The sequence below is a fragment of the Eubalaena glacialis genome, chromosome 4 (genome assembly GCF_028564815.1).
Source record: "Eubalaena glacialis isolate mEubGla1 chromosome 4, mEubGla1.1.hap2.+ XY, whole genome shotgun sequence".
Lineage (NCBI taxonomy): Eukaryota > Metazoa > Chordata > Mammalia > Artiodactyla > Balaenidae > Eubalaena > Eubalaena glacialis.
Genome location: NC_083719.1, coordinates 78,165,916 through 78,238,004, shown reverse-complemented (window position 1 = coordinate 78,238,004; position 72,089 = coordinate 78,165,916). Strand labels below are relative to the sequence as shown.

The window sequence follows — 72,089 nt, the reverse complement described above, 5'->3', positions numbered from 1 at the left end:
ATGATGCCCATTCTAACTGGTATGAGGTGATACTTCATTGTAGTTTTGATTGGCATTTCTCTAATAATTAGTGATGCTGAGTAGCTTTTCATGTGCCTCTTGGCCACCTGTACGTCTTATTTGGAGAGATGTCTATTTAGGTCTTCTGCCCTTTCTTTCATTGGGTTGTTTGTTTTATTAATATTGAGCTGTATGAGCTGTTTATATATTTTGGAGATTAATCCTTCGTCAGTTGATTCGTTTGCAAATATTTTCTCCCATTCTTAGGGTTGTCTTTTCATCTTGTTTATGGTCTCCTTTGCTGTGCAAAAGCTTTTAAGTTTCATTAGGTCTCATTTGTTTATTTTTGTTTTTATTTCCATTACTCTAGGAGGTGGATCAAAAAAAATCTTGCTGTGATTTATGTCAAAGAGTGTTCTTCCTAGGTTTTCCTCTAAGAGTTTTATAGTGTCCGGTCTTACATTTAGGTCTTTAATCCATTTTGAGTTTATTTTTGTGTATGGTGTTAGGGAGTATTCTAATTTCATTCTTTTACATGTAGCTGTCCAGTTTTCCCAGCACCACTTATTGAAGAGGCTGTCTTTTCTCCATTGTATATCCTTGCCTCCTTTGTCATAGATTAGTTGACCATAGGTGTGTGGGTTTATCTCTGGGCTTTCTATCCTGTTCCATTGATCCACATTTCTCTTTTTGTGCCAGTACCATATTGTCTTGATTACTGTAGCTTTATAGTATAGTCTGAAGTCAGGGAGTCTGATTCCTCCAGCTCCGTTTTTTTCACTCAAGATTGCTTTGGCTATTTGGGGTCTTTTGTGTCTCCATACAAATTTTAAGATTTTTTTGTTCTAGTTGTGTAAAAAATGCCATTGGTAATTTGACAGGGATTGCATTGAATCTGTAGATTGCTTTGGGTAGTATAGTCATTTGCACAATATTGATTCTTCCAGTCCAAGAAAATGGTATATCTCTCCATCTGTTTGTATCATCTTTTATTTATTTCATCAGTGTCATAGTTTTCTGAGTACAGGTCTTTTACCTCCTTAGGTAGGTTTATTCCTAGGTATTTTATTCTTTTTGTTGCAATGGTTAATGGGATTGTTTCCTTAATTTCCCTTTCTGATCTTTCATTGTTAGTGTATAGAAATGCAAGAGATTTTTGTGCATTAATTTTGTATCCTGCAACTTTACCAAATTCATTGATTAGTTCTAGTAGTTTTCTGGTGGCATCTTTAGCATACCACAACTTCTTTATCCATTCACCTGTTTGTTGATGGACACTTGGGTTGCTTCCATATCTTGACTATTTTAAATCATGCTGCTTTGAACATTGGAGTGCATATATATTTTCAAATTATTGTTTTTGGTTTTTTGTATATATACCCAGAAGTGGAATTATTGAATCATATGGCAGTTCTATTTTTAGTTTTCTGAGGAATCTCCATACTGTTTGCTATAGCAGCTGCACCTATTTACATTCTCACCAACACTGTACAAGAGTTCCCTTTTCTCCACATCCTCACCAACATTTGTTATTTGTAGACTTTTTGAGGTTTGACAGGTGTGAGGTGATATTTCACTGTGGTTTTGATTTGCATTTCTCTAATAATAAGCAATGTGGAGCATCTTTTCATGTGCCTGTTAGCTAGCTGTATGCCTTCTTTGGAAAAATGTCTATTCAGGTCATCTGCTCATTTTTCAGTTGGGTTTTTTTGATATTGAGTTGTATGAGCTTTTTATATATTTTGGATATTAATCGCTTATTGGTCATGTCATTTGCAAATATTTTCTCCTGTTCAGTAAGTTGTCTTTCCATGCTGTTTTAATTACTGTAGCTTTGTAGTATAGTCTGAAGTCAGGGAGCATGCTACCTCCAGCCATGTTCTTTTTTCTCAAGATTGCTTTGGCAATTCAGGGTCTTTTGTAATTCTATGTATATTTTAGGATTATTTATTCTTGTTCTGTGAAAAATGTCATGGGTATTTTGATAGGGATTGCATTATATCTGTAGATTGCTTTGGGTAGTATGGATATTTTAACAATATTTATTCTTCCAATCCAAGACCATGGGATATCTTTTCATTTCTTTGTGTCATCTTCAATTTCCTTCACCAGTGTTTTATAGTTTTCAGAGCATAGGTCTTTCACCTCCTTGGTTAAGTTTTCAACTGGCATTTTTAAATAGCTGTTTCTGCTATGTTTTGAGATTTAGAAACAATGACTTTGAGGATTTACATTTCATCATACTTTGGAGGCCCATTTTTCTGTATTCATTCTTTCTTAGCTGAAATAAACAGTTGTTTTTTTTTTCTCTATAGTTGTTGGGGGTCATGGTTGTTCATTGGCTGAAGTCATTCCTTAGCTACTTGTTATTTCTGTGACAGGATTTTTAAAAATACATCAATTTTCTCACTTTCATTTATTCATTCTTTCAACAGACGTTTATTAAGAACTATGTAGTGGTAAGCACTGAGTTAGATTCTTGAGGTTATATGTAGGTAATAGGTGGTACACAAAGATGTATGACTAGGTCCTTGCCGTTCAGGGGTTTGCAATCTAAACTTATGTAGAATTCATATAAACAGTTAAATATATGCCACAGAAGTAAATGATAGGTGCACTGGAGTACTGCAGGGAAAGAGTAGAAGAATCAGAAGAGAGGACATAGGTCAGATCTTGGAGGAAAGGCAGAATATCAGTAAATGAAGAAGGAGGGCATCCCAGCAGGAGAGAATTTTCTTAAATATGAACTCCTTCAGTTTAGTCTGATTCAGCCATCATTTGCTGAGCAACTGCTAAGGATAAGATACCTGGGACTCTGAGAGATAAAAATATGAATATGAAATAATCCCTGCCCATAAGAATGACCAGTCCAGGAGGTCCAGCATCCAAATAACAGATAGAAGTCCCAGAAAGAGAGAATAAGGAATATTGATGGCAAGAAAATGAGTTTCCATATTGTCCTTCAGATTTCCTGACACACATGAGTTTTCAGATTGAAAGATACACTAAATGTTCAGTACAATGGATGAAAATAAATCTGCACTGAGATACTTCACTGTGAAATTTCAGAACACTGGGATAATTTTAAAAAGAAAATGTTAGACCTCCAGAAATAAAAAAAACAAACAACAGGAATCATAATAACTTTGAACTTCTCAACAAAACATTTGGCAGTAGTATGAAATTAGAGTAATATTTACAATATTCCAAGGAAAACATTTTTCTAACATGAAATTATACGTCCAATTAAATTCTTAGTTAAATGTGAGGGTAAATTGAAGGCATTTTCAGACACGTACTACACTTTTTCAGAACTGTATTTTAAAAAGTACTCTATAAACACAAGGGAAAATACCAAGAAGGCAAAAGAGACAGAATCCAGGAAATTGGCTCCAACTCAAGAGGGTGGTGAAGAGAATCCCTGATGATGATGAAAGTGTACAAGATACACCAGGCATGAAGAGAAGAATCCTGTCCAGACAGGCCAGGCGGCTCTGGGAGAATATCCCCAGGAAGATGAGGTGGACAGATTAGTTGATGCATCTGAACATAACAAGAGGAGATTTAGACAAATGGGTGAGAATTTAGAGATGAATTGGTGATAAACACATAGAACACTAAGCAAAGAACACACCTGGCAAAGTGTATAAGAAGGGAAAAGTAATCATAGTAGACAATATGCCTCATGGGTGAAAAGACTTTACACAGTCTAATCATGTAAACACTGAATATGTGTTTAAACAGGATTGTGATATAACTGTATGAAGAGACAAAAGTTACTGCGTATGCCTGGAGTGCAAATGTGGTTAAAGAAAACTAGGTGCTTTTAGGCTAGATAATGCTTAAAATGGAAAAAAAATCAAGAAAGAGGAAAGTAAGATAATATAGAGATGTGGAAATAAAATGAAGGTAAAATACTGAAAGCTAAGAAAGCAGAAAGGGTTGTTTTGGAGGAACTGGAAATGGGACAGACTAAGGAGGGCAGAGGACTCCTCATTTCATAATGAGTCCAGCAGAAGTAGTTGATCTAATTATGTGTATAACTTTATACAAATAAAATGCCAAATATTTTTAAAGGTACTATTTTTCTTCACCATTTATCAAGGAGTCTAGGTCTAGGGAATGGTTGCATTTTTAAATGGCATATGAATCAATTAAGCAGCAAACAGAAATGCTTTTGAGGGTCTCTGCTGGCCTACCTTTTTTGATCAGTGATACGATCTTTGTGTCCCTGTGTCTTAGACCAGATTCCTTCCTCATGTGAACATGACAACCTGGGCAAGCTCTAGATATTTCGAGCTTCTGGGTTGATCTTTCTGAAGGGACTAAATGCACTAAGAGCTTTGAGAATTTAAGCACTGTTAGAAACACATCCAAATATTCACAGCTTATTCTGATCTGAAAAGGCAGCAAGCAGCAGAAGGATCTATAGTTCCTAGGATATATGTAAAGATATCATAGTCAATTGAGGGCAGGGAAACTGTTTCCAAGCACAGTGCTTGGTATTTGGTGAAAGCATAATAAACATACGTTGAATGAATGAATGAATGAATGAAATATAGCAAATTTTTTTGGGACGGCTGACAGGATGGTCTGCATATGCCAGAGTAAAACATTTGGTTACTTGCTATCACTTCTTTAAATCCAGCAAGGCAAGGACTCAGATGAAGTTATAAGCCCAAGGGACATAATTAGAAACATTTTATGCACAAATTTCCTGTTCCATTTGGAATTACACCTAGGCCTTTAAGATTAATAGCCCCAGGCTTCCCTGGTGGCGCAATGGTTAAGAGTCCGCCTGCCAATGCAGGGGACACGGGTTCGAGCCCTGGTCTCGGAAGATCCCACATGCCGCAGAGCAACAAAGCCCGTGCGCCACAACTACTGAGCCTGCACTCTAGAGCCCGCGAGCCACAACTACTGAGCCCACGTGCCACAACTACTGAAGCCTGCACGCCTAGAGCCCATGCTCTGCAACAAGAGAAGCCACGACAACGAGAAGCCCGCGCACCGCAACGAAGAGTGGCCCCCGCTCACCGCAACTAGAGGAAGCCTACGCGTAGCAACAAAGACCCAACGCAGCCAAAAATAAATAAATTAATTAATTTTAAAAAAAAAGATTAATAGCCCCCACACCTGTTAATACACTCTCTGTAACACACCCAGCGCCGCAATAGTAGAGCAATAGTTTTCAAAATGATGTTCTTTATATAGGGGCAGTCCTATCCCATGAAAATACTCCAGACAGATGCCCTGAGTTGCTTCCTGGTCCCTCCTCTCCACTCAGCCAGGAGGGCCCTGCTTTTACCGTTTTTTACAGATGAGAGTTCCATCCAGCAGGACATCTCTACCACTTAAAATGAAACCACTGATGTAGACATGTGCTGTTCTAGCAGAGCAGCCGTTCTACTTCTTGTTGCGTATTTTCTGGAGAGATTGGAACAGATATGTGGTCTCACCACACGATGGAGAGCATGTGAGCCAATTTAATTAGAATCTCAAAGAACAGGGCCCCTCAGCTGACATCTGGGTTTTATATACATGTGCACGTGTATGTGCACACACACACCTGATTAGGCACCCAATGGGTAAAATACATCTTTATTTATCTGTAAATAAATGTAATGTCTATCATAAATCCACATTTCTGTCTAAAAGCAGAAAATTTGATCAAATTTTCCCAAGTGGATAGTAAAATTATTGCTCAGCTATTTTAATTTCAAACTCAGACAATTTTAAGGTTCTGCCTTTCTCTATTTTCTCCCCTGAATGATATTTAAATTCTAAAGAGGGCTTGGCAGGGGTGTGCATGTGTGTGTGTGTGTGTGGTCAATAGGCATTCTTTATTCTCTGCTGGCATCAGCTGTTATCTAAATTGTCTTGCCTACCCTTTGGAAATAGGCCCTTATGTTCCTTACTTCTGCTACTGCCTGAGGTCCTAACATGGGTTCAAGCTTCTTAGAGTCCACTGTTGGACTAGGTGTTCTCAGCCACTTCCAAGACCCCTTGGGGCTGCACACTTTCAGCTGTCACCATATTACTGGAAGCCTGAAAGAAACTCAGAGAGGTATCTCATGCTTTCTCATGCCTTAACTTTTTAATTTTATTCCTCTCTTGCCACTGTCCTGTGAAACACATACGCAAGGCTCTGCCACCCTGAATTCTCAAATGGGAATCAGGCATTACTGCACTCTGTCCAGGTCTGTTATTTAGCCAACATGCACCAGAAATGATCAGTTGGTTTGATTGTGTATCTCTTCTAATTGGCCAATCTTAGTGCTATGTTAAATACTTAGAATGATGACTATACTCTCAAATCTCCAAAATGATAGAAAGCTCAGTCACCTCTTCTCTCTCTTAGATGTTGGTCTGATGGGGACAGGAGCTGAAGTTTCATGCCCATATTCCACTGTTGCTTTTTCTTCAAGGTAACTTCTTCCCCTAGCCTAGATAACCTTTATCTGGTCTCCAGGATAGGGCACTCTGACTCTTTCTGTATTCTCTTTCCATTCTATTGTTTATAGCACAAACTTTATGCCCAATTTCCTTCGGGGCTTGGCCTCTTGCAGCTCAAAAGAAACTGGAATATCTATACCCTTGACTTTATAGATTACCTTCTTTGTAGTGAGGTTGAAATTTTATTTTTAGACATTCAAAAGCTGAGCACTGACTGCTTATTTTCCTTTTGTATTCTTGGTATAAAACCCCACATCTTCTGTGAAGCAGTGCTTGCTACTGACTGAATAGGAGAGGATGTTGGACCCTGGCTAATATCTCAAAATTTTATCCTGCCACACCCGTAAGAGTGATGGGCCTACCCAGTCCTTTCTTTTTTCAAACATGGAAGAAGGCCAAGAAATTAGAGAGAAGCAACTGGTCATGGTACCCTTCAAAGTCATGTTAATGGTAGAGTACTTTGTGATGTAACCCAGGGTCACGAGTAAATGGTTCTTATACCATAATAAAGAGCCAAGTTAACAACAGAAGGATGGGTTTCTTATGTGGACTCAATGAAGGGTTCTGGTAGGGAGGTAATCCTAGGAGTTCTCTGATGTTCTTTTGGACACAAAATTATTTTGCAATTCCAAATAGAATCCCAGCACCCCTTACTCCCCACCCCAATTTCACACAGAACAATGAGAACTGGGTTCATCTTTTCTCAGAACCCAGCATGTTTCTTTTCATTTTACAGAAATTGAATCATATATTATAAACTTTGCTTATTAACTCTACAAAATAGGCTGCGACCAGACCTACTTATGGAGAGCCACTAAATACACATAAGTGGAAGACTCCCACAATGCAGGTGTAGAATAAAGTAAATCAAAAAAGTGTGTCATAATAAGAATCTCTGGACCTAGAACCTGGACATAGCCAGGTAGCACGATTGCTAAGTATTACCTTACATGGTAGAATAAATTGTTTCTGGGGATTGAAATGGCCTGGAAAGCATAAAAGGAAATAAGCCTGACCACTGTTTGCCCTGGGCCTCTCAGACTTGTCAGATTTCTCACCTGCTCAAGCTGCTGACCACTGCCTTATCCCTGGGGGAAGAAGAGGAACACCAGAGGCTATACTTGGTCAGAGGCATCCTTGTCAATATTGTTCTCATACCCTTTTGACGCTGGATACAGCTTGTGAATAGAATTCATTGGTGCCTATGAGTTCTATTTCTGTCATTTTTGAACCCAGTTACAGTCTTCTCAAATCTGGGCCAAAGATACTGTGACCTTGGGCAAATTGCTTAGTCTAAGCCTCAGTTTCCTCATCTATAAAATGGATAATAAAGATAGTTTCCTTATAACATTTTTTTTGGTGAAATTACATGAAAAAAATTCATTAGGGTCCTTAGCAAAGGGTGAGGACAAAGAAAGTACTTTGTTAGCTACTATTATTAATGTTATTAATCTGTCATTTTCTACATGGAAATTGATATATTTCTATGTCAATAACTATTCATTGGCATAATTTTTTAATGATTAGATAATCTTCCATTTTATGAGTGTCCTACGGTTTATTAACTAGTCAACTATTGGGGGTCATTTAGATTGTGTTTATTTGTTTGGCTATTATCCTTTCAGGTAAAGTTAGCTGATTAAATGCATGTGTCTACATGCACTCCCTCCCCAAACCCCTCAAAAACTACAGGGAAGGGATTTTTTTAAGGCATAAACTCATTGTAATGAGAACAGGAGTGGAAGCAATAGCAATAAAATTATGGAAGCAGAAAAGCAAATACTTTGGCGGACCCAAGAAAATTGAATCTTAAGCCAGCAGCAGGGAAAACTAAGAACTAACCCTTTCTACATCTCAGAATTCCCCTAAGGCTTGGGAATTGATGGCACCAAATGGCTCTGGAAGCTGAGATGTAAAGAGATGCTAAAATAAAATGGATTACTCTAAAGCCTGTTTCTGAAGCAACTATACCCCCAGATCCCCTTATCACTACCAGGAATCCACTCTTTTGCCACCCCAGCCAAAGACTAAAGGTTTCTTCCCTACAGAGAGTAAAACAGGGATTTACCAGGACACAAGCACAACTAAAGGTGGAGTTTTCCTATGGAACTAAGTGAGGCATAATGGATGATGAGTTCCCCAGGGATCTTTTCCCTCTGCAGCCACCCCCTCTCCCTCCAGACTGGGGGTTGGAGGTTGGAGTCTTCTCTGTGGCACATGACCAACCCAAAAGGAAAGACTTAAAAGACTCCGGCATCAGTTTTCTCACCTCGACTATCTGCTAGACTGTCCTATAGCAAAGTTCTCACTTGTCAGTCCCCTTTGAAAGGATCACAACTTCCAACCATCCTTTCCTTGCCTCACTCTTAAACAAGGTCTGGCAATCAAGGATCGCCAGATATCTGAGGAATGCCTTTGCTTTGACAGAGCGGAAACAGAAAAAAACAAAAAACAAAAAAACTTAGTGGGCTGCGCAGGGGGAGGAAACTTCAAAAAAGCAAAAAACTGGCATGACTATTCTCAAAGATATGAGGACATTTTGCAACGATGAGAGAAAAACAAGGACAAATAAAAAGGAACATTCATAAAACAAAAAGGATCTCTTGGAAATTAACAATATGATGGCAAAAATGAAAATGAAGAACTCAGTGGAAGAGCTGGAATATAAGAAAAATTTTCCAGAAATAGTAGTAAAAAAAAAGACTGTAAATGAGAAAGAAAAGATTTTTCTTTTATCTATTATAGACAATGATTTGGTGGAAATCTTTGAAAGAAAGATTTTAAATTATATAAGCCAGCAGATTTTGCAGCATGAGGTAAAATCAGACAAGAATTCAACTTCTAAAAGGTCTTTAAACTTTAAAATATAGAAAACAGGAAAAGTTTATTCCCAAGTGCCAGAACATCTAGGCAGACAGCGAGTACTAGAACTTTATTAGTGATCTTTCTAAATAAAACAAATTTTCTGCCTAGCACCTACAAAGTGAAAAATCTGTTACACGAGGCATATTGGCAAATCATGATCTCAATGCACCTATTTTCAATGAGAACCGAAAAGGCCTAAGCCAAAATTGAAAACCAGCGTAAAAAAAATAGCCTCTTTACATAAATCTCTCCAGCTAATCTTCACAAGCTCCAGAAAGGGTGAGGTGGGGTGAATAAACTCTCAACTCCTTCTGGCTACTTCTATGACTACTCTGATTCAGCCATGAGAAATTACTGACCAGCAGACTTAACTTGCTTTTTACCTTCATTCTTCATATTGCTAAGATTCACGTGGAATGTCCTTGAAGTTGCATATGTTATTAGGTGATAAGAGTATTTTGACAAGGTCAAGTACACCCTAGCAAAATGAAATGGAGAATTGAGGCAGTTAAGAAGTCCTAAACCTAATATTTCACTTTCCGTAAAATATGCAAGAATTGAGACTAAAACGTTCTTAAAATTCTCTGCTTTATTTTACTTCTAATCTTAATCCGTACCTATGCCTTACAGAGGGAGGCAGAGAGCTGCAGTTGTCAAGTAAATCTGATCTGTGTGTATTAATAACCATCCCGTGATGCTCAGTAGATTTCCTTCCTAGCATGCTCTGGGACACACTAATTCAATCACAATCTCTGGGTGTGGGTCCATGGCATCAGTATTGTTTAAAAGCTACCTAAATGACCCAAATGTGCAGCAAGAACTGACAACCACTGATAATCACATCTATAATTTGGGCTAAAAACACTTTGAAACTCATGCTTTGGATTAGCTATTTATATTTCTTTAAAAGTTGGTAAGCGCTAAATATCTACTTTCTTTGAAGCTGTACAGATATAGTATCCCAATAGGTGACCAAACTTTGTTCGTTTAAGTGGTTTATAGTTGGCCCTTGGCTCTCTTTTCTGGTTTCTCAGCAATAAGGTTCAATAAGGTGGGAGTTGGGATGGGGAGAGAGGACCAAGAACATATTTCTTGGAATGCCTGGCTGATTTGAAGCAAAAATATCAATATAAGTAAGATTCCTACTGGATTGTATGGATAATAATCCTATACCTAGTTATGCATCTTAATAGGAAAGACTTTAAAACTACTGTCAGGGCATTAAATTTGGTTCTAACATTAATAAACTCCGGAAACAAACATGGGCTATTTTACTCTTTGTGAGAGGGCCAGAGCCCTACAGCGACGTGAGAGCAAAATGATCACTTCAACTAAATAATTGTCTGCCTAATTGGCTCCAGGGAAGTTATATATATATATATTTTTCCCTTTGAGTAATTACTCTGTATTTTTCCCCCAGGTTCAGTGGCATTTTCTCTAAAGAGATAATAATATAGCTAGCTTAACAGTGGAAAATAACCTCAGGCAGTCTATTTGAAAGGCTAAAAAAAAAGAAGAAAGAAATGAGAAGATAGAGAAGACAAGGGGATGAAGAGGGTGATGATCACAATGACAAAAACAAAAAAGGAACAGAAGGAAGAGGAGCAGGAGAAGGAACAGCAGGGTGGGAGTCAACACTGGTTAAGGGCCTTTCAGAGTTTCTTATGACCTCCAAGGGTATTTGTTAAAGTTTGCAGATTCCTACACCCCACACTCTCCAAGAATCAGAATGGGAGGAGGGGTGCTTAGCAATTTGCATTTTAAACAAGCACCCCAGGTGAGCTTTATGTAAAATAAACCGTTTGAAAATTACTGGCCTAAAATATGCCTGGTACTAATGCCAGGGATGCTGTCCAATTTAACGCATTTATTTTTCGAGCTCCCAGTCTTGCCAAAGCAGCAAAGGGTAATAATATTTTAAGATAATACAAACCTAGGGACATAGTGTTTCTAGGATTACTCTCAAACCATGGGCAGTTCTCTTTGATTCAAGGCCAAGAAAATGACCAGAGAGGACAGACCAGCAGTCATGACAGGCAGCCTTTACTGAGCACTTACCATGCTGCATCAACCCCTGTTCTAAGCGATTTACATGATTGAGTCACCTTCAGTTCTTATAAAGAGTAGTCAGTATTATTTCCCCTACTGCACAGATGAGGAAGCTGAAGTTTCAGTTTAAGTAAGAGGACTCATATCCTCAACTGCTCAAACTATTAAACATCAAAATATTCCATGCAAAGGAAGATAGAAGTACTGCACGCCCGAGTTCTCATTTTAGCTCTATCAGATTAATTATGCAAACTCTGGTGGCCTCACCTGCCTATGACTTAGGTTACTTGTCTGTAAAATGGGATTGGTGGTATTGGTGTAGTGAGAAGCTAGTAGATGTTAACTCCTTATCAAGAGTATAAGGTACCATATAAATGCCAGTTATCATTATACTCCTGTAATCATGGTGCACGTGGGCCAGATCTAAATCTTCCCACATGAAGTTAGAAAATAGAAATGAAGTAATTTTGTTACTATTCAATCACACAAGTAGAATCATAGGTTGGTTCTAATAGCAGGAGGACAAGGTGGAGGGGTGAAGTAAAGTTTTTAAAAAGGTGCCCCTTTGACTGTTTTCTCTGTGTGCCTCAAAATCTGACCACTACTCCTGATATTGACTGTAGAATACACTGGCTCAAGCTTTCACACAATACATTTTCATCATACTTAACAGATCAAGTCAACATAGTACCTCATTTTTTTAAAGTGCCATTTTTAGAGACTGTGTTTAGAGGAGAAACTTTCTAGTTCCTCCCAATACCCTTAACTCAGTGACTGTTTATTCTCCACCATGAAATCAAATGCCAAGTGCTCAGAGAGGAAGGAGCTGGTACCCAAAGTCAAATGTGTGATGTCAGCTGCATGAGCCCAAGGTAAATTACCTCACTCTTCTACATCTCAGTGGAGTAGAGTTAATCAAATCTGTCTTGCTTCTCTCAACAGGATTATGGGAAAAATCTACTGAGAATATGCAAGACTATGATAGAAAGAAATAGAAGAGGGAGGGGAGCACACTGGAAACCAGTGAGTAGGAACAGAGGAGAGAGTGACGTGCGAATTGGGTGCCCGAGCCCGGCAGGTTTAAGCACTGAAATCACACAACCAGTGTGCTTCCACACCCACGCAACCTCCTCCCCATTGAAAAGACACTTTTATAACAAACTGTGGGGGCTTCCTTGGTGGCGCAGTGGTTGAGAATCTGCCTGCTAATGCCAGGGAACACGGGTTCGAGCCCTGGTCTGGGAAGATCCCACATGCCGCGGAGCAACTAGACCCGTGAGCCACAACTACTGAGCCTGCGCGTCTGGAGGCTGTGCTCCGCAACAAGAGAGGCCACGATAGTGAGAGGCCCGCGCACCGCGATGAAGAGTGGCCCCCGCTTGCCACAACTAGAGAAAGCCCTCGCACAGAAACGAAGACCCAACACAGCCAAAAATAAATAAATAAATTTAAAAAATAATAATAACAAATATTCAAGTACAATTGGTGTCTTTAAAAAAAACAAACAAACAAACAAAAAAAACTGTGATATATCCAAAGTGCTGGTTTCTCAATAAAAATAACTATCATTTACTTGCACTAGGTATATCATATAACTGCATCAGGTGAGTTACTATTATAGCCCTTTTTACAAATGAAGAAACTAAAGCACAGAAGGGTCGAAAACATGCCCAAACATCACCAGCTAATAAGTGGCAGAACTGGGATTCAAACCCAGGCAGTCTGCTCCAGAGCCTGTTCTTACCTCTGTGCTTATTGCTTTTCAAAACAGTGACCATGTAGAGTTTGGGGCCAGTCTGTCAAATGGTGTCAGTTTTCCAGTCAACTCTCAACTAGCCTTGCAAATAAAATTAAAGGCCCTGCTTCTGCTTTCTCTAGCAATAGAGTACCAGGAAGGAGAAACTGGATCACCAGCCACGACACCCCACAAAACACTTTCTCATGCCCATTTTTCCCCAGCTTTCCCAGTGCCAAACCCCACATTTCCCCATGTGTAGGTGTGACCCCACCCTAGAATCCTGATTAACCTGGGCTGGAGAGTCAGAAACCCATGAGCAGCCTTGAATTGACCCCTTCACCTTGCTAACATACCTTCCACCTCCATCCCCAACAACACACCCACCCACAAGTCCATCTCTTTCCCAAGTTCATGGGCTGGGAATGAACTCTTGCCACCTATTAGTTTCTTCCTGGGATGTAACAACCCAGACCTGGCCAATTACACGTTTTCTTAAGCTACTGGACCTGCTGTCCTTTGCCTCTTTCTTGTTGTGAGTAAACAGCTATGGCTGCAGTGTGGCCAGTTCTGGACAATACAGGAAAGAGTCTTCAGGAGGCTCCAGGGAAAAGGTTGCAGACACAAATGCTCAGAGGAGATAGGCAGATACCATAGCTGAACGAGTAAGTCAGGCATAAGAGAAAGTCGTCTTTAAATACTTGATTCCTTCTGCTGTGCTTTGTTTTCCCACTTTCGATACAGTTAAGGATACCTGAACTCTATCATAAGAAAACAAACGCGGGGGTAAACGTAATGGCAGAAATTGACACTTTGTCTCAGTGTCTGAGAATGGTGGGAATTCAGACCCATATTTGCTAGTTTTTAAAAGAAGCCAGAAAACTCTATTTGCATTAGACATCTCCTGAGCTTGAGCATCAGAAACCAGTTCAGAATTTTAAAGTAATGTGCTATGGACTGATTCTGCTTTCACAGATTTGCTTTCTCTTTCCAGTCAGAGAGCGGTGGTCAAAGAGGCCCAGGAGAGCAGCTGAGAACTGAGGCATCTGTGCTAGGGTGGCAATTTAAGACCCTCCTCCATCCCCCAGCATCAGCTTTAGGATTGGTCATCCTCAGGCTTTCTTTCTAGCAGGGCCAGTGAGGGATAAACAACAATGGACTGAACCTAACTTTTCCTTTGCTTCTCATCGCCCTCCAGTGAATGCTGGAATTAATCTGCTTATTGTTTAAACAAATGTAATCCAGGAAGGATTGCACTGAAGCTGCTGTAAACCGGTAAGGAAAAGCAGGCCTCAAACTATTGTCTCTAATTGTGGTTATAAGAGTGGGCCAACCCTGATCTCAGACATGACAAGCAAGAAATACAATCAGTAAGGCTGAAAAGCAATCTCCTGGAATGTGGAAAAATAAATAACGAGGATCATAAGTACAAGTGTCCGTGGAAGTGAAATTATTTTTATTTTCTAAAAAAAATAAATTTGGATATTATTAATTTACTTTGGTTCTTTTTATCATGACTTCAACAATTATTTTTGCATTGAAATAGTCTTTCTCAAATAGTAACTTTATCGTGGAGGATAACATGGCCAGTGCCACTTTACTCAAGTGATCAGAGATAGCATCACTAGTAATTAGACATGTGGATATCTGTACCTCCTGATACCAGGAATGAAAATGACATAACATCACTTCCTACCAAAAAATGCATAATTCCAATCTAATCATGAGAAAATTTGAAGAAGTTCTGTAGAATAGTTAATAGTATTGTATCAATGTTAATGTCTTGGTTTAGCTAATTGTACTATAGATACATAAGATGGGAAAGCTGAGTGAAGGGTACATAAGAGTTCTATGTACTGTTTTTGTAACCTTTTGTAAATCTAAACTTTCAAGGTGAAAAGTTAGGAAAGATATTATCTTGTTTTTATAACCTTACCCCTAAGTCTTCTTTAAACAATTTTTAAGGATTTAAATTTATCACATGCTATATTTATATTATTTTGTCTAAATTAACTAATTCAACATTGATATTTGCTTTTAAATGTTGAATGATGCTTAAATGCATCAATCACAGGACAGATAATACGCAGAATGGGAAAATATGAATTGTCAAAGACTATTCTTTACTTGCTTTCTGCCTACTGAAGGGCATGGTGATTGTTTATGTTTCTAAACACTTTTTCTCCTTTTATTATGGGAACTTCCTTTTGTTTCTAAACACTTTTTCTTCCTTTATTATAGGGACCTCCACTTCACCCTTCCTTTGGGGAATTGCTCTTTCCTTACTGAAAACACTGAAATAATGATGCGGCTACAAGTCGTAGTAAAGCTAATACCCTCCTCCCACTTTCAAATACAACGTTGGCCACATGGCCTACATCTGGCCAATCACAACACTAAAACTTCCTGGCCACTGTGATTGGCCCAGGGCAAACATATCACCCAAACCTACCTAGCACCCAGAGTTTTGCTCTGGGACTTTCATGTTGAGGATGGAAAGGAGGTCCTCTTTTTCTCCTTGGTTTATGAACTGGAAAGCTGTGATCCCAGAAGTACCAACAGTTGTGTATTTTACCCTTTGGAAAAGCCTGAGAAACGAGAGCTAAGAAGATGTAGAAGCTGAGAAGTGAGGAGAGAGGGGGCGGGGAGGACACTCAATAATGCTGTTTAAGTCTCTGATTCCAGTCTCCTGGGCCAGTTCTATCTTTCTTTTTTCAAGCTTTAATAACATAAGCCAATGTATTTCCTTTTTCTTGTTTAAGCTTGTTTTAGTTAGGATACAGCTCTTTGTCTTTTGAAACCAAAATAATTTTGATTCATCCAAGATGACTTGTTTTGATAGACAAAAATGTTACATGTATCAGATGATTCTGTTTATACCACTACTACTTGGGACTAATTCAAGGGGCGGGGACAGATAATACGGGTAAACTTCAATTAAGAATAAATTTATTTTAAAAGGGAGACACCTGAACCAGTGTCAAAGATCACTGAGGAATATCAGAAAGCAGAATAAAGATCAGTACTGAAAGACGAGAGAGTCAAAAATTCTCAGTTCCAAGAATGAAAAAGAAGTAAGTTCTACGAACCAGATCAGTGGACTACCATCAATTTCAGAACAAATTATTAAATTTTTGGTTTTTATTACTCACAAAATAAATTTTGATCACTGACACCCAGCATGACATAGAGTCAGTCCTATAGCCACTATATATCTGGACTTCTGCATATCATGTGACAAGGTCTTTTTGCTTTCCTTTTAAACAGTCACCGGCAAGATAAATTTGTAACTGATTCTAAAGCATAATGATTATTAAATCAATTAACTTGTAGGGAAGTTTCTAATGGTTCTATCTTTTCTCCTTCTTTTAATTAATTAATTAACATCTTTTTATTAATAACTTGAATGAAGATACTAATGGAAAGTTGACTACATTTGTATATAGCATAGAGCTAGGAGCAAATCAATGGATGAAAAAATCAAGATTCCAAACATCCTGAGAGGCTGAAACTCAACAAGGAAAACACTTAACCCCCTGCCTCTATATACACAGATAACAAAAACATAAAAACTGTGCAAACCAGGGTAGAAATGTAACTTAATAGTGGCACATGTGACTACAAATAGAGATTCTAGTAAACTATTTGTTCAATATGAAAAAAGTAAAGCTAACTCAGTTTTAGGCTACAGTGGCAAAAGGATAGTTTCCAAAAAGAGATAAAATTCTTGCTCTAATCAACACAGGTTTGGCCAACTATATTACATTTAATTCTGGGTGCCATATTTTTAAAAATATGTTAAAAAGACCCTGTTCAGACAAGAGTAACCAGGATGCAAAATCATTAAAAAGACTGGGGATGTTTAACCTAGAGTAGAAAAAACTTAGACAAGACATAATAATCTGTCTTCCAGGTCAGAAGAGCTGTCATAAAGAAAAGAGCTTGAGACCTATCAGTGTGGTACTATAGGGCAAAGTTAGCATGACTAGAGGCAGATAATGAGGGAAGATTTATGTCATTATAAGGAAGGGCTTTGTAACTATTTGAGCCAACCCAAACCAAAGAATGGGCTGTTTTGGGAGACCTTGAATTACCTAACCACTTGATAGAAATATTCCTTTTCTTAAACATTTTAATTTTATTGGAGTAGAGTTGACTTACAATGTTGTGTTAGTTTCAGGTGTACAGCAAAGTGATTCAGTTATACATATACATATATTCATTCTATTTTAGATTCTTTTCTCATATAGGTTATCACATAATATTGAGTAGAGTTCCCTGTGCTATACAGTAGGCCCTTGTTGGTTATCTATCTTATACATAGTAGTGTGTGTGTGTTCACCAAAGCTCTTGATTTATCCCTCCCCCCTTCGACGTTTCCACTTTGGTAACCATAAGATTGTTCTCAATATCTGTAGTCTGTTTCTGTTTTGTAAATAAGTTCATTTGGATCTTTACTTTTTTATTAGACTCCACATATGAGTGATATCATATGATATTTGTCTTTCTGTGTCTGACTTACTTCACTTAGTATGATAATCTCTAGGTCCATCCATGTTGCTGCAAATGGCATTATTTCATTCCTTTTTATAGCTGAGTAATATTTCATCATATATATATACCACATCTTCTTTATCCACTCAAATCAATAAAATTAGAAATGAAAAAGAAGTTACGACTGACACCACAGAAATACAAAGGATCATAAGAGACTACTACAAGCAACTATATGCCAAAAAAAAAGGACCATCTAGAAGAAATGGACAAATTCTTAGAAAGATACACTCTTCCAAGACTGAACCAGGAAGAAAGAGAAAATATGAACAGACCGATCACAAGTACTGAAACTGAAACAGTGATTAAAAAACTTACAGCAAACAAAAGTGCAGGACCAGATGGCTTCACAGGCGAATCCTATCAAACATTTAGAGAAGAGTTAACTCCTATCATTCTGAAACTCTTCCCAAAAATTGCAGAGGAAGGAACACTCTCAAGCTCATTCTATGAGGCCACCATCACCGTGACACCAAAACCAGACAAAGATATCACACACACACAAAAATTACAGACCAATATCACTGATGAATATAGATGCAAAAATACTCAACGAAATACTAGCAAAATGAATCTGGCAATACATTAAAAGGATCATACACCATGATCAAGTGGGATTTATCCCAGGGATGCAAGGATTCTTCAATATATGCAAATCAATCAGTGTGATACACCACATTAACAAACTGAAGAATAAACACCATATGATCATCTCAATAGATGCAGAAAAAGCTTCTGACAAAATTCAACACCATTTATGATAAAAGCTCTCCAGAAGTGGGAATAGAAGGAACTTAACTCAACATAATAAAGGCCATAAATCGCAAACCCACAGCTAACATCATTCTCAATGGTGAAAAGGACTATTCCTGAGGAGTGTCATGTATTTAGGGACGTGTTAACTAGATCAATGCTTCTCAAACTTTAATTGCATGTGAATCGACATGGACTAATTAGAAAAACTGATTCTGAGTCAGTAGTTTTGGGGTGGGAGCTGAGAGACTAAATTTCTAACAAGCTCCAAAGTGATGCCTATCATGTGGTATATGGACCACACTTTGAGAAGCAAGGAACTAGATAACTGTTAAGGTTACTTTTTGATACTGAGAGTCTATAATTTTCATTAAAAAAAATACACTTCAGGAACAAAGAAAGCAGTTATGTACTGTGTTTTCCATATGAAAATGGCAGTGGTTGAGCGCATAGAGGAAGCAGGAGCATTGCCTGGAAACAGAAGCAGCCATACTCCAAAACTTACTCAGTAAATGCATATTTTTAAGGAACCTGTTCTAAGGTAAGAAAAATTGTTAATAAATACTTGTATATGACTACATTTAATTATCCACTTTCATTAGAAGTGACGAGTCAAGTTCAATAATCAGAATTAATAGCACTCATTTCTTCAATTTTAATAATCCAAATCTATATTAAATTCAAGACTTTAAGTGTTTGTCTAGTTCATTCAACAGAAGTCCTTTATAATTATCCATCCACTCCAGAGCCTTTCAGTATACTGACTTTGCTTTATTTTTCTCTTACCTTCATTTCTATAGATTAGGGCTTTCCAGCTGGTAGAATTATAGATGTCCCTCAAGATATTCGGTCTTGTTATCCTTTGGGAAGGCCAGGCAAGTAGCTTGATCCTGGGCTCCTGGGAAGAAGACCCAACCAGGTTGGCAATTAGTCAATCATGATTAGTGAGTGACACCTAGCACTCATTAGTCTGGCCTCAAGACATTGAGCTCAACCAAGCCAAGTGTCTATCATCTTGGTATCAACTTCAGCAACTTGCTGCAAGCATGTCCGTTTTCATGTTAGAAGAAGGATCTGTAGATATGTTGGAGAAGTTCAGGTCTTAAGTGCTTCACTAGCATAGCATGCCCACCAAAATTTGGCCATGGGAGGATAGACAATGAGAAAGAAAGAGGTTTTTGGCAGGTGTATCTTTAGGTGATGACCCCAATATCAGTCTTCCCATACATTAAATACTTTTATCCATTTGTGGCAAAGTAGGTGCATGGTAACATCTCTAAAATGTATGTGTATTTTTCAATTTAGAAAAATGATTTTGTAATACTTGACATATAAAGTTTAGTTAAATTCTAAATCTATAGCATCCTCTTATGAAATTCCAATGGTAAATTTGGCGAGGAGCTAAAAGGAAGAGTTGTTATATTTAAAATCAAATGTTGCAAATTGTTTAATGGTTGTAAAACTTGTTTCAAAATTTTTATTCTCTTGAACAAAATTATTTTTTCATTGACAGCAACCATCAACAATTCAAAAAGACTTACATTAAAATGTTTTCATTAGAAATGGTATATAGGCTTTCAAGCATAAAACCTGAGATAAAAAGTTATATTGATGGAAGTATATTCACAGTTCTCAATCTAATGTTATCTATATTCAATTTTAATATATTGCTCCAAATATTGTATTTTATTTTCTTGTCAAAACTGTATCATATAAAAACATGTAATGAATATCTTTACTAAGTACCATACAGATGTTCCCAAATTTCCTCCAGTTTTACCCCAGTGTGGCATACAAACATTGTAATTTTCTATTTGAGGGAACACTGCTATAGGTAGACTTCCCTTTATAATATGTTCCGTTACCAAATATCTTCTAGTATACAGAATAATTAATTATATATTTGTCTTAATATATAGTTACTATTACCCAAAGAAAACAGGTAAGTCTACATAACAATTGGAAAATGTTAAACCTAAGTTATTTCCTCACTCCTTCTCCTATGCCTCTTGAAAAAAAACCTGGAATATTATTCTGGAGGGCTAGCAATGCTCTTTTTCTTGACCTGAATGGTTACATAGCGTTCACTCTGTGATAAATCCTTGAGCACCTGGTTTTGTGCACTTTAGTGTACATAGTTTATTGCACTGTAACAAAAGGGTTAAACATTTTGTTTTCTAAGACTGAAGAGATACGGTCATCTCTGAACATATTCTTATTTCCTGTTCATAATAGCCTTGCTCTTATTACTTTCCAAGAAAACCTAATAAATGATTAACTGTATCACTGGGCAGCTGGGAGCAGTCATGAAAGGCATGACACTTACTTAATAATTCGTAATAGAAACACAGTCCTCCTTGGTTTCTGAATTATCCTGTTTTCTACATAAATTAATCAGATGAATCAAATGCTATTAAAACCAACTTAAGGGTGATAATTGGCTCTTCTAATTCATGATATAAAATATGACAGTGATGGGCCTGGAGGTTATTACTATCATCCACATAGCAGGATAAGACTAGCCCTTGATAGGACAAAGTTAGGATGAATTTTACATCTATTTGCACCCTCCAGCCTTGGTAAACACTCATTTCTTCTGCATCCGAGAAACTGTGGCAAATAAGGTCCATCAGATAAGATTCAGAGAATTTCAAAATAAATTACTGATATATATATACAGTATATAGTTTGGATGGGAATACCATCTTTTTACTGTGAGAATTTAGTTTGCCCTATTAAATATATCAACCAAATGTTTATTCCAGGTGTGTAGGGTACTCCATTTAAGACAAATTCTTCATTACTGAGACATTGACCTCGCTAACGATTTACTTGAACCGTCAAACTGACAGTAAATATTTAATAATATTTATTAAATAATATTAAATATTTATTAAATAAATAATATTAAGTATTTAAAAATATTTAATAATGAAACACCATTATTAAATATTTGTCACAAGTTTCTTTTGCTTTGCTAGCACACAGTTAGCATCTGTCTGTTGTGAGAATGAAACACCCTAGAGAGCTTGAGGCCACAACTCAGGCTGAGGCACGAAGAGAAAAGAAGACAGTTCACCCAGCCATCAACATTCACACATGTGAATTTACAGAGCTGACAGAAGAACTATCAATCTGAGCCCATTCTACAGCACCTCATGTGAGAGTTACATTATAGTAATAGACTTAACTGCACCACATGGCTTATTAACGTTGGAATTTGTTTTTGTTAAGAAGCTTTAGGTTTAAAGAAATTATCAATCTACTCCACATTTCTGGAAACATGGAGGCAAATGCATTTCTCAGCCTTATCCTCCACCGAGCCTCCATCTCATTTGCTTCCGGTAAAGAGTTATCTCTTGCTTCCTTTCTCCACAAGCTCGTATGCTTTCTTCCACTCTTATCTCTTTTCTTCTTTTAGAATAGGCTGCGCCCCCCGGCGGCTGGGAGATTAAAAAAAGAAAAAGACCTTTCGCAGGCAAGACTTTGAATCCCCTGCTATTTTACTTTTGGGCTGAGACCGTCGCTTTCCCGCGAACTCCGACGCAAGTAGTCACGATCATCACCTAACCGTACTTCTCCCTTGAGGTCAATTTCTTATTTTTCCATTTTAAAGAGAGGAAAGGCACCAGTCAAAAGAGAAACAGTTTGGTTCTAGGCGGTTGCGGGAGGACGGCAGTTTTTGGAGCTCAGAAGGGCAGCTCCAGCAACCAGCGCTTGTGGCGCTGTCCATTCCTCGGTGCTGAATGGAGATCCTGGCATTTCCCGCCAGGTTCAACCCCTCAGGATCAGAAGAGGTTCAGCCACAGTGCACTGTACCCATTTCCCTGTTCTGGGATCGGGGGGGAGGGGGGGTGGCGGGGAGAATCATTTAGATGTCTGCTTATTCTCTTTCCACGGGAAAACACTCTTCCACAAAAAGAAATTGTGCATTTTATGGGAAAGTAATGGCATAGCTTCAGTTCAACACCAAAGTGAAGAGCTCTACTGAAGGAAGAATGGAAAGTTCAGAGCTAATGAAACCTGCTCTTTCTCTCCCTGAGTCAACACAACAGCACTCGGGTCCCTACACTCCCTTTTTTTATAAATAAAGGAAATAATTTTCTGTTTTTAAAAATCATGTGAATAAAAATAAACAAAATTTTAAAATCACGAGATTAATCATTTTTTCTGATAAGGACTGTAAAGTGGGTGATAGTGGGTCCTGCAATATCTGGGATAGAATTTTAGATATTGTTTTACTGAGGTTGAGAAACAGAGGAGAGAAGAATGTAAACTTGTTAACTAAGGTGGTTTGAATGGTTAAAAATACGTTTTTAAAAGTATTGCTTTAGCATTGTCTTCCAGAAGTGCTCATTTTCCCAGGCGATTTAGGTTAGAATCCGGGCAGTAGAAGCTTCCCTTCTTCTCTCTGCCCTCCCAGCCTCTGTCCGATTTGAAAGACTGAAAAGCCCTGTTCTTCACAGCAGGTGCCAATATCCACAGGGCCGTTATAAGAATCCTCCTCCCTCCCTTCTCCTCTTACACAAGATAATCAAGTAAAGATAAGAAAACGGACAGAAGGGAAGGAAAGTCTGCTGCACTCCAGATCTTTGATTCCTTGTAGTTATATTCAAATGGGGCACTTCTCTTTGAGAAGTGAAGGTGTTTCTCACGGCTACAGAATTTACAATCAGAACGGGAGCAGACTTAACCGATACGAGCAAACGTTTCCTTCCTTTTCTTCTCTGCTGCTTATTTTAGCCGCTTCTTCATCCCGCTGGGAATACCATCCAGCTCTTAGTCCAGGTAGATCTGACGTCAAGAGATGGCTTTCGTAGATTTGACGTGTAAACACTGATTTCCATTCCGACTCGGAAGGGCTGGGGCTCCACTCTGCCGGGAGACCGGGAGACCGGGAGACCGGGAGACCGGGAGACCGGGAGACCGGGAGACCGAAGCGCTGCACTGAGCGCTCGCCGCCACCCAGCCTCTCCGGCGCGTCTCTCTGTCTTGTCGCAGAACAACCGCGAGCGAGAAGTGGTCCAGAGCCGGAGGGTGGAAGGGGCGATCCTTTCTGGCTTTTCTATCTTGCTTCTCATCCCCCCTCTCCTTCCCACTCGTGTGCGAGCGAGTGGGAGAGCCATGGAGCCAAGAGCCTGGACTCTGCAGTGTACTGCTTTCGCTCTCTTTTGCGCTTGGTGTGCATTGAATAATGTAAAAGCGAAGAGGCAGTTTGTGAATGAATGGGCGGCGGAGATCCCCGGGGGACCGGAGGCAGCCTCAGCGATAGCCGAGGAGCTGGGCTATGACCTTTTGGGTCAGGTAAGAGTTTGCACTTTCAGAAAACTTTCCGGGGCTCGAGGGGGCTGGCGGGACTGGAGCGTAATCTCCCGTGCGGGAATCCCAGGCTGCGCTCTCCTGAGCACAGTGGCGAAGAGCACGAGCTTCTCCAGCTCTCGGCCCTGGCGCGCTTGGAGACGGCTTGCCTTATTTATTGTTTGGGCTGGGCGCAGCCAGGCAGAACCAAGCCGCTGCAGCTGGGTACAGCTTAGTCTTGCTGTTGTCCGCTCTGGAATTGAAATCCGTTCCCGCGCGGTATGGAAGAAAAACCCCTCCACGCTTGTTCACGGAACTTGAGATGCACGCAGGCTCTTACCAACCAGTGCCCAGGGGAGAGGCAGTGCGCTCTGTCCCCTGAGACTCAGCGGGTCTGCGTCAGGAGCTGGCTGTTTCATTCTTTTCAATATGGCAGCATCAGATCCAAGTCCTGATGCAAGGGGTCAAGCAGGCTTGGAGATGTTCACCGGCAGCCTTCGAGGATACGCCCAGGGCATTGGGAGAGTGTCAGTGGCCGGGACTCGCGACCCGGGGGCTCGGGGGCTATGGAGTGGTAGATGAGGTGGGTGAAAGACATGGGACCAACTCTCCGGGCCTCTACCGCGAGCTCTGGATTCTCAATGGAAACTTGCAAAGTCCGAGCTTCACAACTTTGCTCGGTCAGTTCCCCCTGAAGGGTCAAGCTGCCGAAGTGACTGGGGAAAGGATTTCTTTCTTTCTTGTTCCCCAGCCAAATGCGTATTAGCTTTCCAGGGGTTTCATCTTGTGAAAAAAACTGTTGCCCGTCCAAGCAAGGCCTGGGTTAATAGACAGCTGGGGGGTGGGGGGGCGTTAAGGCATTATGTAGGGGGCTCCTTAGCTGTGCACCGCAGAGGGTGTGAGTTCTAATCTGAGCTTTCCTTTCCCTTGGCTCAGAATCAAGCCCTCATTCCTTGCCTTGTAAGTTGCTGTGCATGGAAACGGGGGGTGGGAGGGAGGAAAGAGTTGTAAAACATTTTGGCGCGTTTTTTCTAGAGGTGGTGGTAGAGATGCAGCTGAAGTCATGGATGAGTAATGGGGTGTGGGCGTTGGCAATTCCATAGATCCAGATCCACTGGGGGATGTGCCTTTCCTTGCCAGAGGCTTCATTCTCCAACTTCATGACCAAACTGTCTGAAATCCCCAGCAGGAAAGTCAATACACATATTGAATTCTCTTCTCCGTGTCCCAGTAGCAGACCCATACTTTTGGTTTTGCCCAGTCTTTGTTCTGTGCTAGGCTCCATGTTAGGGGGTGAGGAATAATAGGAGGAAAATAAACTTTCAAGGAATCAAGAGTCTAGAGATTGGTTTAGAAACAAATGACTGCAATTGCAAGCAATTGGTATAGCAATAGAAGCTGTTCCTGGAGTCTCAATACTTGTTGACTGAAGGATTGAGGATGGAAGGGAATTGGGGAGGGATGAAAGCAGACAGCCCAAGGAGGAAACACTTGCACAGGTTTAGGAAGAAGAATCAAAGGTTGCCCTGGAGAACATGATGACATTGGAGAAGGCACTCCAGGCATAGAAAACAGCTTGTGGGAAACCAGGGAGATAAAAAGAAAGTGACTTACTTATAAGTCTGGAAACTGCAAGGCATTGTTGGGATCTAAAAGAGAGTGAGTAGTGGGCGGAACTGTACGGGTGGGTACTGTGGGCATCATGGAAATCTTGTGTGTCCTATGAGGAAAAAAAAAAAACTGGGAACTTAATCTTTTGGGCAGCTAAATAGCATTGGTAATTGTGTGAAAGGAGATTGGAGGAGAGAGCAAAAAATAACTCCCTCTTGGGGCTTCCCTGGTGGTGCAGTGGTTGAGAATCTGCCTGCCAATGCAGGGGACACGGGTTCAAGCCTTGGTCTGGGAAGATCCCACATGTCACGGAGCAACTAGGCCCGTGAGCCACAACTACTGAGCCTGCGCGTCTGGAGCCTGTGCTCCGCAACAAGAGAGGCCGCGATAGTGAGAGGCCCGCGCACCGCGATGAAGAGTGGCCCCCGCTTGCCGCAACTAGAGAAAGCCCTCGCACAGAAACGAAGACCCAACAAAGCCAAAAGTAAATAAATCAAAAAAAAAAAAACCCCTCTTAACTTTCTCACCTTATTAGCCCCAGACATACATCCAAACCCGGACCGTTCATTATGCGGACTGTCTTTCAAAATCACAAGTCTCAATAAATAAATAGATAACAATAAATCAGTACTCTTGGTAGGATCTTCGAGGAAGGGGTGGCATAGTCACAAGAGGCTTTAGAAAATAGTGGGAAAACCTATCTATACTTGCATGTGATTTGCATATGCATATTTCCTGTTAAATGGCATTACTAATAAATGTTTTTAAAATAATAATTCTTTGTAAAAGACTGATAGTGCTTTCCTGGCTCTGCTTATTTCTTCCTTTGTTTACACTTAACCTAGCATCACTGTCTTGAGCTCCTTAAGGCCTCAGAAGCTAGGATTGGGGGCAGGGGTGACAAGAAGCAAAACCAGTTGATAGCAGAAACAGAGCTAAGCACTGGTGATCTTTTCTTATGGCTAATATTCTCTCTCCCCAACTCCATGTAAAGCTTATAGCAGATTCACACCCTGAGGTTCAGGCTTGGAGCAGGGCCTAAGCATCTCTATTAAAAAATTCTCTAGGTGATAAGAAACACCAATTTAAAGAATGTAGTTCTTCTGAAATAACCCATTGTCAATTGTTTGGCTCAGTTTAAAAACATACAGGCCATCTAGAGAATTTGGTAGGTTCAAATTAAGTACTATTTTGAATATAGGGAAACTAGCTTAAAAGAATAATGAACTTAGTTCTAAATGGACCAAATATATTGATAGTCACCCAGAGAAGTTTACACCCTCTAAGGTGGAACACCTGTCCTAAATGTGCCATGCTGGCTTCTTCCTCAAAGCCTTGAACTATTGGAAAGTCAGATGGTCACTACTAGTAGTATAATAATTATGACTATGGATTCAATGGCTATATTTCATAATAACAACAAATTATTCTAGCTGAATGTGGCACTGTCTATATATCGTACCAAAGGGTTTGCCTGCCTTCCACAAATTATTGTTCTCTGACAGAATAAATCTGACAAAATGAATATTTTTTAAGAAATGTCTATCTACACAATAACATCACCTAGAAAAGCAAATGTAGTTCCTCTGAAATATGTGAAGCAGAAGCATCATCACCTCCCAAGTATGCTGTGAGCCCAAGTGGTAATATCATGAAGCTCACCTCACTCAACTCACTGAGAGGGAAGGCATCTATCAGTGTCTTCCTCATGAAGAAAAAAGTGAACTTCAATACAAGAAATGGATTTAACAAAAGCTGCCTGTCTCCAAGTTAGCTGTGTTTCAACCTAACCTATAGATACTTACTTTGGAAAGAGGATTTTTATTTTAATTTTTTCTCTTATAGATTGGCTCACTTGAAAATCACTACTTATTCAAACATAAAAACCATCCTCGGAGGTCTCGAAGGAGTGCCCTTCGTATCACTAAGAGATTATCTGATGATGATCGTGTAAGTGTTGTGCATTTGTCTTCAAACCAGTAACCTGACTTATCTGCCTTCTTTGTGATTGCTAACAAGAGCAAAAGCAAATGTGATTTTTTAAATTGTGTTCACACAATCTGTAGTGTTTCTTATTATTTCCATAGGGTTATAATTGCACATAATAATAACTGGATCGGATTGAATTGGTTGACTAAATTTTATATGTATAAATATATATAAAGTATATATATATATATATATATATATACACACACACACTATATATACAAACACTAGCTCACAAATCCAGTCTAAGAGCATGAAAATGAATATTGAGAATCAAGTGGCAGCACTGATGAACCGTTTGACAGTACAATCAATCAACAGACTTTTATTATATGCCTATTATGTACCAAGCACTTTGATATGCGATGTGATGATGCCAAAGAAATATAATACATAAACCCTGTTCTTAATAACATTTCAGTGTAACTGAAAAAACATTCTGCCATTCTGTCTGGTTTGGTTATGTAGGGAACTAGTGCTTTTGAGGGAGCTTTAAATCCATGTCTTCATGAGGCAAATGTTTCTATAAGTATTGTATAGTCTGATCCAAAGCATTTGATCTCTTTTTATCCTGGTTTGTATACATATTCAATGATTAGGCAACAGCAGGAAATGTCTAGAATGAATATAGGTAAAGTGTGGAGCCAATTTCATGTATATCTAATGTACCTTTTGATTCTGAAGTCTGTTTTCAAGGTCAGCAAACACACCAATAGAACGTTGATATGAAATAGAAATTTGATGTTGCCTTTTCTCAAGAATGTGCCATACTGGTGAAAACTTATCCTGGCTGGCCTGATATCTGTGTACATGATTTCTGTTGTCTAGGACATTCTAAAGAATTCTGGAAGCTTTGTGAGAGATAAAACACATGCTTTCAACCTCCCATAGAGAAAAGTATAAGTGACAGAAAGGTGCTAGAACTGTTGAAAGTACAGGAATTCGTGAACCCTGTAAAATAATTTGCTATTTTATTTCTTATGCAACTGATAAAATTTAAAAAAGAAGAAGAAGAAAAGGAAGACAAATTATGAGAGTAGGAAATCACTGGGCCTGGGTTACCAGTGTTCAAACATGAAAGAAGCAACCAAACCGAGACCAAGAATGCTGTATCAGGACCACAGACAGCAACACCACAGCTCACAAACAACCATTGCTGGCTTTTACCCAAGTTAATGGCTAGAAGTGAGAGACCTAATCAGAGGCCCTGAACATTACTTTAAACGTTTCTTGTCCAGTGAAATCTTCTCTTCGCTGTCGCAAGGCAGATGGCTAATTGTATGTGGGCTTTGAAAGTAGGGCAACTTCTAGCACTCTGGCTAGGCTTAGTCCTTGGGCAAAACAAGAGAGAGATTTCCTTGTCTGCCTAAATGCATGCCTGACATTAATGCACAAGAAAGTCAAACTGACCTTCCTTCTCATCTTAATAGGAGGAAATTGGATAGAGTGGAGCAGACTTGTTACTATTACTCAAGTATCTCACTAAAATGAACAGATGGCCCAGTTCTATTCTTTAGATATTTCCTTAATAATTGATTTGGGGGAGAAATCTCAAAACATAATGAAGAAGAGCTAAGAATTTATTCTCCAGCATAACTTCATAAAAAAGGAGTCTATATAATCCTATGAAAAGTTATCCCCACAATAACTTTAGTTCAGGAGAAACCCTAGAACACACTGAAGCTTGCAGTAGGAGGTTAGACTAGATGATTTTTAATTCCCTTTTCAAATCAAAAGGATTATTTACAATTAAGTACATGATACTTATTATATACATAATAGAAGGACACCATTAATTTGCTCTGTTCCACTTGGTCTGCTCTTACAGAGATGAATATGGCATTTGGAGTTAATGACATTAATCATAACACTGTTTCCAACAACTGGATGTTAATCTGATCAGATGACAGAGTGCCTCCTCTTATATTCCATTTTTTAAAAATTGATTTTGATTTTCATTTTATTGCTCCTTTTTTTGGATAGGGATGATATTCTTTCAAATTAGCACTCTGAAATGCAGCAATAAGCTATCTTTATAAGTCTGTTAATGAAATCTCCAACTGTAAGTGACTCTCTCCCTCAAAGATTAGTACTTGTTCCCCAGCAGCCAGTTCCCAAAGACCAACTCGGAAGACAGGCAGTATATTCCAAGCCTTGAGGTATTTTAAGCCAAAACACTTAAGCTTGAAAATACAGGCACTTTAAAAATAAATTATAGTGACTGATTTCCAAATCTGAAGTCCCTCCCAATGTTTATAATAGGTTTGCAGTATATTTTCTAATTGGAAATTCAGGACAGTCTTAGTGGATGGTTTTATCCTTTAGTTGCAAATTATTTTTCAGTTTTTATTTTTGGATCTGACTCAGTATTCTCACATTAACAATATCCTATCACACCACGGACTATCACCATGTGTACAGAAGAGAGGATATGTTTTGGGTAGGAAAGAGTCATGTTGCTCAGCAAAATTAGAGCATGGTATTATCTCATAATGAATATAACCACAAGGCAGCCCCTCACCCTCTCAGGGCCTCAAGTATAATAGGATTATGCTATAAATGTGGGGAAGGTAATTTTTGTACTGTCAGGTGTCTTTGCATAATACATGAAACTAAATCAATGGTAAGTGTGCATGGTCAGTAGTGCTCATTCATCACCCTGGATCTGTTTCTCATATTAAATACGCTTAAGCAGAAGGTTGAAGAATAGTGGAGGCAGAACTTCAAATCTGCAAAGACGTAGCGCCTTTCTTGTCTTTTGTCACATTTGCAATTTCTATTTTTGTATATAAAGAAAGAGAAATTAAGCTGTAAGAGCAACATAACAGCAGTCTCTGGGATCTCTTAGCTTGTTGACTCATTCCATGAAAATGGACAAGTTTTCTGCCACAGAACCCTGGAACCTCAATATAAAAGTGAGTAACATGGTCCATTTGCTGATGAAAGCAGGCTGAACTTTTACTTCCACTGTAATCACAGTGTAAATAATTTGAGGGAATCATCACTTCACTGACTGCTTCTCCTCCCCCTAAAGGTACATTTTGCTGTAATAGAGGAAATGTTCATCTCCCCAGTGGGCAATCCCTTCTTCTCACTGAGCTGCCAGTTTGATCTATAGTCAAACGAAAGCACTGTGGAGCTGCCTGAACTCTGATGGAGAGAGTACTAGAGCTAGTTAGAGGGAAGATGGTTACACCAGAGGTGGCTATTTGTTGATTTTTTTGCTCTAAAACTCCTTGTAGGTGCTATGGGCTGAACAACAGTATGAAAAAGAGAGAAGTAAACGTTCAGTTCTAAGAGACTCAGCACTAGATCTCTTCAATGATCCGATGTGGAATCAGCAGTGGTACTTGGTAAGTACCTACAGGAGGACTGTGTAGGACCTGGGTTATTTGTTATATCTGCACAATACATTTTTTTAATGATAGATAATCAGCAGAGGCTGTGTTACCTAGAGATTAGGGTTGATGGGACCTTCCATGATCTGGATCTTCTGTTTTACTATGTGAGGATGTCTGAAACACAGATCTTTAGCTACTATGAGAGGAAGGGTTGTTGCCTTTTGTCTTCTTAAGTTCCGCTGGAATAAGTACAGAAGAATTATGTCTTGCAAGTTAGGGGTTCCAAAACAGTACTCATGGCAAAAAAACATATTTGATCAAAGTTACTCTTGAGAACCCTTTAAATCACCCAAAGAGTAGAGTGAACATGATTCAGTATATATAGCCCTGAGAGGCAATTCTTACATGCTTACAGGTGAGAATTTCTGAACTAGGCTAAAGGAAGGAACACAAGGAAAGACAAAAGGCATCTATCTGCAGATGTCTAGACTTGTGAACCAGTTCTACCTTTAAGATAGTTATCAAATCCTTGTTGGAATGTAGCCACTGAGTGGAGAAACTGTAAGTGTTCCTGCTTGCCTGCAGAGTGCTCTCCTCTGTTTTCATGTTAAGCCTCTATCGTAGTAATACATGTTAATAGAAGTGTTTATTGTTGAGAATATTATAAAAGATGAATTTTCATGACAACCATAAGCTAAGGCTTAGACATCCTTGTTGCATAATGGATGGGAAAGGAGATCAATTCCTCTTGAAACTCTCTTAACCTAGGCAATACCTACTCATTGCAGCAGAAGAGACTCATTAGCTAACACTGGTGCATTTGCTATGTGTCAAATACTATTCTAAATGTTTGACATGAGTTAACTCATCTAGTTCTCCCACAACATTTTGTTGTAGGTATAGTAAGTACACCCATTTAACAGATGAAGAGACAGAGACATTGGCAAGTTGAATAACTTGCCAAAATCACGTAATTTTAGTGGAGGGGCCATAATTCATGGCTCCAGAGGCCATACTCTTAACAACCACACTCTATGATTATTCTTCTGACTGACAGAGAGTCCTTCTCCTCTGGCGTTGGCCAACAATCTGTGTGTAGTTCCAGCCTCCTGTGATTCAGCTTCATGTTGGCCTAGTAAATTCTTGTTTTGCCCCACCTCTTTCTGAGGAGCATCAGCCAGGGGCCATTGCATTCACTGATACTTTTGATCGTTGTTATTTATAAATTTCTTGTTGACCTCTTCACTAAAAAGCTGGCATTCTTCTAGTGCATCTCTCTTGAATGCTTGGGGATGTGCTCATATCTGTGTTCCTTTGCTATCCAGCTCTTCTTCCTTACAGTCCCTCATACAGTAACTAACAGAAAAATTATCTGAAAAAAAATCCCAAATCTTCTCTCACAGATACTTACTCCCTAAATCACTCATACTTGGAAATAGGCAGTTAGATTGCAAGTCTTGGTAAGACCACAGCCTCCTGGGCATTCCAGGTTCTGCCTTTTCTTTTAGAAAATTTATAAAAACATCCATGAATAGCTATGAACCAGACAATATAAAGTACATTCAGTGTGGCAGTGGAGGCTCAGGATTCGGGGGGAGATGGAAACATGGGACATCAAATAAAGCTTTGGTAGATGAAAAGCTTGAGCATGTAATTATAAATGAAAGCAACTTAGGGATGAACTTCTTCTTCAAAGCCACGCAGCTCAAAGACAAGGGGCACAGGGTGATTCATCCTTTTGAGTGATTTTCCATTGGAACAACTGGAAAAAGAGCAGCACTCTGATGATTCACTTGGTCCTACCCTTAACTTTGTTTTTTTGTTTCACCTAATTGCCCACTTCTAAAGAATAGAGTGACCCCAGGAAGAAGAAAGATGGGTCTCCAGACTGGAGCTTCAGTTCTTATTTTGCAGCAAACAAATCATGGTTTTACCAATGCTTCTTTGTTTTGCTTTATCAGCAAGATACTAGGATGACTGCAGCCCTGCCCAAGCTGGACCTCCATGTGATACCTGTTTGGCAAAAAGGCATCACAGGCAAAGGAGTTGTTATCACTGTACTGGATGATGGCTTGGAGTGGAATCACACAGACATCTATGCCAACTATGTGAGTCTAAGCCCTCCCATTGCTGCAACTTAGGGAGTTGTCTACACTGACACACAGTTAGGGCTTTGCTTCCCTCAAGCAGGAGGCTACTCTGATGTCAGCCCTGGTAATGACAGGTCATGGTTTTGCCACTTCCCTCACCCTTCTGCCAGTGCACATAAACTTTTTTTTTTTTGTATCACTGGGCATTGAAAGAATTCGCTGGAGCCAAGGATTGTACAAAAGCATGTGTGTTGGGGTAGGGGGAGGCACTTAACATCAGCTAAATTATTAAAAGCCATTCAAACTCTATGCCACACAGTATTTGGGGACATGAAAGCAATCAAATCAAGCCTGACGTCTGAGACCATTTTCACAGTCTTCCTGCTCACATCCCTTATGGGTCAATATCTCTCACATTGCGAAGTTATGTGAATGTGATTCCTTCCATGCAAATCAAAGCGTGCACTACACAATACAAAAATGACAAGGTGAGAAAAGTTTGCTAAAAATGGGAAATAAGTAAATGAAAGTTATTTACTTAATTGGTTATGAAGTTCTCCATAATATTTTAGGTCTTTAAATCAGTGTTTCATCTTGAATATTACCCCTTGTCTTTCTCTCATCCTTTCTACTCAACCAACATTCCCCAGCTAAAGAGCAAAGGAAACAGGAAGGAAAAGAAGAGATGAAAAAGATTAGGAATTATTAAAAGATATGGAAAATATAGAGAAGTAGCAGTATGTAGTGATACAATTCCTACGTGGAAGATGTTTAAGTGTAGCAATCTGATTGCAAAAGGGGGTAGGACCTGGAAGCTTGCCTTGAATTTCAAGCACAGCCTCTTTAATTAAATTACATGTTTATTTTAACTGAGGAGGCTGAAGGAGATCACTGTAGACCTGAGCCCCAGCCCAGAGCCAGCTCTTTGCACCTGTATTCTTAAGAAAGATGAGCATCAAAGTGTCACTAACTAGTGCTCTAGCTTAATTAAGCCATTCAAATTCTCTGGGCCTCAATTTTCTCATTTGGAAAATGAGGTGGCTGAACTAAGTAAACGTTGACTCCTTCTGTTCTAATATCCTATGAGAGTCTATGAGCTATAGCTTTGGAAACGTTCACTGAGAATTGGACGATGGCTCACTTTTCTGTGTACATCAGCTCTGCCTGGTTTATGGGTATGATAAATGATCAGCAACTGGGCCAGACACTCTAAAATGCAGACTTTCGAGCTATCAGCCAGGATGAGAAAAGAATAGGGATAGAAGACTCGGAAAGTACTGCTTTTTTTATGATGCTACAGTGTTATTTTTGTTTTCTCTTTAGGATCCAGAGGCTAGCTATGATTTTAACGATAATGACCACGATCCATTTCCCCGATATGATCCCACAAATGAGAACAAGTGAGTAAATGTGGGTTTGGGGGTGGGGGTAAGTGCTTTAAAATGCTTTTATCTTATTTGAGAAAATTACACTATAAATATGATCCACATTTTAGCTCTCAGAAAATGTTCATGTACACCATCCATACCACAATATTTTGTTGCTTTTAAAACAGAAACAAAAGGTTCTATTTATATATATTCCTTTGGGCTTATAGAACCATATTTCAATTAAACTTTCTTCTTACATTATGAAATGTTCCCCTCAAATGTTACTGAATAGTTATGGCTTTAGAAAAAATTGTTTGAGACATAAAGAATAAAAATCTGAGTCCATCCCCCTGCCCCCAATTCCTCTATGAATCGTTTATTACTAGCAACATGCTTGGTGTTAGTCATGAAGAGAAATATAGATGACCAAGGTAACAAATCCTCACGACTTCCTATGTTGGCCACGACCATGCTCACTAGTTCCCTCAGAAGAATATGGCAAGACACCAGACGAGAAATATACCATGGGCTTGGCCCTCAAATCCAACACAGTCTCCAGGGCATTGGGCTAATTAGTAGCCTGTTCCAGAGTTTCTGCTGGGTATTCTAAAGCTAACGGGAAGAGAAAAAGGACATCTTCTGATTCCTAAATTAACTCTCCATAGCAGCCACGAGCCAGACCCACCAAAGCAAGAGGCCAAATAAAGACCCAAAAGCAAGAGACATTTTAACCTTTTTTTTCTTAGCTCCAAAGGAACTTCACCCTCTAGGCACACAGCCTCAAGTGTCCATGCCCATATGAAAACTCATCTTTGTGCATAATGATGTCTCTCACAGACTTCAAGAAGACATTCACACTTTCCTCTTCATTTGCTCCACCCAAAAGAAACTTGCACCAAAGCAGATGAAAGCCAAGGCAAAATGAGTGCTGCTACAAGTGGGGATGGAAAGAGCAAGTAGTGAAAAGCTCTTTGTGGATGCCACATAAAGTGCTTCCCTTTTCTTTCTTCCTCTCTCAGATTATTAACCAATTAGGGTCAATAGAGTTCTCTCTCTCTCTCGCTCTCAGTTTCCCTCTCCCCTTCTCCCTTATTTTCTCAGAATTCCCATGTGGCTGGTGCAGTAATGTTGACCTAAAGTTGTTACTTTGGATTGTCCTCCAGAAGGCCAACAAACCCCAGGAAGGGAGGCTGGAGCTCAAGGATTTGGCCTTAACTTCCAAGTGTATATTTCTTCCTTGAGGGGAAGGGGAGGCTTGAGGAGGGTTCTTTCAGTACCATTTACTTCTTTTAGGGTTTATCTCTTAAAGGGGTTAACAGCAAACAGCCCTTGAGGTTAGGACATTCCAGTAACAATACAAAAGGAACCATGAGAGGGCACCCTTGGAGGAAAGTGGGATGTCTCAGGAACTTAGAGCAGGATCCCCCAGACAAACGTTCAGCCATATTTCTGAGTGAGGGCAGTGCAGGACCAGGAGGAACACCTGTTCTTTTAGAGCATGACCTTGTAATGTTAGCCTGCCTGGTAGTGATGGCTTTGCCAATTACCAGGAGGGAGGATGACCTTGAGGAAATCACTCATCTCACTCTGCCTCTATTTTTTATTTCGTCTCCTAAAATGGTGACAAGGTATCTGTTCCCTACCCTCCTAAAAGAAGCTTCCTAAGGAAATGGGCAATAAGTGCTTGGAAGAAAAGGACACTCTTCCTAGAATGAAGTAAAAATGACAACTCTCATTCCATGCCCTTGATCAAGACTAAGAGGGAAATCTGCTCCCGACCACACGGGCACAGCTGAGGAGACTGCTAGCTGAAGGTGTCAGCCTCCTTCTTAGGCAGTGTGTACTGGGTCCGGCCCAGGATCCAAAGAAAGTGATAACTTGTGTGGTAGATGCATGATAGGTGAATACCTGGTGAAATGACATTCTCTAGAGTTTTGTACTCATGAGAAGGGGAATTCAGATGTCCCTCTTCCCTCTCCCCAAAAAAAGGGACTCTCAACTTATGGTACTGATAATAGCCACATTTCCCCCAATTCACAGAGTTCCAAAGGCCCCAAGGAAGCAACCCATATAATTGTATGTATTTTGTGTCTGAAAACTCTGAGCTTCCAGAGCATAGCAGACCGTGGACCTTGCACATAGCAGAGTTAGTGTAGCATGGCCAAACAAGAGAGCACAGACTTTGCAGCTAGATTTAGATCAAATCTTAGATCTTCCACTTAATAGTTGAGTGATCTTGAGCAAATTATTTAACTTCTTTGTGACTAGTTTTATCATCTACTAAAGAGGTAATAATAGTACCTACTTCATTGGGTTCTTAGGGGGATTAAATAAGTTTATATATGTAATTGGCTTGGATAGTGCCTTGTATATAGAAAAAGTTAAATGTGTGCTATGATGATGATAATGATCAAGGCTTTTCATTTAGCAACTAAGGTAGACCTCCTTTCACTGAGAAAAAAAGCATGACAAGAATAGTATCATCTGATAAGAGCAGAAGCAGAGACAATTTTCTAAGCCAATTCAGAATCTGCTATTTGAAAATTACACAATAAGCAGCTATCTCTCAGGGTCCTCTTGACTATCAACCAAAAAGCTAGCATCCCCATCATTTATCAAAAGGTATAATAAAAAGTAGTTACCCTTCTAGCATATTGTCAGAAATAAATCCCTTAGGTTTAGAAAATGAATGGCCCCATTTTGTCTTGGCCTTTATAGCAGTTAGAGACCTATTATCTCCCAATTCCAAGGGCATTATCTCTCCAAACTATCTGTGTTGCTGCTGTTCTTTATTACTATGTAAATGAGGTTAATAAAAGCTGCATTTGAATTCTCCTCTGCAAATCAAATGAGGAATCACTAAATAACAAAATCTTAAAAGTGCAGGTAACTCTTACTACTAATCTGGCATGAATTTGTGGTCAGTATTTCAACACCAATTACAGATTATTCTTCTATTTTATAACATGCGTGGCAAGGATATTTTAACTAGTACAATAGTAGTCTTTAAATTATCTTCTGGAATAATTTTTTAAAAATCAATTTGTTTAAATGCCAGTTATAACCATTGTTCTAAGATAATAGAGTGTTCTTTTATCTCAGAGCCTTATTTAAGGAAAGAAAACTGCAGGTCTAGGAAGAATGATATAGAACCACTTTGATAAAGTCTTTTTTTCTCAAGGTGTGGAGGTGAGAAGTGAGGATAAGAGGAGGCAAAGATATCAACCCCTATTTGTACCATGATCCTGCACCTTTTAAGAAAATAGTACTATGTAAAGAGAGATAAACACTATATAATGAGAGATAAATAATAGGTAGTGTCATATTGCATCATTTTTAGGACAGAGGTACAATGCTGGAGATGTTTGCCAACAGGTTGATTCTGTAGGCTCTACCTGGAGACTTTGCTATCTTGGGCGCTGTCTTCCATCTTGTGTAAATGGAAATACAGGTGGTGGTGACTTCTGGTAGCATATTTCCCCGATGACGGCAAATGAATTTTCCCTTCCACAAAAGGAAAGAAAGCTAATCCACAGGCATAAGGTGCCTTCTATGTGTTCAATATGCATGCATTTCTCAGAGAATGGGTGTGTTGGTCAGGAGAGCTTCAGTTGCAAGTGAGAGAATCCTAACACAAAGATTAAGTAAAATGGAGATATTAAAATATTTTTACCCAAGAGATGTTCAGCTTCAGGCATTGCAAGATCCAGAAACTCAAATAGTATGCCATCAGGACACCAATTACTCTGTATCCATCTCCTAGTGCTGCTCACCTCCACTTAGCTTCATTCTCAATAGAACACTGCCTGGTAGCAAGATCCACATGGCTCACGTGGAACTTAAAGAAAGAATATAATTCTTTCCCCCAGAATCTGCATCAATTCTTGAAATGCTCTCTGGGAGGACAAGCCTCATGATAGAGAATCACAAGAAGTGAGCGAGGGCCACTTCCCAAAAGGGGGAAATGCTAGAAGACCAAAAAGAAGTGGGTGTCTGCTACATTAGGGAAGACCGTGAATTAAAGATAATTACATTGTTCTGACTTAGGACTCCTATCCAGTATTAACATAAAGGAGGAACATCATTTAGTGGAAGGAGAACAGGAAATCATCTTTGGTATTTTAGGAAAAAAAGATAAGTGAAACAGGCTTATTTTATTTTATTTTTTTTCTTAGGAATTATTTTTTCTTTAATTCATAATACAAGTATTAAATAAATCAAGTATCAATATTTAGATTTTTTTAACTTTTTTTAGTGGTTTGAGAGATGGCAATTTTTAAAAATTAAATAATTAATGTATTTATTTTTGGCTGCATTGGATCTTTGTTGCTGCGCGTGGGCTTTCTCAAGTTGCAGCGAGCGGGGGCTACTCTTCATTGCGGGGTGCAGGCTCCTCATTGCAGTGGTTTCTCTTGTTGCAGAGCACAGGCTCTAGGCATGTGGACTCAGTAGTTGTGGCGGCTCACGGGCTCTAGAGCGCAGGCTCAGTAGTCATGGTGCACGGGCTTAGTTGCTCTGTGGCATGTGGGATCTTCCCAGACCAGGGATTGAAACAGGCTTATTTTAAATGACCCAGTCAATTTAGGATTTTTATATTTCATGCTGGGCTAAATTAATTGATGTCTAGTGCAGTAGTGTTCAAAGGGAGCTGGCTGACAGAGTTGCTCAGAGCTAACCCTTCTTCTTTTTCCCTCTATGTCAGCATATCTGGTCAGTGGCTCCTCCAAAGCACCAACAGCCTTCATGCTGCTCCCAGGAGCTTCCACAATGGAATAAAGTCATGAAGTAAACAAATTCACATTAAAGTTTCTCTCAACTTATTGACCCTCCTGAGGTCAGGGAAGTGATGGGAAAAGACAATCACTATCTCCAGAATTTCAGAATTGATACTTTAATGGTGGACTTTGGGCTGTTTTAGAGATGGATTTTTTTTTTTTTTTTTTTTTGCCAAAACACTCTGAAATCATAAATTACCCTCATTGTCCCTAGTTGCAAAACTAGTCTTGTTCAGGTTTCTGGTCCCAGTCAGAGTTGCAGGAGCACCCTGGTTTTCCAAATAGCCTGTAGCATCTTGTTAAAATTTCAAAATCCTCTTGGTACCAGGAAACCTTCAGATGTTTTAGTCTGGTATATGGTTAGAGGAGGAGAGGACGGCTTGAGAGGGGGCTCTGTTTTACATTCCTACTAGGACTTGTACAGGTTAAACTAATCCAAGGAAGTCACTAGTGAGGGGAAGTGAGGAGTCACTTTAACACCAAAATTCTGGTGCAGAAACCATTTCTTTGAGATGGTATCGATAGCTAACACTTCCTGGGTTCTTACTATATACCAGCCACTTTTCTAAGTGTTCTGCATACAATATTTCATGGGATGCCACAATTCTTTGAGGACCAGTAACTTACCCAAGGTCACATCACTAGTTTGTGGCAGAAGCTAGAACTTGAACTCATATACTTGGGCTCCAGTACGTGTTCCCTTCATCTGATACCTACACTTCATCTAATACTGATGGGAAGAAAACCAGCAACAAGCCTGACAAAAAGTTAACATATCCATGTACCATGGATTCATATGCAACACCAATGTTTGTCCTCACTTACATTTTATAAATCCTATTTTCTAATCCTCAGACATGGGACCAGATGTGCAGGAGAAATTGCCATGCAAGCAAATAATCACAAGTGTGGGGTCGGAGTTGCATACAATTCCAAAGTTGGAGGTAAAGCAAAGGGTTGTTCCTGTAGTTTTGCAATTTAATTTGAGTCTTGCATTACCTGGTGTAAATGGGGTGGTGCGGGGGGACTTTTCAACAACCAGAGGAAGAAATGAACTCCATGCAAAATTTGCTACATGACTTGAATGTGATTTGTAAGCAAATCAATGGATCTGGATTCTTAGAAAATGATAGCTGAATATAGCCCATACATCTTTGTTGGGGGGAAAAGGAAATGTTGAATAGCTTTTGAAGCAAATCTAATTTTCTCTGTGTTCTGATTTAGAAGCGTTTGTTATTGAGTGCTTGCTAAGAGAACAGAAGGAGGAGGTAAATTTAGGCAAAGATTTTCCCTGCCTCTCAATTCTGTAGTCCTTTAGTTCATAACAAAGAACAGTTAAAAACAATAAAAAGAATACATACTTCTTATAGTAAGAAGCCAAAGGTTATCTGTGGTAGCAAAAATTTAGAATCTCTGGTTGTTTCAGTCAGTGTCTTTATAGGTAAGCATATGGTAAGTTCCATCAGGGCAATTTAATAAAGGAACTATTTACAAGAGTTAAAAGAAACCAACAAGGGACTAACTGATGTAAGCAGATGTTACCACCTTTAGACTTAATGAAGCAAGGGGAGGGAGTAGTCACGGAAACTGGAGAGAGAAAGCTGTGACCACATGAGACAGCCACTGGACTGGAGCTGTGGCCATGAGTACAACAATGGAGCTGCTTCTAAGCAGGGGGGATCCAGGAATGAGTACCTCACTCTCCCCTCACCCCCAAACCTCCTGCTGCTGTTTCAGTTGGCTGAAACCAATGGGAAGACAAAAGAACCCACTGCTGTCATCCACGTTCCCGTGAAGAAGGGTGCAGAGTGGATCTGCAGGGGCTTACAGAGAATAAAACACTTGTCTCTCCTCTTCACACTAGCCCTGCCTCAGGCTTTCATGGTTATACTACGAACTTTGCATTTAGTTTATTTTCTAAAACCACAACAAAAAAGATTCATTGTAGAACATGGCAATGACAGTAAAACTCCTTTAAGCTCTACCTGAGTATACCTTGAATTTGGCTTTGTATTCCTTTTCAGAAATCAAATAAATATACATCCTAGCATATAGAATGCATCTCTCACTATTACAGCACACTCCTAGATTTTAAGGGTCATTCTTGATTCCTTTATACCAGCATCGTCAAAATGCCATGTTAATTTAAAGAAAATGGAGGCAGAAGCACAAATTACATAATCACCTAGAAAAAGAATGCACTTTTTAAGTAATGATGAACTAAGTAGCTATAGTCTGTGAGAGAATCATCTCATCCCTTCATTTTATAGAGGAGGAATCAGAAGCAAGATTCTCAAGGAAACCAAAACACACCTACTGTATGTCCATCATTTACCTTCCAAGACATTATCCACATCCTGGAAGTTAACAGGATGGACTTGAGTGCCAGATTTCTGGGATTCAAGTCCCAGCTTCCCAGTTGCAAGTTGTGTGGCCTTGGGCAAGTCCCTGTCCCTCTCTGGCCTCAGTCTCTCTCCCTGTAAAATGGGGAGAATTACAGCACCCACCTCAAATGGTTGTCATAAGGATAAATGAGTTCATATGTTTAAGGCCTGTACAATGGTAGCTGCATATAGTATATCCTCAAGGCACACGAGCTGTTATCATCCGCATTTTACAGCTGAAGAAACTGAGGCACATAGAAGTTAAGTGGCTTGTCCAAGATCACAGAGCTAGTAAATAGCAGAGCTGGGATTTTTTTTCCCAAATGCATTTTAAACAATTTTTAAAAAATAAATATAACTTCTACTAGTCATGTCAACTACATATTCTTTTACCCAAGCTCCATAGTAAATAATAGTGTGAAAATCTAAAGCTGTGCACTCCATTGCATCATTAGCCTGAAGCCAGGAATAACCAGGTAGTTGCCTGTATCTGTCTAAATTGCTTTTGCCTTCCTGGCTCTTGAATACATGAGTCTGATGATGGGTGACAGCCTGTTGGAAAGCATGAAGAGCCACTGCATCTGCCTTCTCCTGATGAAAACTGATTCCCCCTCAGGAGTGAAATCCATGGCAATGATTTCATCCTTGAGATTATTTAGAAGAAAAGGAAGCATGTTCCTTGAAAATGTTTCTTAGCAAACACATAAAAGAATGGCCTCTGGGTTATTTTTAATCAGTGCTTAGAAACAAGGGTTCTTTCCCTATTTGTGAGTTTCTTATTGTAAGTAGATCCTTTCAAGCTGCACAGTTTCCCGTACAGAGTCCTTTGTAAGGCACTGACTGGGCCACAGCCATTCGTGGTATAGTCATGAGCAGGCATGTTGAGAGAGAGCTGTTTGATGCCTCTTTCTGAAAGCTATCCTGTTATTTTCAGGTTATCAGGGCAGCAGAGGGAGGGGAGACATTTTGTAAGCGACAACAACCATGGCCACAGCACAGCACAGTGCATAGAGTTATCTCTAAAGGGCAGATAAGGAAGCTTATGGAGGCAGTGACTTGATCTTCCTGCTGTGATTGTAGCAGCTCGGTCACAGGCATTTAGGATGTACACTGGTTACCTGTTTTTGACTCTTTTGGGAGTCCTTTTAAAAAAATGAATATTAAGAGCATTGTGCCATTCTACATGTACACACTGACATCAACATATGTATTTGTCTGTTTCGCTGTTCAGGGATAAGAATGCTCGATGGCATTGTGACAGATGCTATTGAAGCCAGCTCAATTGGATTTAATCCTGGACATGTGGATATTTACAGTGCGAGCTGGGGCCCTAATGATGATGGGAAAACTGTGGAGGGGCCTGGCCGACTAGCCCAGAAGGCTTTTGAATATGGTGTCAAACAGGTGAGATGCTTAACACAGACCCACTTGAAATGAAACCTGACCATTTGAATATGAGGAGAAGGGAAGAATACTTAGTTTATATGCAAAGAAATGGTTGTGAACTTCTTGTTATTGTTTATGATTTGAAGTGCATTTAGAGAGCCAGATCGTTCTTCAGAGGGATGGAAGTTAAGGGTTAAGAAAGTTTTCCCCATTTGGGTCTGACATTCAACAGATATTCATTAGCTTTAGCATATTTACTTTCAAAAATACTCTGGATATGTCCTTTCTCATTTTCCTGCTGCTTTTGGATTTCTACACGAGGTAAACTACTACCCAGACTTCTTTCAAATACTCTGAAAATGCATCCTGAAATATAGCAATGTGTCACCTCCCTCTCTGCACATGCCTGATGAATACTTGTGCCTTGGTTGTGTTGCTCTGTCACTGGGGTTTAGTGCATTCTTGCCAGGATTCTAAGGCCTCATTCTGCACAGGAGGAAACAAAAGTAGAAATTTTGGAGAGCACAAATTGAAAAATCACAGAAAGGGTAGCCTTGACGAGTTCCATTCAATTGAAGAGTCCCTTTTAATGCAGCTGCAAAGCAGATCTGAATAATGCCTGATTTTGTCATTCTATCAGTCAGCCAGAAGATTCAAGCAGAAAGAAAGAGAGGAAGTTCAAAGATTCAAGCGTAGTGACATAAGCCAAGGGAACAGTGAAAAAATTCGAGTGAGTGCTGAAGGCCAGATTATGAATCCACATAATAAAGAAAAAAAAGAACAGTCCTCACTCAGCGCCGTCCCAGAGAGGGCCCGGATGAAGGACTGGCAAACCAGAGCTCAGTGGCTTGTAACACACAGTCTCGTGAGAGTTCCAGCATCGATGCTGGAGGACCTGGAGTTGAAACAGACTCCAGATTACTGTTTCTGAGAACTTCATGCATGCATCTATATATTTGTTGGGGATTTTACTGGGATGTGACAGTGACCCCAGTGATGATAATAGACGTGATATGTTTTGGCTTTTCCTTTAGGGGAGACAAGGAAAGGGCTCTATCTTCGTCTGGGCTTCTGGGAATGGGGGGCGTCAGGGAGATAACTGTGACTGTGATGGGTACACGGACAGTATCTACACCATCTCCATCAGCAGTGCCTCGCAGCAAGGCCTATCCCCCTGGTACGCTGAGAAGTGCTCCTCCACGCTGGCCACCTCGTACAGCAGCGGCGATTACACCGACCAGCGAATCGTAGGTTGCTTTTGTCTAACTCTCTCTGCTTAGGTAGGAGAACGCGGCTTGCCTTCAGAAGGATCCTTTGGTCAAACTGATTTGCTTAAGCTTCATGTCTCAGTTGGGGAGACTCACACTTTGCTCACTTGAAGGGTGGGTATATATCGGGAAGCTTTCTCTCCCAGGGATAATGATGCTTCTGCCAAAATGATGTCGCCTCTCAGTCATTTTTAAACTCAGCCCTGCGAAGCCACCAATCTGTCATTACATATGGCCGAGACTCCAAATGTCTGTTCAGCTTGTGTGATGCCTCCCTGAAAACAGCCTTCAAGGAGATTTTAGGGTTGTTGGAGCTTTATCACCCTTGTACTTGTTGATCCTTTAATAGCAGGGAAAATGTCTGACGTGCCCTTTAGCAGATGATAAAAATACAGAGCATACACCAGCTATGTCTCCTAAGGATGGACGACCTACAGGAAAATAACAGTCTAAATTTCCCCTGAGGTGAACTTCTCAGCATCCGAATAAGCAGCTTAGGAAGGTTATATGCTCAGAGAACATCTCCAGCCCGCGCTTGGCTGTGCCTTCACTTCCATGAGTCAGACTGCCAAGGGCAATTATTGGATTTCCCTTCAAGGGCATGATGATGAAGGCCCATTCGGGGGCTTTGAGAACAAAGGGAGGCACTTCTTTTTTAATAAATTTATTTTATTTATTTATTTATTTTACTTATTTATTTTTGGCTGCGTTGGGTCTTTGTTGCTGTGCGCGGGCTTTCTCTAGTTGCGGCGAGTGGGGGCTACTCTTCATTGCAGTGCGAGGACTTCTCATTGCGGTGGCTTCTCTTGTTGCAGAACATGGGCTCTAGGCGCACGGGCTTCAGTAGTTATGGCTTGCGGGCTCTATAGCACAGGCTCATTAGTTGTGGCATGTGAACTTAGTTGCTCCGCGGCACGTGGGATCTTCCCGGACCAGGGCTCGAACCCGTGTCCCCTGCATTGGCAGGCAGATTCTTAACAACTGTGCCACCAGGGAAGCCCGAGGCACTTCTTTTAACTTAAAAATTGAAAGCCTCAAACTTAACTCCTGACACAGAAAGAACCAACCAGCTAAAGTATGTAGATCCTAATCTCAATAAAAAAACAGGTCATGATCCAATTAGATTGTGGGTAACCTGCCTAATAATTAGCCTTTGGAATGTGTGTAAAATTCATATTAATGGCATCTCAACAAAATTGTCAGAACTACGATCTTCATGCAGGATCACTCTTCTGGAACTGCCTGTTTCTGCAACCTATTCTAGTTTAGACAGTAAAACTATGGTCTCAACTTAGAAGCCCTGGCCTACCCCTCATGCCCATATCTTCAATTACTCAAAGAGATAATAACATTCTACCTAGGGGTTCTTTACAGCAGGTATATCTTATACCCTGCTGTAAAGGAGCCTACCAGACATGTGCCCCACTTGCATTCACAGCCCCTGGCTCTTGATGACCCTGTGGGTGTTCGGAGTGGCTTTTCAAAAAATGGCCTGCGGTCCATTTCAGAGTCACCACTTCATAGACGGTCCCTCATCTGAGCCACTCTGCTGTGAAGCAGGAGGAAGAATTTCCATCTTTGTATGGATCCCTCCTTAGGTAAATGAGCCATAGAAGAGACAGCTGGTAGATTCTATTTGAGACGGTTGCAGTAACATAGCCTTTGTCTTACGCAAACCTCTTCCTCAGCACAGTCATCTCTGGGGCTTACTTGCGTCAACAGGTAAAAAGGGCAACCGTGCTTCCGCAGCCCCCAGAGGAACAGGGCCACCAGAACTTGAGATATTCAGCGACTCCAAGTGGGAAGCCAAAGGAGGTGATAATAGAACAAACTGTTTTTTTGCACCTCCCTCCCACACATTGAAATCTCTAGCTAAAAATCATAGTGTGAGAGCCTGGGTGGGTGTCTTGTTAGCAATCCTTTGGCCCAAGTACTTGTTCAACCAACAACACTGTGGTCCTCAAGGCAGACTAATCGGAAGTCTCTTTGGTTTCTTCCCTTCATCTCAGCAACTTCTTCACTAAGCTAAAATTAGCCTGGGTAATTCCTTATGTGCAATCACATTGTGTGAACATGCTTTCACAGACAGGATCTCATTTCAGCCTCAGAATATAAGTCAAGAAATATCAACCTCATTTGACAGATGGGGAAACCAAGTGACTTGCCCATGGGGCACATCTACTGAGTGGCAGGTTTAGAATTTGAGCCCAGATCTAAGTCCAGCCCACTGTCATTTGAAAAAACTCGCCATGTTCATCAAAGTACAAATGTGACACTAACTCATGGCCATCAGATTACATCAACAGTGAGTGCAAACTACACACTAAACACGTTTTGTGCAAATAGTTCAAGTGGCCCAAATCAGGATGGCTTTACCTCCTCGTGCTGAAGAGGCAGTCAAATGTCAATCTGAAGGCAAAAGGGAATTGTGCATGAGGCAAAATTTCTAAATATGCCAGGCCAAACACAATGGACCTGATGATTAATGGGCCAGCATGATTCACAGTGATTTTGAAACAGTCCCTTTTTTACAGACAGCATTTCATTTGGGAATCTCAGAAGAGGAAAAAAAATTCGTAGTGGGAGGACTTCATCCCCAGAAAAGGCACTCTGATGCCAGAATTATAGACAAGTTGCATATAGAGGAGAGTGAGCTAAAATATCAGCAGATGGCAAACATCCGCCTGTAGTTTAGAGGAGGAAGTAGGGAATCGAATCAGCTGGGCTTCCTGATCCTAACAGATGCAGCCCTCGGTGGGGTTAACCCCCGGGGACGGGATCACACTCCTCACATGTTCTCCCATGTTTCTTTCTTTCCTGGTGCCCCTCAGACGAGTGCTGACCTGCACAACGACTGCACAGAGACCCACACAGGCACCTCTGCCTCAGCACCCCTGGCTGCTGGCATCTTCGCTCTGGCCCTGGAAGCAAAGTAAGGCCCAGAAAGCGTCTAATCACCCGTAAAAAGCTGTTTCTCTTTCTTTTTCATAGCATATATTTTTTTCTGAATATATGGTTACAGTGGAAAACTACAAAAAATAATAAAAAATAAGCTCTCTTCCTGTCAACATCTCAATGTAGATTTAATACACACACTTATCTTGCAAAATTGGAATCTTAATTCACACACTATTTTGTAATTTTTTTAATCCACCTATGTTAAGAGCACTTTCTCATATCTAAAGCAATCTTCCTTGACTTTTAAAAACTCATGCTCTCCTCCCACTCAGTCCTCTCCAGTCCTCCTACCACTCAGCTATAAGGCCTTCTCACTTCTGTTTATTCCCACCAAGAAAGACTTTGTCCAGATAATTTCTTGTGGGTAGTGTTAGGAATAATAAGTTTAAAAAACATCCTTTTTTTTTTAGATTATATAAGCCCCACCCTAGAGCTGATATAACACATCAGGGGACATGAGAATTAAAAACAGGACTTTTATCTTTTTGTAGTATACCATTATATAAATGCAAATTTTATTAAGGCCATTTCATGCTCAAACACCCTTGTCCATAGATACTAGTCACCATTTCTGATAATTTCCTTAAGATAAACACTTACGATTGGAATTTTTGGGTCAAAGGGCATGCATGTTTTAATGATTTTGATACATACTGACAAGTTACTGTCTATAAAGACGGTACCACTTTGTATTCCCGCCAGCAGTATATGTGTGAGAGTGCCAGTTTCCTAAACCCTTATCAAACCTACTTTTATTATCTTTTTAAATGTTTGCTACTTTGATAGGTGAAAATGGCATCTCATCTCTATATGCTTTTATTTCATTACTAATGAAGCTCAATATTTTATATTCTTTTGCCATTTATCATCTGTGATAGTTTATGACCTTGATTTTGTTTTATGGCCTTAGTTAGAAAAGCTACTAATGCTTGGTTAGTTTGACATTTACCTTTTAATTTTATTTACATGTAATTTTTAATGTAATGAAGTTAATATGTATACAGTTATCTTTGTCAGTCTCTTTAAGGTTTTTTTCCTTTTTACGCTCGGAAAAATCTTTACAACTCCAAATTATATACACATTTATTTATATGTCTTTTATTATGGTTCCTTTACCATATTTATGTTCTAAATCCCCCTGGAATTTATTTTAGTGTATGTTACCAAAAAAGAGATTTAGCAACATTTTTCCCTTCATAATTGTTATTCAATAGTCTAATACTTAATACAGAGGAAAAAATGTTCTGATGTTGTGTGGTGAGAAATCTTTAAATGTTAAGTCAGGTGCTATGGTTGCATGATAGAGGAAGTGTTAAAACTTGTAAATTACTATTATCCTTCCTAAAAAGGAAGTTATCTTAGAAGAACATCCATATTCTCTACAGAGAGGACAAAGCAGTTCCTTCATGTCATGTTCAGTAGGTGAGGTGAGGTTCACAGTAGTAGAAGAACAGAACTCCTTGGCCCCGGCCATAGCTGGAAAAGCCCTGCAGTTGCTGAGGAGAGTCCAGCATCGTTCCAGGAGGCCTGGAGCCACCTGTGGAGTTGTGGTTTAGTCCCTGGTATCTCAGCTATGAAACGGCCACAGCGGCTAAGAAAGATAGGCCTAGTAAGGCTTGTATCAAGAGTCTACCTACTTGGAGGGGCTGGAAAGATACTGATAAAGGAAGAGCAAATCCAGATGCCCAATCAGAAACAGGGAAATCTGAAGCTCTTGAATCCAACAGAAAAGCTATGTTCAGAATCTGAGTCCAGTTGTAACAGGAAGGGGATGGACAGAGGGCAAAGTCTAAAGACACAAGCTATGACTGGCATCAGCAGACCCAAACCAAATTTGAGGAAAGATAATCTAAGCAGTGAAAAGTGCAAGGAACACCTGGCTTCAAGTTCTAGGTGTATCACTAGCTATGTGACCTTAGGCAAATTAAGAGGGCTCAATTTATCATCTATAGAATGGAGGGGTCAGATCAGATCATTTTTTTCAAACCTTTTCCCTTTATAAAATCCTCCAGTTTGAAACTGAAGGTATCAGCATATATAGATCATCTAACATGAATTGCTGAGGTTGGTGGTAAGAGGACCAGAGTGAAAGAAATAAGGTCCTATAAAGGCAAGTAGTTACACACAGGTAGTGAAACAAGATCATGATATTTATGATTTTAGGATACAAGCTTTTAGCTCCAGGGAGCTTTTAAAAGAAAACCATCCTTAAAATGTTGTCTTCCCTACCCAACACCTATCAGATGCATGCAAATGTAACTAGCCAGACCTAGCCCATCCTTGTCTAGTGACCAGAATAGTAGAAACACCCATCTAGCTGAACAGATGTAATGTTATTTTGACTAAGAACTGAAATTTTAAAAGTGTAATCTCTAACTTCTAAAATTTCAAACCTTCTATTTCTGTATAAGGAGAAAGTGATCTAAGAATGATCTAGCCTCATTAATCTCAGTTAATTCCTAATGGACTATTTATAAAGCAGGGGCTCCATGGATTGTTATGAAATACATGGGGTCCATGAACTTCTTTGAAACTAGATGCAGAAATGTTTGAGAGTGCGTGTCTGGCATTTTGGGGGGAATGGTTTGTAGGTTCCATCAGATTCTCACGCTGCTCATGATTTAAGAGACATTAAGAGTCTATGATCTCCCTGGTGCATGTAATAAGAATTTAATTCTTTTCATTTTGATTCAATCATCAGTAAGATGGCCATAATCTATCTTAACATTTATAAACTTCCTGCCAAAGTACATACAGATTATCGGGATGTCTGTTCTCAAATGGGCAGTTTTCTTAGCTCCATTCAACTGTCTATACCAAAATGACTATTTCAGAAAATCTGAATGCCAGAATTTCTAGAAGAGTCCCTAGACAATCAAGATTGGAAGAATCATTTAACCATGTGCTTCTCCTCAAGGAACAACTATGGAGACTGAAGAACAACTCTGGGCTAAATTTATCAAGAATAATAACATTCAGTATTTTTCAGGCTCTTACCATGGCCAGACACTGTGCTAACCTCTTTATAGACAATACCAACTCTAATCCTTACAACAGTCTTGTGACACAGAAATTATTAATTGCATTTTACTAAGGAAGACACTGAGACTTAGAGAGGTTGAGAAATGTAACCAAGATCCCACAAAAGATTCAAACTTAGGTCTGTCTGACCCCAAAGCCTGTACTACCAGCAGCTACAGGACACTGCCTCCTATAGTCCTGTGAGGGAGGGGAAATTTCATCCCCTCACAGAAAGAGGAGTTAAGAAGATTGAGACTGATAAAGAAACATCTTAACTCATATTTATGAATTCTGAATAAAAGGCTCCTGTCATGCAGACTACTTACTATGCTGCATTAAATATGGGAGTCTGGGGAATGGGAAGAGGAGAGGGAAGGAGAAAGAATGATTTCTGGCTCAAAGAATAGTTTCTGGATCAAATGTATAGAGGAATATTTTCCTTCCCTAGAAGAGTGTTTCTCAAACACCAGCATACAGTCATCACCTTGGGTGTTTATTTAGTTTGTAGATTCCTGGGTCCAGTTGCCAGCGACTCAGATTCAGAAGTTTCTGATATTCCAGGCAATGTTTATGCTGGTAGCTTAGCCAAAATTTGAGAAACAGCTGCTATGAAGGGTTACCTTACAACTGTATTTTCCTACAACCTCATTGGGCTGTGACTGTGAAGAGACCCATTAGGATACTTAATAGGCATATCCTGGAAATATATATATATATATATAATAATACACACACACACACACACACACACACACACACACTAAGAGAGACAGGAATTCCTTAGATAAATGCCTGTGGTACAATTATACTTAAGAAAGATGGCAGACAGTAACCTGTCTTTTGAGGGGAGAGCAAAGAATCAGAATAATTTTTAATAAAGAGCAAAAAGTGAAACATTGAATCCCTTCACACCTTTGGAGGTATTAAACAAACAGATGAACCAATCTTCTGTTTTCATTAAAGGTTAGAGGATGGGAAATGGACTTTCAAAGTTGCATGAAACCTTTGGATAAATCACATCAAAGAAATCCTTGACTCAGTGGATTGTGAAATGTTGGAAAGTCTCTAGGTTAGAAAATCTTCAACACCTAGGCTTATCTAATTGTGATTAGAGGCTCAACCACGTAGCCTTTAAGATTTTTCACCTTAGAATTTTGTCTCCAGATTACTTTACCTACACTCTTCTAATTAGAAGCAATGCTTAATTTCAGTGTTTAATTCCAAAGCCCTTATTTTCTATAAACACATCCTTGATTAGCAACCCAATGTAGTTTTAAAAAATTTAATTATTCTGGATGCCATTGAGGAGTGAGATGCTAATTAACAGAGGAAGACTGTCAGGAATGAGATGCACTATTGTTAGAAGCTCCTTTTCATTTATGAAATGCAATCACTCAAATGAAAAATAGGCTTAATTTTCCTAATTGCATGACAATGAAGCCTCTGAATATTTTGCAAAGAATAGGTAAAAGAAAATTAAAAAACAATAAAATCTGCAACTAAATAAAAAACAAATTCTCTAACTAATGTAGAAAATCTGCTTTGTGTTTGATTATCATGATTATCAAGACCATGCCCCCTTACTACATATCCTCATCCCAACCTACACACACACACACACACCTGCCCACACTGAGAGTCCAAGTGGGAAATTGGTGTGTTGCCCAGAGACCTCCTTGATAAGAGGCTTTTACCTAAAACTCTCTTTAAAAGACTGGAAGCAAGAATTTCAATAAAGTGCCATATGGGCCAGAACTAGTTTCCACATTCAGAAAATAAGCCATTTCTGCTCAGCTAGTTAATTATTCCTCAGTGTGGGAAACAAGATCTACAATGAAGTATATATGATATTGGGCAGATTGGAGTTCTGAATAATACGGAATTTTCAAGATTGTCATACTCAACAACTCATCTTATAGATGAGTCCACTCAGGCCCAGGGAGATGAAGTGGTTTGCTTAAGGTCACACAGGTCTTTGGCAGTAGAATATAATTTAATGTGCCTTCTATTACTCCCTATTCTGACCCTTAATTGTCTTAATTAGTTCTATGCTTGTATTCTTTCTTCCAACTCCTATTATTTTAGGTATAACATAAAACTGCCTAGACAGTTTTGTCAAATATACATACAAAATCATGCTCTATCCTCAGATATTTTGATTCAGTAGGTTTAGGCCTTTATCAGTCACTCTCTGTGTTGTCTGTCAGGAGCTCAGCTGAGCAGAGAGAAAGCATATTGAGCTGCCAGGGGTCAGAGTAGCTTTACAGCAACAGACCAAAAATGAAAGAGTTAAGCCTTTCATCACTTACTGTGATGGTAAAGGCCAGAGTCTAAAACCAGAGAAAACACTGACTCTCCCTATTCCATTTTCCCCCATGGAAAGGTGCACCAGGTGATGGTCAGGTGAAAACATGGACATGGGGGTTGTCTCACTGTTGAGGAAGCCCCATCAGAAGGCTCTGGTAGTTTTATGGACTCTGGGGTGGGGTGGGGTGAGGGGGAAGGCTCAGAGTGGAGAAGTACTGGGTACTGAGTCAGAGTGGGGAGAAGTATCTTCAAGGTTCCTTCTCCTCCCCCCATTAGGAGGCCTTGGCTGAGGTGCCTGAAGAAGAGCTTTGCCCAAGGCCTCAGATAAGGAGACCTAGGAATGAAGGCGCAGGGCCTAGGAATGTAAATATGGGAAGAGCTTGATGGGGGAGGAAGGCCTGAGTCCTTGACTACAGCTCCCTTCAGAGATGGTGATGCACGGGCTGTGCACTCAGGTTGGTGTGGAGAGAGGACAGCTTCCCCCTGAGGCCCACCAGATAGAGCCTTTGCAGTGCTTATGATGAGGACGAGGCTTTTAGCCAGCAACCGACTCCTCAGTGTTTAGGAATGTGTATTGCCTCTTGCTTGTCACCAGGGGATTGTTAAACCAGTCCATTATGGGCTCTGGGGAGAAGATAGCAAGTTGAGCCAGATTCCCCTGATGGTTGTTTCACAACCTAGTGGTAAGATAGAAACCTTGAAGACTCAACACTTAGGCATTTATTATTTAATAAATAATGCTTGATTGGCTTGATAGAAACAATGCAGGTCTCAAAGCTAAGGAAAAGCTTGAGATCATGAAAGACTCTAATGACTAATAGCAGTAAGTTTTAAAATTGTATTTAAGGCTAGTTAACACTTAGACACATTCAATCATCCAACCAACCGATATTTACCCAGCATATATACCCTGTGCCTGGCATTCTTCTGAGTGCTTGGTATACATCAGAGAACAAGATGGATAAAAATCTCAGCCCTTCTCCCAGCTGATTCTAGCAGGGGAGACAGACATTAATAATACACAAAGCAAATGAGTTGCTCAGTATGTTAGAAGATGATAAGCACTATAAAAGAAAAATAAAGTGTAGCAAGATAAGAGAGCTCAGGAGTATTTGGGGAGAATTGAAATCTTAAATAGGGTGATCAGGGAAGGTTTCATATTCATTATAACAGACCTGACAATCCCATGCATCTCTGATTTATCTTTATATTGCTGCTAAATTAATTTTGCCAAGACTCCTCATTATACCATTTCCTTGCTCAAAAATCCTCGATGGCTCCCCCTTGCCCAAACGATAAAGTATAAGCTCCTTTTCCTGGCATTCAAGGTCCTCACCATCTGGCTCAGTACTCCTGCTCACCTCTTCCTTGCTCCAGTAAACCAGACTATTCACTGTACTGTGGCCACATCCTATCCTTCCCCCGTCAGAGGTTTTGACCCATTGCCTCATCCCCTGTTCTCTCTCTTTCCACTTTTTGACATTCTACCCATCCTTTAAAGATCAACTCAAATATTTCCTCCTAGAAAAGCCTTCCTAGATCTTTCCATCCCAAAAGAATTCTTTCTCTTCAAAGTTCTACAATACATTATGCTATGAATACAGCATTCAACAGATATATTATAGTTATTGAAAGACTTAGTTTCTTTACTTGATTGTACACTTCTTAAAAACATGAACTACCTCCTTGAATATCCCCACACTATTCAGCATGGTGCCTTGTAAGAATGATCTCAAGTAGCTAAGAGCTTCTTGACACTTTTGCTATATAAAGAAAAGAGATAAAAAATATTTAAGAGTAGGTAGCCAGCCCATGTCTAGATCTGAGTCTTCCTAAGAAGGAAGTCAAAAGCTCAACTGGGGGTTCATAATGCTGAAAATACTAAGGCTGTTAATGAACAGCAGAAGATTGGAGGGCACAAAGGAAGTGCTGTCATTTTTAATTTTTGCTCCAGTTAAATGTAAGTACATAGGAATCAGGGGCCAAGTTCTACCTTTCTACAATGCTGAAAACCAATTTTACTCATGCTAAGATCTTAACTTATGCGGTATGAGGAGAAGTTTTCAAGACTGTATTTTTAATTAGGAATGAAAGACATACCAATAGTGATACACACAAAAATTATATAAGTACAGTTGCAGAAGATACCTCATCATCTCTGGATGGAGATGATTGTTTTTAGCACTTGCTTTTGCAAGGAAACTTCTTTTTGTCCCTGAAAGATTCTTTGGGTCACTTCCTCTCCAGTCCAAATCTCACCTGGCGAGATATGCAGCACTTGGTTGTCTGGACCTCTGAGTATGACCCACTGGCCAATAACCCTGGTTGGAAAAAGAATGGAGCAGGCTTGATGGTGAATAGTCGATTTGGATTCGGGTTGCTAAATGCCAAAGCTCTGGTGGATTTAGCTGATCCCAGGACCTGGAGCAGTGTGCCTGAGAAGAAGGAGTGTGTTGTAAAAGACAATGACTTTGAGCCCAGGTAAGTGTCTCCAGGAATTTTAAACAAATGGGTGCCCATGGCACTATTTGAGTATAATGTTTGTCACTCTGCCTAATTTTTCTCACCTACCCTTCTGAAGTAGATGGAGATGGCATTTGTCAGTGTCTCCTGTGTGTCCATAAGGAATCACAGAGATCAAAGATTTGCAAATCATGTTACCATATTTGTATTTTCCTCTCATAGCCTACCAACCAGATAGCAGTAAGTTAATGTGCACCATTGTTTTATATATCACTAAGAAAAATCATTGCCAATTAAACTATTACCAACCATCAGTTTTTTAATATTCATTCCAAATTCAAAGATGTTAAAATGTTTTTTTTAATGCATCTGAGAATTGATGAAATGCAGTACTTGCCAACCAGTGTTACCCCAAACCTACTTCCAAAAGAACCTCGCTTCATGCCACAGTGCTTTGTGATTCATGACTTTCCTTCCGTGAAGGATCTTTTATCATATGGCTTTCAATTAGACTACACCTCTCCCACTAAGTCTAGCTACGGAAGCAGAATCTGGTATCAAGGCAACTGCAGTTACACTGAAGACCCACTCACACAAAATACCCAAGGGTGGGAGGCTTGGAGGGCCTGCATTAGGGAGAGAAAATCATTTCTTAAGAGGGTATATTTCAGTATTGGACCACTTTTTGATGGGTATAAGGCAAATCTGCTTGAACTCAATGCCACGGCAAATAGCATTGTATTTAAGTATCTGTGTCTTCCTTAACATTTGTTTTCCTTTTTTCCCTTTTTATTTGTGTTAAGAACTCTTAACATGAGATCTACTCTCTTAAATTTTAAGTGTACAATACATAATTGTTAACTATAGGTACAATGTGTAGCTGATCTCTAGAACTTATTTATCTTGCTTAACTTAAACTTTATGCCCAGTGATTAGGAACTCTCCATTCCCCCCACAAGCCTCAGGCAACCAATGTTCCACTCTTTGATTCTATGAATTTTAGATACCTCATATAAGTAGAATCATGCAATATTTATCTACCTGTTATTCACTCAGCACAATGTCCTCAAGTTGTACCCATATTGTCACATAAAGCAGAATTTCCTTCTTTTTTAAAGCTAATATTCCATTGTATGTATGGAATATTACATATTCTTTATCCATTCATCTGTTGATGAATATCTAGGCTGTTTCCACATCTTGGCTATTGTGAATAATACTACAATGAACATGGGAGTGCTAATATCTCTTTGAGATCCTGATTTCAATTCTTTTGATAAATATCCAGAAGTGAGACTGCTGGATCATATGGCAGTTTTATTTTTTTTAGGAAACTTCATACTGTTTTCCATAGTGGCTGCACCATTTTGCACTCCCACCAATTGTGCAAGGGCTCCAATTTCTCCACATACTCACCAACATTTGTCTTTTTTTTTTCAGTAAGTCATCTGACTCTTGACAGGTGTTTTGATTTGGGTTTTGATTTGCATTTCCCTGATGATTAATGATGGTAAACTTTTTTTTTTTCCACATACCTGTTGGTCATTTGTATGTCCTCTTTGGAGAAATGTTGATTCACGTCCTTAGCTCATTTTTGAATCAGGTTGTTGGTTTTTTTGCTATTGAGTTGTAGAAGTTCTTATATATTTTAGAGATTAACCCTTTATCAGATATTGTCTACCATTCTGAAGGTTGCCATTTCAGTTTGATTGTTTCCTTTGCTGTGCAGAGGCTTTTTAGTTTGATGTAGTCCTACTCGTTTATTTTGTGTGTGTGTGCTGCCTGTGCTTTTAATGTCATATCCATTAAATCAATGCCAAGACCAATGTCATGAAGCTTTTTCCCTATGTTTTCTTCTAGGAGTTTTACAGTTTTAGGTCTAATGGGTGGGTTTATTTCTGGGATCTCTATTCTGTTCTATTGGCTTGTATTTCTGTCTTTATGCCAGTACTATACTTTTTTTCTTTTGAAGTATAGTTGATGTACAATATTATATAAGTTACAGATGTAAAATATAGTGATTTACAATTTTTAAAGTTTATACTCCATTTATAATTATTATAAAATATTGGTTATATTCCCTGTGTTGTACAATATACCCTTATAGCTTATTTTATACCTAAGAGTTTATACCTCTTAATCCCCTACCCCTGTATTGCCCCTCCACTTCCCTCTCCACACTGGTAATCACTAGTTTGTTCTCTATATCTGTGAGTCTGTTTCCTTTTTGTTATATTTACTAGTTTGTTGCGTATTTTAGATTCCACATATAAGTGATATCATACAGTATTTGTCTTTCTCTGACTTATTTCACTTAGCATAGTACTCACCAAGTCCAGCCATGTTGTTGCAAATGGCAAAATTTCATTTTTTTTTTTATGGCTGGTTAGTATTCCATCGTATGTGTGTGTGTGTATCACATCGTCTTTATCCATTTATCTGTTGATGGACACTTAAGCTGCTTCCATATCTTGGCAATTGTAAATAACGGTGCTATGAACACTGGGGTGCATGTATCTTTTCGAATTAGTGCTTTTCTTTTTTTTTCTTCAGTACCATACTGTTTTGATTGCTGTAGCTTTGTATTATATTTTGAAATTAGGAAGTGTGATTCCTCCAGCTTTGATCTTCTTTCTTGGGGTTGATTTGGCTATGTATAGTTTTTTGTGGTTCCATATAAATTGTAGAATTTTTTTTTCTATTTCCAGAAAAACCTTATCATTTTCTTGTGCATTAACATTACTTTATACCTAATCCTGAATTGGGTTCTACTCATAATAGAGAGAGACAACAAGCCTAGCTGAGTATCTCCTTAAGAGTGTTGTGTACATATTTCCATAAAATGCAAGGCAGAAGAGATACACTTTGTTCAGTGATGATTCTTTAATGTATTTAGAGCCCTGAAAGCTAATGGAGAAGTTATCATAGAAATTCCAACAAGAGCTTGTGAAGGACAAGAAAATGCTATCAAGTCACTGGAACATGTGCAATTTGAAGCAACAATTGAATATTCCCGCAGAGGAGACCTTCATGTCACCCTCACTTCTGCTGCTGGTAAATTTCAAAAAAAAAAAAAAAAAAGAAATTCAATTTCTTCTAAATTATGTGTTTAAATTTTTCAGTATAAATTAAATGATTTCAAATCAATGATTGATTTTTGTTTATATATAGACCTAAGTCTTCCCATAGATACTTTCAGGTCTTAAAAAATATGTTTGTTTGGTTTTTTTTTTTTTGCATCAGAACTCTGCTCTGCTCATTCAAACTGATCCTTAGATAAGCAAAGAATGAGGCCTATTCAAATAATACCAATTAATAAACCCTTCTGAGTTATGCATTTTCAAACTGTGCTCATTATCCCAGGTCACTGATCTATCATTCATTTCTCTCAGGTAACACACTAGTGAAAGTTACTCTAATAATTAAGCTGACAGATACATCAGTCTCATCCAAGGAATTAAGTGGAAAAACTGAGAATTCTGATCCATGAAAGAGAGTTGAGGAGACTAACAAATTTTCCACAATTATATGATTAAGGCATATGATATGATATATGGACATTTGTCCTTTCCTGAAAGGTTACTAAGTCAGAAAAGATCATAGATGGTAAAGAGCTTGTGAAACATAAACCACGATCCAACCAGGTGAAGCTGTCCTAATCCTTTTTCATGTTTTAGTAGGATTCAACTGACTAAATTTAATTCCCATAAGTGATGTATGAGAAAGATGAACTATCTCTATAATGTCCTTCCAGGATATGAACTTCCTAGAGGTTTGGAGTAAGTTCTGTTAATTCTGGAATTATGCTTCCTTAATACCTTGGAATTGGCCTGAAATATTGGCAGAATGCTTTTTCATTAATGGCCCTATAGTTCATTTGGCACTTTCTCTTAAAAATATTATTTATTGATCTATAGAGTACTTGGATTTGAAAATTTAGAGTAATTACTCTTAATAGTAAACTACTCTTACTAGTAGCTTTTATATGACAAGAGATTAAATTATATATGGCTTTATTTTATTATGTCTATGCTACATTATAGACTCAGGCACCTATTAAATTTTCAAAAATTCCTCTTAAATTTCAAAATGATAGTTCCATTAATATGTATGTTAGGTCTTTGATGCTCTTCTTTAAGGTAGTTCATAAACATAGTTCTCTGAGTTCTCCTTATTCAGATAAACCTTACTCAATATATTCATCCATTATTTATTTTTCTACAATATTTATTGACAACTTATTATATGTCAGGCAATGCACTAAGTACTGTGAATAAAAACATTTTTTATTTCCTGAGAATGTCTCCATCCTGGTATTATACTCAAAGGGAAAATTAAGAGGGCTAGTTTTTCCCTGCTTCCATTTTCAGTTATCAAATGCTAAAGTGTGTCCTACTATCAGATCTGTTAGGACACTTGTTAATTTGTGATTCTTGCATGAAAACAGGAACCAGCACCGTACTGTTGGCTGAAAGAGAGCGGGATACATCTCCTAATGGCTTTAAGAATTGGGACTTCATGTCTGTTCACACATGGGGAGAGAATCCCATAGGCACTTGGACTTTGGGAATTACAGACATTGTAAGTATGAATGAAAGGATACAGAACCACAAGCTCACTTTTAAATATTCTGAAGCACTTCTAAAGTTAGTGCATAAGCAAGGACCCAAAGGAAATTTGATCACTCCTTATAGAAGTAAGGAGAAAGTTTAGTGTTTCAAGCTTTGCCCACTTGGCTATATAGAAAATAAATTTTAAAAAATCAGGCACCAGCCATATAAGAAGGAAGAAAAGATATTTTGATACACAATGTGACAGACTGTGGGGCAAATCCAAATATACCCATGTCAGAACACAGCCAGCCACATGACCTACTCAGCCACCAGAATCAGCTGTATTCACAACCATAGTTAAATGCTACACCAACTTTGCTATGACACTCTGCTGGGGTCATATGACAGAACTCTTACCAATATTTACTGCAGTGGCTATTTAAAAGTAGCTTACTTGTTAGATAACATATCTTATTTAATATGACTTCTTTTGTTTTGTTTCAGTTATGAAACAAAAGCATTTCTCAGTTTTCTTTCTGTTTGCTAACACTCTGATTTTCATCTATAATTGTAACACACAGTCCCAAAAATAAAGTGTCTGAGCAAAAAGCCAAATACAGTTGAATTATTTATTTTTATATCATTTCTCCAGCATTTTCTATAGGTGAGCGTATAAATGAATGGTTTTTCGGGTCCAAGTTATGCTGAGATAGCAGTGTTATAAGTAGCAGTAGCACCAGATTCAATGTCTAGATAACTTTTTAAAAATAAATGATTTTAAATTACTGGAGATGTTAATTAAATTAATAAAAATTCTACAGTCATTGTTACTTTTTTTTCTCTGAGAATAGCTTTCACCTAAAGACTGCTAAAATTGTGATTTAGCAATGGAAGTTGTAAAAATTTCTGCTCCATAGGGAGAACAAGAAAACATTCTTAGTTTATGGTCCTGTTCCTGACCTTGGCCTCCATTCTTTAACTCAGTTTCACCATAAGGAAACTAAGAAAATCTGTTTACCAAGATGGGACTATTTTATACCAAGTCTGCAAAATCTGACTCTACAATTTTAAATTTTTTTTTAAGATATTTTAGATTTTTTTAAAAGATATTTTAGATTTCAGCATTATTTTTAACATAATTGTTGAGCCTGTGAAAATTATTACTCTTCCCATAAATATACAGTTCTTAAGGACTGCTTAATGCTGAAGGCTATTTAGATTACTCTGCAGACATTTTTTTTTTCCAATGGAATGTTTCTACAAGTTGATAATTGATAAATATAATTCTCATTATATAAGATACAGTCAACTTTTCAAGGACACACCCAATATAGAAAAGAAGGTTCACGTAGAGAGTTCTCCTTTTTTAATTGAAGGCAATTAATCAGTTTTTAAATCTTTGAACCTGTCAACTATCTATTTTCATAGCAAGAGTGAGTCCAGTGATTTATGTCTTTGTACCCAGAGCTCTACACATGAAATGCACAGAATTTTAAAATTAAACTATAAAATTTAGCTATTTTGAAGGAGTTTATATTGCTCAGAACATACACTAAAATTATGTATGCTTATTCATTAGTCTGGAAGAATGCAAAATGAAGGAAGAATTGTGAACTGGAAGCTAATTCTGCATGGGACCTCTTCTCAACCAGAACACATGAAACAGCCCCGAGTGTACACGTCCTACAACACCGTTCAGAATGACCGAAGAGGGGTGGAGAAGATGGTGGATTCGGGGGAGGTCTGTGTGGCTCTGTTCTTACTGGCATGTTCTTTTGTGAACTGTAGTAGACAACGTAGTGGGTGAAGCTGCCCCTAACTTTTAGGCAGGAAGTGAATCAAACATGGGTTGGGAGGAAAGGGAGTAGGAGTAAACTGTTTATTTTCCACAGGAAATTGTTTCACTCATTTATTCTTTTATCCAAAAGTTAGAAATTAAAATTAATGAATTCAAAATTATTCAGTTCTCTAACATGAATTTTCTCCACTTATAACAATATCAAATTTTAAAGAGAGCTGTCTTTTTGTATGATCACATATAGCTAACATTTGTATTGCACCTAGTTTGTAAGCATTTTTCACATTGTCTCATTTAACTTATAATCCTTGTAACCTAGAGAGGATAGACCTCAATATGTCCATTTTACAGAAAGAAGACCAAGGCTCAAGTGACCAAATCATGCAGGCTTCTCTTTACTAATTCCTTAACTGACACTTCTTGGCAACTCCAAGGGGAGCTATAGAATCAGTTTCTCTCAGAAAATTGCCAAGGAAAGCTAAAGTCAGTCAGTTACATTCCTAGGTCTCAGCCTACTGAGGCTGCTGGCTTCTCCCTTATCAGATGGTGGGCAGAAAGCACATTTTCTTTATCTCTGTATCCCCCAGGCCTCTAGCGCAGTGCCTCAGATGTAGTAGGTAGGTTATCAGAATTTCCAGAATGTCCTTCCCTGAATAGGCCTGGCTCTGTGATGGGTGTTTGGAAGGTACAAAGACATTATTTATTCAAGAAATTTATAAACTAGCTGTGAGAAGGCCTCAGCTCATATTATGGCCCCATTTATATTCTGCAGAATAGCTTTCCTCTGGGACTCCACCTTGGAGGCCCCCTCTTCCCAGTTCTGGAGGCAGGTGGACCTTGTGGGTATTTCTTCCTCCAAGATTCCTTAAAGGGTATTAACAGGACCCTTTGGCTGTTAAAATATTGAAATGCTTCCACAACAGTTGACAAAGAGCCGCTTCTCTGATTTCTCCAGTTCCCCCCTTCCCCGCCCACCACCCCAGTCTCTTCCCAGGTCCCTTCTGACAACTCAGAGGCTGAAAGGGCAGCTCCTGACAGAGCCAGAGGCCTCTAGAAAGCTGTTCCCACACGACAGCACTGTTGGCGCCTCTGTACGAGTTATTACCTATTTTATTATCAGCTCCTTCCCAAAACATGGGTGGGAGGAAAGGGAGTGGGAGTGGTAAACTGCTTCTTTTTCATAGGATGAAACCCTACTATCTTTTAAAATTTATTTTTTCATCCAGAATTCAGACATTAAAATTAATGAATTCAATATTGTTAAATTCCCTAACATGAATTCTACTACAGCAGGCTGACAAGTGAAGGAGACCGATAGGTATGAGCGCTTACATACATCATCTCGTTCAGTCTTCAAAACCACCAGAAATGGAGGGATTCTAATTGCCATTTTACAGGAGAAGTTCACGGAGATTAAAAAGGTGCCAAAGGTGCCTCAGTAAATGAGAAAATGAGGATTGAACTCCGAGTTAGTGTGAATCCAAGCCTTGTACTCTCTCGGCTCCCCAGACTGCCTCTCGAGGGGCAGGCAGTGGGCGTGTGCTGCAGCTGCCTTGCCTGCTCCTAAATAATGAGCCTTCTCCCCTTTGCCGGTGGCTTTCTGTGTTTCAGGAGCAGCCCACACAAGAGAACCTGAATGAGAACCCTCTGGCATCCAAAAGCCCCAGCAGCAGCAGTGTGGGGGGCAGAAGGGATGAGCTGGCAGAGGGAGCCCCTTCTGAGGCCATGCTACAACTCCTACAAAGCGCTTTCAGCAAAAACTCACCCCCAAAGCAATCACCAAAGAAGTCTCCAAGTGCAAAGCTCAACATCCCTTACGAAAATTTCTATGAAGCCCTGGAAAGGCTGAACAAACCTTCCCAGCTTAAAGACTCTGAGGATAGTCTGTATAATGACTACGTTGATGTTTTCTATAACACGAAACCTTACAAGCACAGGGATGACCGGCTGCTGCAAGCTCTGGTGGACATTCTGAGGAAGGAAAATTAAAATGAGTGGTGGTCCTAAGTTGGAAATAGTCATGCTTCCTCCTTCCCATTAGATATTGCCTGTGTCTGAAGTGGTTGTTTTGTCATTGATTCTTCTGCTTGTAATATCCTTTGTGGTACTTTTTCTTTTTCTCCCCAACCTGGATAGTTGAAAGCTATGAGCTCAAGCAGTAAATCCAACTTCCTGAACTGATTATAGCTCTTTCAAAACACATCTTCCCTGCCTGCACAAGTCAAATCTTTTGTTCTTTCTGGAGCCACGGTTCACACGTGGTCCTCATACCACATGAGAATGCCTCCTCAGGCCTCCCATTTCATGTCTGAAAAGAAAAGGCATAACCTGGGCAACAGGTAATTTGAAAAAGTAATCTGCAAAAAATGAGAGGAAGGAAGACTATTCTTAACAGCTTGTCCTCTGTCTTTGCCATGTGATGATTCAAATTGTAATGCTAAAGAAGGGTTTGGAAAGTCTCTAATGAAGGAGTTCACAATCAGACTCACACCCTGGGTCTTCCTACTCCAAAGTACTGCTCGTTCAGGAAGTGGCCATTAGATCATTCTGGGGAAAGGCTGGGTTATTTAGATCCAGAAACGGGCCTCAAACCCTGCATTTTCTGGTTTGAGCAGTTTTAGAGCATTTTTCTTTGCTTGGTGTGCCATGGAGAGGCCTCCATGGATCTAAAGGTGACTGTGGCTCATGCTGTGAGCTCTGGTCTTCCTCTCTTCCTCATTACCTTCTCCTTTCTCAGCCACAAACTAAATACTGAGAGAGCTACTGATACCACTTTCTTAGAACAAACTTATACTTGGGACTTGGCAAATTCCTAATCATAATTTTTTTAATAGTCATAATAGGAAACCACTCATAACATGGAAAACCAATAACAGGAAAATATTCATAATAAGGAGAGCCAATGGGAGGTTTCATTTGTTTTTTAAATTATGTTCATTAGAGCAGATTTTTCTGGATCTTTGAAACTGAGTGTTCATTCCTTGACACTAAAGGCCCTTCTCCAGTCTTATAGGTGATAGTATCCAAATTCTCACCAAATTGTTTCCAAGCTTCAACTCAGAGGACACAAGCTGGCGGCCCAAAGGCTAGATTTTGTTTGGCATGTTAAATGTTTTAAATATGTGAGTGATTATTGAAAATATGAGATTTCACATAAAACCTAATTCTCAGACCCATCTTCCCTCATCGCAACAGTTGGTTGGAGCTGAGTAGCAGCTGCCCAGCTAGACTTGAACACATGCCCCCATGATACCCTGTTCCGTGCTGCTTATCACGGGCACCTTATTGGTCAGCATTCAATAGGCATTTGATTTTACCCTTTCCTGCACTAATGAACATGTACAAAGTGTAAATGCATTAGGAAAAAAATATCCCCAACTTCTTTCAGGTAGGACCTGTATAATAATCAATAATTATAAGAATCTGTCATGATCTAATTTATAGGCCAAAAAAAAAAAAAATGGTATTTGAGACCCCTGAAAGTACCTCTGAAATCTTGTTTGACTTATATGTTTAATCTCACCTTACCCAGATGCTCATTTATACTAATTCATTAACTGCCAATCCCCTCACTTCCCACTCCCTATATGCTCACACAGGTTCCAGTCACCTACAATACTGGCATTCTCCCACTGAGTTTGCTGTTTGCAATTCTTCCATGAAGTCTGAACTTCATAAGGCCACACATGCACTGGACCAGGAAGAGAACTACATTGAACTAGATCAGGAAAAGAACCCTAGAGTCTGTCACTTGCTTTAAAGTGTGTTTGGTAAGACAAACTTTCACCCCCAATTCTACCATTTGAATTTGTGCAGAATGAGGATACCCATGAGCAATACCCATGATGCATCTAGGATGCTCTCCTGAAAGAATTGCAGTATCACTCTGTCCTTGGAAGCATCACATGTTGTTTGATACATAGTGTTAGATAGAATTTTGAAAATTTCTGCACATCAAAAATATTAAATAAAGCTGAAAAGTACCAGAGAGTTATTAGATCAATTTTCAACTAAAAAAATAAAGCTAAGGCCCAGAGAGGCCAATAAACGGTAAAAAATGAAAACTCATCCTCTCCCCATTCCTAACCTAGTGCTAATTGTATGAAGCTTTCTTTTTCATTCTTCTGACAGTATCTTTTCCTGGTTAAAACCCCAACCAACCATTGGATTGTAGCCAAAGGTTCAATCAAGAGAAGCTTTAATGTTTAAATAAAGTCATGTTTGAATGTTTCCAACCTGGAACATATTGTTCAGACATAAAATATTTTTGTCAGTCTTTCTTAGTGCCTGTGTGGATTTTTGTGAAAATGTAGAAAAGGAAACTTATATAATATTTCCCTCAGAATTTTAAACTATATTTTCTTTACAGGTATTTATAATGCTTTACCAAATGCTTTTATCAAACAGAATTTTAAAAGGCATAATAAATTATATCAAAAACCAAAATTTTCCTGAGAATAAGAGAGTTTCATCCAATAAAATATTTTTGAAAGGCATGTTCCTCTGTCAGTGAAAAAAAAAGTGTAATATATATGTGTTGTGGTATTAAAAATGACATTTGTCTAATAGCCTAATACAATGTGTAGCTGAGTTTAACATGTATGGTCTTAGCATTTTTAAAGGAACTCCCACATTATATACTTGATGTATTAACTAGAATATGTACAATATGCTTATAAATCAAAAGAATAAATGGTTTCTCACAAAGTCAAAAAAAAAAAGCTTATGTTTCCAACAAAAACAGGACCTCCTTCTCTTACTTATTATATTTCCCAAATGAACTGTAAAAAGGAAAAGGTGAAGGTTTACATTAAGAAGTTAAACGGGCTTTCTTTCTTTTTTTATTAATTATTCTTCTTGTTTATTTTTTGGCTTCACCACAGGGCATATGGGATCTTAGTTCCCCGACCAGGGATTGAACCCAAGCCCCCTGCAGTGGAAGCATAGAGTCTCAACCACTAGACCACCAGGGAAGTCCCTAAATGGGCTTTCTTGAAGGTAATTTAAGAATCTGCTTAAATAGGTATATTTCATTTTCCTTTATAGCCCCGTCTTTCTCTGTGTGAGTTGTATGATTGAGCGTTAACTAAAGTATTGAGGCAAAAACAGAAAACAAAAAAACAAAAAACCCGAACTACAGGGACTGCATGTGAGAGAAGTCATTTGCAACAGTTCACTAATCATGACATTGTTTATAGGCCAGATTACAGCAACTAAGCATTAACTCCTTCCCAGAGGGCCCCTCATTAGAAGCCCACAATTCCTAACTCTGATCTCCTATTCTCAGGCCCATTTTTCTCTCCTGCTTCAAACCTTCAGTCCAGGAATTTCCACTCACCATTTCAGAATCTGACCTCTTCCTACTGGGGGGTGGGGGAGGGAGTGTTGGTTTTCCCCCAGACCCCATTCCTTCCCCCGAAGTTATAAATACTCAGTAAAACTAAAATAATTTTTCAAGAATTCCAGAGGATTGTTCAACTGGCTTTTGTCCTCCATATCCAGCCATCTTCAAAGTCTTCCCACTAGGAGGGTTGAAGACATATCTCTGTTTTCTTTTGAATGCCCATTTGGTAACTATTGGACTAACCATGTGCAGGTTGTGAGTACAAACACAAATACACACACATGACTCAAGGACAGACATTAATTCTTAAATATAAATTTAAACCCATAAGGAGGAAGAGTAATGTTTTCCTAACTGCCTCATAATTTTACAAGGCTATATAGCACTAATACACACGATGATGATTATTATTCACTCTACTCTTTCTGCCCCAGTGGACAGAGTGTACTTTCCTGGCCTATGGATGCTAAGCTTGATCTGCTTTGGTCAATGAAGTATTAGTGAACGTGGTGCAAATAAGGGCCCTAAATCTGCTTGCAGTTTGGCTTGGCGCTGACTTTTCAGTGCTTCAGTGCTATGAGAAGAGTACGTTCCTGGCAGCTATTGCCCCTTCAGCCTGTTTCCAGAACAGATGTATATGGAGCAGATCCACATTCTGGAACAAAACCCATCCATCTCACAGCATGAACCAGAGCTGTCCAGATGAGTACAGCCTAAATAAACTGAACTTGTCACCTTGGCAAGTTGAATTGAGAATAAATGCTTGTTGTAAGCAACTGAGTCCTCAGGTGGTTGATTACACAGCCTTACTATATCAACAAAACTAATAAAAGTTCCATTTGTTCATTCCACTACCAATACCATCCCTTTCAAATTGTGTCTTCTTGAGCCTAGAGTACAAAAAAAGAGCCAGTATTAAACCATACACCTTTTAATGCTGATCCAGTAGATAAACAAAGACCCTGCCCAAGCTTAGCTCCACCTGGAAGCAGAGCCTCAGATAATGAACAACTGCATACAGGTAGTCATTTAGGAGGTAATAGCCAAGAGCAAAAATGACTCTCACATAACTCTCAAGGAGCATGGAGTAACACTGATCAGCACAAGACTTCCCAAAGACTAGAATGGATGTTTCAGCTGACAATGGCATTGGTAGAAGGTAGCTCAGAGCAGACACCTATGCTCCCCTCTCTCCCCTGTCTCTACCCCATCCGATGCCTTCATGGTCCACCAGCCGCTCTCAGAAGCAACCCCAGGGTAAGGGAAGAAAACTTGATTGGCTGAGATCAAGTTGACACCACTTATTAGAAAGCCAACTTTCAACATAAACAAAGTTCTGTTACAAAAAAAAAATGAAGTAACTTTTGCTCACTTGGGTTTTGGCTTGCAATTTGTACATCTGTACAATTTGTGTTGCCTGTATATTGCTACATGTAGGTATTAGGTAAGCACTAATCTATCATCAATGTATGGACAAAGAGGTGACTATGGTCATTATGTGTCCACCATTCTCAGGCCATCTGCAAGGGAGGCAAAAACCACTTTCTATACGGGACCTCTATCATATGTGCTCCTTCCAGACAACTTGCCTGGAACTCCACAAAGGACTTTTCACTCTCATCCACACCCACATACCCTCCACCTCCACAGAAGCCCATATTGTAGGTATCTTCACTGAATATTTACCTGGGGAAGGGGCCACAGTCTCAAAAAGGGTCTTGTTCATAGGAGAAGGTAGGGGGAAACATTCTCAGGTCTGTTCCTGGAGGGCTGTCACGACTATTCCCTTCCATCATCAGTTCCTTTATCCCTGTCCCTAGTAGCCCTAACAGCAGATGATTTATAAATCTAGATGCTGCTTTGATGTGAGGAGAGTAGCCTCTATATCTGGTTCTGCCTTAAATCCTTTAGAGTTACTTCTTGTATCATCACTATTAAAGGGCAAGCAAAGTCTGAAAATGCAACAGCAACACAAAGTGGCTAAAGGTATAGGTTCTTGAGTCAGCCACAAGTGAATTTGAATTCTGGCTCTACCATGTCCCAGCTGTGTGCCCTTGAGAAGGTTACTTCACCTCTCTGGGTCTTGTTTCTTCATGTATGACAATGAAGTCTACTGCTCATAGGTTCACTGTTAGAATTAAATAAGATAATGGAGATAAATAATTTAGTATGGTTCTTGAACTAATAAATATTCAATAAATTTTAGTTTTTATAATTAGTGAGACTGTTACTCTTATTATTACTGTGGTGCTGTGAAAAGAAATTGGACATTAAAGCCAAATAGATTTGAATTTGCAGCTCTTACCTACAAATTCAAGAAAGGAGAAAAAATTAGAATCAATGAAGAAGATGGAAATACTGTAAATTATTACTGGCCAAGGTGATGTTGCCTTGGAAATTGTCATTCCAATGGGAACCTTCTTCTCTCAAGGCAATATTGGAAACCATTTAATTGTAGCCAATGAAGATTGGACTGCAATGAGAAGTGAGTGTCAAAGTGACAGTTAAAACTCAGACAGCAGTTACCCAAGGCCAAGGAAAGCCACAGGTGACATGTGAAGAGAAAGGAGATGAAGAAATAAAGAAATCATTTGCTACATTTTGTCTTATGTCCAATCACTTTTTCTGTGTGCAATGAGTCAGAGTTTTCAAATGCAAACATTTTATAAAGCATTGAGAAATGTTGATACTAACAACAATGAAAAACAATGAGTCCTTAACTATATCTGCAGCACGGTGCATTGTTTAGTTGAATTCTCACAAAAATTGTAAAAGAAATAGGAGATAGATAATATGAGTGTCCTTAATTTGTAGATTAGAGAATTGAGGCAGAGAGAGGTATTGTGGTTTGTTCAAGGTCACATAGATAACAAGTAGTAGAGTTGAGATTTTAACCTGGCAGTAATTCCAGACCCCAGGCTATGCCTTATATTAGCAAGACAAAAAGGTGACATAGATTCGAGAAAATATTTGTAGTATGGGAATCAAATGAATAGTATGTGTCTTAGTTCTTTTCTATTAGAATTAATAGAAATAGCTTTAAGTGAACATTTACTACATGATAAGCACATAGGTTTTATATTTTCACAATGATGAGATAATAATTCACAAGAATGGATGTACTATTTCTAATGCTTGCATTATGCTACAAGGGAAATGTTTTTACAGATATTGAAAATGAGATTCAGAGAGGTTAAGTCACTGACCCAAGGTCACACAGCTAAGCCAAAATTTTAAAACTGGTCTATCTGACCCCATCTTTTCACTATGCCATCCTGTTTGACTTTTCGGTTGTACTTCCAACTTTCAAACTGATGCCTTAATAGACAATCTTACGCTTCCAGAAACAACTAGATAGATTTTATACTGCTTCTTTACTTCAAATTTTCAAATCTCAATAAATTTAAAACTGGGAGAGGCAGTTGTCTTTATCAGTAATCACTCTATGACCTATCTTGAAATGAACCAAAGCTCTTCTCTTAAGAGAGCAACAGTCCAATCCAATAACTCAGGCATCCTTTGGATCAAGAATCAACTCCACATGAATTTATGTGTAGTCCAGCCCAAGGGCTGCCAAACCTTATTGAAAATGGATGTTATTAGTCTGGGCATGATCTCTAGGAGTTTTCTACTATGTTGGGCCATTTTATTTGCCCTTCCTGCCTTGATGCTGATGTATCTTTTTTCCCCAGAAGTGTATTCTTCAGCATATTAATCAGCGGCGTGTGTGTGTGTGTGTGTGTGTGTTAAAAAGGGATTCCCTGGTCATGTACAGTTGTGAAACAGTGAATGAAAAACTGAGTTTTTTGTATTCCCTTATTGTAGGAGTTCTCAGAAGTCCTCTCAATACAATGCTGTGCATTCTAACTCTTCAAGAGGCAGATGTACTTCTCCAGACAGAATCCCTTTTTCCCGGACCGTCTTCCAGGACCAGTGTTCTCTCAGCTCACTTGGGGAGACATGATCTTCCAGCAAGCTATCTCCAGTTAATCCCTTCCCAGCGTGATTCTGGGTTCTATCAGAGGTAAGGCTTACAATCACCACATGCCTGATTCTTTCTGAGACCGTACAGCTCATGCCTTCTCCTTGCCTCAGTACAAAGTGCTACAGCACCCGTCAGCTGACAGAAAACGCGTGCCAACTGTTATCAATGAGGAGATGAGTCAGAGCCCACCCACAGTGATCCCTGGGGAGAGCTGGAACTCATCTTCATGAGGGGAGACAAGTGAGATGTGAGAAAAAAGAGGGAACCTACCCAGTCACTCATGTCCATAATAGATAGAGTGGCCATCGTCCCAATTTGTTGAGTACAGCTCAGTTTATCTCTGTTGTCCAAGCATAAATTATTATTTCAAAAGTATCTTGTTGGACAATAACTGCATTTTGTTGCTAGAGCATGGGTGTGGGTTGCCTTCTTGGCTCACAGATGATAATGCACTTGCCTAAATTGTTTTCTGCCCACCACAATCAGAGAGTCTCAGAATTGGAAGGGATCGTCTATTTTTCTATCCAACCTCCTACACTTGAGAGAAATGCTGTGAAGGATTCTGGGGAAAGTGTTGCCCCTCAATAAAGAGAGATGCAGGAAAGGAAGCCCCTCCTCTTCCTCGTCCAGACCTCATTGTGTTCTGCATGCAATGTCTCTGGGCCTTTGCCAGCCATCTTTGGAACTTCGTTTATACAGGAAATCAATTTCTGGAGGAGCTCCGCAGTTCCATAAGCTTCAGGTCCCATAAAATCTGGACTGGCCTCCTGCTCATCTCCCTGATCTAAGTCAACAAGTCTATGAAGTCTATACCACAGATATCTTTCAAATCTACCCACTTTTCTCCATCTTCTACCCACTATCCTGGCCCACACTGCCATCTTCTTTCAACAGAGTTCTCCCTCATGTCCTTTCATACTGTGATTTTTCTGAATTGTATATCTTACCACATCACTCTCTTCTTTAAATCCTACTGGATTTAGGATAAGACCAAAATGCTTAACCTGGTTCTGAAGCTCTGAAAACTCTGGCCCTAACCTGTCTCTATAGCTTCATGCAACTTACTGCCTTACTTGCTCTCTGGGTGTAGCACACTGGCCTTCTTTCTTTTACTGCAATGCCCTGAGTTAGTCATGACTACGTGCTATTCTGCCAGAAATGCTCTTTCTCAATTTATTTTCTAGTTAATTCTTTTCTATTTGCCCTTCAGAGATTAATTTAAAAATTCCTTCCTTAAGATATGGGGATATAGGTATATACATATCTGATTCAATTTGTTATAAAGCAGAAACTAACACACCATTGTAAAGCAATTATACTGAGAAATGTGCCCTGTTTCTGAAACTGGTGGCTTCAAATGTCAAGGAAAACACAGGACACCTTGGAGACTCCAGCCAGGCTTTTAAGAACAGGGGCTTTGTAAAGTCCTCACTTGGGCATCTTATGATAGGTCAACAGACTGAACCAGAAAGTTCCTGAACTACAGAAGGAGGAAACTTCAGGGTACAAACCACAGAGAAGTGGACTGTTGTAGAGACCTTCAAGATGGTGGAGGGGTTAGAAGTGGAGATCACCTTCCTCCCCACAAATACATCAGAAATACATCTACGTGTGGAACAACTCCTACAGAACACATACTGAACGCTGGCAGAAGACCTCAGACCTCCCAAAATCCGTGTGGCTGATGGGGTCTTGGTGCTCCGGCCGGGTGTCAGGCCTGAGCCTCTGAGGTGGGA

At 39.3% G+C, this 72,089-nt stretch overlaps 1 protein-coding gene across 1 annotated transcript; it reads left to right on the top strand.

Moving 5' to 3' along the window:
• The first annotated feature begins 23,536 nt into the window (after positions 1 to 23,536).
• On the top strand, positions 23,537 to 63,013 carry PCSK1 (proprotein convertase subtilisin/kexin type 1). The gene is made up of 14 exons (XM_061188008.1): positions 23,537 to 23,716; positions 27,167 to 27,271; positions 30,553 to 30,663; positions 32,613 to 32,759; positions 34,065 to 34,141; positions 39,742 to 39,830; positions 42,502 to 42,674; positions 43,691 to 43,903; positions 46,756 to 46,856; positions 54,458 to 54,691; positions 57,570 to 57,727; positions 59,121 to 59,254; positions 60,806 to 60,967; positions 62,636 to 63,013. The coding sequence occupies exons 1-14, from the start codon at positions 23,537 to 23,539 to the stop codon at positions 63,011 to 63,013; spliced, it is 2,262 nt and encodes a 753-aa protein (XP_061043991.1).
• Positions 63,014 to 72,089: the final 9,076 nt, after the last annotated feature.

What these genes read in the sequence shown, in the direction of transcription:
- PCSK1 (XM_061188008.1), top strand. Translation starts at nt 23,537, where the DNA reads ATGGAGCCAAGAGCCTGGACTCTGCAGTGTACTGCTTTCGCTCTCTTT. An exon ending in GATTATCTGATGATGATCGT is followed by an intron (nt 27,272 to 30,552) that starts GTAAGTGTTGTG and finishes AACTCCTTGTAG; the next exon opens with GTGCTATGGGCTGAACAACA. An exon ending in ATACAATTCCAAAGTTGGAG is followed by an intron (nt 39,831 to 42,501) that starts GTAAAGCAAAGG and finishes TTCGCTGTTCAG; the next exon opens with GGATAAGAATGCTCGATGGC.